This window comes from Glycine max, chromosome 1 (genome assembly GCF_000004515.6).
Source record: "Glycine max cultivar Williams 82 chromosome 1, Glycine_max_v4.0, whole genome shotgun sequence".
Lineage (NCBI taxonomy): Eukaryota > Viridiplantae > Streptophyta > Magnoliopsida > Fabales > Fabaceae > Glycine > Glycine max.
In genome coordinates this window covers 20,747,015-20,819,103 of record NC_016088.4, presented here as the reverse complement: position 1 = coordinate 20,819,103, position 72,089 = coordinate 20,747,015, and the positions used below count along the sequence as shown (strand labels likewise).

At 37.4% G+C, this 72,089-nt stretch overlaps 1 protein-coding gene and 1 long non-coding RNA gene across 4 annotated transcripts; both read left to right on the top strand.

The window, feature by feature from the left end:
- Window positions 1–37,837: 37,837 nt before the first annotated feature.
- On the top strand, window positions 37,838–41,146 carry LOC102662494 (uncharacterized). Of its 2 annotated transcripts, XR_001387615.3 has the most exons (3): window positions 38,389–40,307; window positions 40,436–40,588; window positions 40,744–41,146. It is a non-coding gene; the product is annotated as an uncharacterized lncRNA (long non-coding RNA). The 2 variants fall into 2 exon arrangements; XR_001387617.3 differs by lacking the exon at window positions 40,436–40,588 and having other exon boundaries at window positions 37,838–40,307.
- Window positions 41,147–45,375: 4,229 nt separating this feature from the next.
- On the top strand, window positions 45,376–52,313 carry LOC100803551 (protein ACTIVITY OF BC1 COMPLEX KINASE 3, chloroplastic). 2 transcript variants are annotated; one of them, XM_003516769.5, is made up of 8 exons: window positions 45,376–45,871; window positions 46,227–46,454; window positions 47,423–47,758; window positions 48,042–48,597; window positions 48,918–49,104; window positions 49,209–49,575; window positions 50,532–50,694; window positions 52,088–52,313. In XM_003516769.5, exons 1-7 carry the CDS (start codon window positions 45,569–45,571, stop codon window positions 50,649–50,651), a joined length of 2,097 nt encoding a protein of 698 aa, XP_003516817.1. In that variant the 5' UTR covers window positions 45,376–45,568; the 3' UTR covers window positions 50,652–50,694; window positions 52,088–52,313. The 2 variants fall into 2 exon arrangements, with proteins under 2 accessions (XP_003516817.1, XP_003516816.1); XM_003516768.5 differs by having other exon boundaries at window positions 45,413–45,871; window positions 50,532–50,670.
- Window positions 52,314–72,089: the final 19,776 nt, after the last annotated feature.

Sequence of the window (72,089 nt, the reverse complement as noted above, 5' to 3'; positions counted from 1 at the left end):
TCGTGGTTGCAAACACTGAACTCAAGGGACCAACGTTCCTTGGGTGCATTGCAAGAAGAAGGATTTGCTTCTTGGTTGATCACTGGACACAAAAGACCAACGTCTTTTGGGTTCATTGCAAGAAGTGGGTATAACTTCTTGGTTGTTATCACTGGACATAAGGAGATCTTTTTCTATCGGTGCTGGTGTGGTTTCCTCCTTTGGATACCGCAAAGAGAGGGATTGTTCTTGGGTGAAGAAGGATGCTCAGCCACAGGCAGCAGATGATTGCTCTCTTTCTCCTCCTCCTCAGAGGGATGACTCTTCATCCTTTATGCAAAACATTCTAGACAAGTTGGATGGTCTCCACACCTTCGTCGGTGAGCGTTTTGACTACTTGGACAACCGTATTGATGCCATTGATGCACGGTTTGCAGGAATGGATACACACATCACTTAGCTTGAGGAGGATGTGAGTTTCATCCGTCAGTGCTTCAACCTTCCACCACCGCCTTCATAGATTTAGATTCATATTTCTTTGTCGTGTATCTTGTAACACCCTATAATATTATTAGTAATTATGTTTGATGTTTGATTGTTTTGTTGTGTTATTTTATCCGTAATTATTTTCAAGGAGGTGAGTTTAGTTATTGAAAGGGTGTTAGTAGTTAAAGCGTTAGCTTCTCAAAGAAGCCTCTTGAGAAAGCTTCTCAAAGAAGCCACGAGGAAGCTTCTCGAGAAGCCTCTTAATGAAGCTTCTCAAGGAAGCCACATGAAGTTGTCCCTGTAAAATCGCTGCCTAGCCTTCTTTAACCGTTAGATCTTCTCGAAATTTTGTCTGGAGCTTCACAGAACAATTTTACACGATTTGACCGTTGGGATCTTCGAGAAGACGTCTGGAGTGTGTGCGAAGCTTCCGTTTTCGAGAGCGTTAGTCACTTGTACGTTTTGGGCCTTGTAGTCCAAGTAGTTTTGGAAAAACGTCATTTCTTCTCCTTTTTTCTTCCAAAACCATTTCCAAAGTTCCAAGCTCTTTCTCCATCACCCACAGCCACCAGTAGCCACCACAAACAGCTATTGTTCTTCGTTGAAACCCCACACCGAGAGGAACCCTTCAACCGAAGCGGAATCTTCCAACTTGCCTCGCGGTTTCGGTTGAGAACAAAGCCCTAATCTGACCTTTCATTTTCCTTTGAGGTAACCATGGTTCTACGCTTGTTTCTTGTTAGTTTCACCTTACCTTTGCATTATTCTAAGTTTGGAAACCGCCATTGCATGTTTTACGCTTCCTCTGAAAAACCTAGAGCGAAGAGACTTTGTAATCATTATCTTTTCATGAAATGGGTGTTATTTTCGTGACATTCACTGAACCCCGGTCACATTGGCATGATCAGAATTTCAAAATGATGTCCCTTTGTAAAATCCGAAATGCTCTCAGCCCTTTCATGTAGTGACGTGGGTGTTTGACCCAGGGCATTGTTGTTATCTTTGTTTCTAAAATTCATATTAAGTCTCCTTCGTTTTGGTATGGTAGAGGCTTACGTGGAACCGATGAGCGGGGACGAAAAAGAAATCTTCAAGTGACGTGACGAGGAACCCGCAGGTAGCTCACAATAGGTGAGGGGAGTTTATTATAAAATTTACCATTTTAACACCATAGTTAAGGTAAGGGAACTTAGCTATGAGGATAACTGCCTGTCCCTGTTGCATGCTGATTTTTCCTTTATAGAAAATGATGTTTTTAACTAATGGGATGCGATATAATTGTCCTTGATGTGCATGCGGGTTTTCCAAGAGAAATGATGTTTTTAACTAATGGGATGCGATACATTTGATATTGATGTTGCATGCTGGTTTTCAGGAAAAACTATGTTTTGACGAATAGGATGCGATATATATTTATTGTGATGAATGAAATTGATGTCTTTATTTGATTTGTGTTGTTTGAAGACCTGGGAGTGTAAATCTCATGCATGAAAGAAATATATGTGTGGAATGCGATTTATTGTTGATGTCACTATTGAGGATTTTAATTGATATGTGGTGATATTGATAATTATAATGATATTGATTTGAGATGACGTTGTTAATAATGATCATGTCAACATGAATTGATGTTATTGTTGATGATTATGTTAATATGAAATGAGGTTGTTGTTGTTGATAACGTCATTGAGACGAGATGATGGCTATGTTGAGAATGATATGAAAATGGAATGTTGATAGATGTTGGAAATGCATTGACATATGCATGTTGTGTATGTTCATGGGGGGGTGCTTTGACCTTGTTAGACGGCCCATTCATGGGGGACTAGAGTGGTTAAAGAATCTAAGCATTCGCTGCGGGGATGCTTAGGCGCTTTAATTTGTCCATGGTCATTGCACTTGATGGTGCCCATGTTTGATACGTTGGATGTTGTGTATGTTCGTGGGGGGCGAAGTGCACTGACCTTGTCGGATGGCCCATTCGTGGGGGACAAGCATGGTTAAAGAATCTAAGCATTTCTAAGGGGATGCTTAGGTGCTTTAATTGGTCCATGGTCTTTGGCACTTGCTTTGGGCCACGTTCATACATCGTATGTAATGTATGTTCATGGGGGGGGAAGTGCACTGACCTTGTCGGATTCGTGGGGGACAAGCATGGTTAAAGAATCTAAGCATTTCTGAGGGGATGCTTAGGCGCTTTAATTGGTCCATGGTCTTTGGATTTTTCTTTGGGCCACGTTCATACGTCGTATGTAGTGTATGTTCATGGGGGGGGGGAGTGCACTAACCTTGTCGGATTCGTGGGGGACAAGCGTGATTAAAAAATCTAAGCATTTATGAGGGGATGCTTACGCAATTTAATTGGTCCATGGTCTTTGGCACTTGCTTTGGCCATGTTCATACCTCATACGACATAGGAAATAGAATAACTGTGGCAGAGTGTACTTTGTACTGAGGGGGCTTGTCACCTGGTAGGGAACTCCTTTGGGCCCCAAGCTGATCACCTATGGAGGGGGCAGTTACATGCACAACCGGGTGGTCTTGATGAACTCTGCATGGTTTCCTAACTGAGAGTGTCGTGTGGACACACTTAAGCTATTTCCTGGGATTTGGTTGTTGGTACGTACCACATTGCATCTGAGTGTTGAGTCAGGTGCATGAATCATTCTGTGCAGTCTTGATTGGATCCGCGGATGGATGATGAGTAATTTTTGAATGTGGATGATGAATAATTGTTGGATGTGAGTGTTGAATAATGAATGTTGTGTAAGCTCATAATGTTTGCCTATGTTCCTTGCTAATTGTGGTTATTTGGATTTGGTATTGGTTCTTTTTATAATGAACTCATCCTTGCAATTTTGTATCATGTGGTTGATACCTGTGATGATCACGAACCTTGTTCGTGGGAGCAGAATGACAGCAGCAGGGTGCAGGGAGTAAGATTCTGGTGAGGAGCCGCTGAGTCGACGTGACGATGTTGGCATTATTTTGGGAGAGAGTTGTATTTTGTTTATCAACTCCTCCATAGTTCGGCTATGAGTCATTTTGTTGAATCAAAGATGTAAACTTCAGATTTTAATTATATGTATGAACAAATTTTAAATTTTCCATTATGTGGATGACATGTACTAAGTTGTTGTTCCTATATATATGTATATGTGTGTGTGTGTGTGTGTGTGTGTGTGTTCACCCGAGTGTCTATGTATGGTTTGGCAAATGTATGTTGGGACAAAATTACTTCTATTTTCATAAGCAAATTAAGGGAGTTTATTTTTATAAAAATTGAAATTATCGTATATTAGAGTGTTGATATCGTAGCGACGAGGCGGGTCGTTACATATCTGGCTATATTTTATGACATTATGTTAGTTGTTTATTTTCTAAACTTGGTTACCTTGTTTATTTATTTGGTACTTAGTTAATTATGACTGAACTTGGTTATTAAGTTGATGTGTTTAAACTTGGTTATTTTGTTGATATATGACTATGACTGAAATTTGTGAATGTGTTATTAAAATTATGTTTTATGTATGTTTTAAAATTATTTATGTATGATTTTATTTTTCCACGCACTTTGGCTTTTTGATGTGCCAAAGGGGGAGAGAAAAATAGGTATTTTAGAAATCAAGATATTATATTTACTAAGTTTTAAATTAAGCATAAATTCAAAAAGAAAGGGGGAGAAAGATATAAGTGAGCGATAGATCAAATATTGCATATATTCTTTTGATTTCAAGATTTGTCATCATAAAAAAGGGAGAGATTGTAGAAGCAAAGCTTCCAAGATTATTTTGATGATGCCAAAGATTTTAAAAAAAAGATACATTCAAACAAGATTAAAGAAATAAAGAAGATTCAAGTCAAGATTCAAGAGAAGACTCAAGTATGTAAGAACCTCAAGAAATGCATCAAGATAAGTATAAAAATAATTTTTCAAAGAAAAGATTGAATAGCACAATTTGTCCAAAAGATTTTTTCAAAGAAAAATATTTTACCCGAGTTTTTACTCTCTGGTAATCGATTACTGATTACCATAAGTACACAACTTTTAAAGTGACTATTTTTGAAAAATTTTTCAAGAGTCACAACTTTTAAAGTGACTAGTTTTTGCCAAGAGTCATAACTTGTTAAAGTGACTGGTTTTGAAGAAATTTCCAAAAGTCACAACTTCTAACATGGTTTCTTCAAGAGCCATCAAATGACTATAAATATGTGACCATGACATGAATTTATACACACTGATTCACACTAATTCTCAACATCTTTCTAAGAGTTTTTGTTCAACACTTACTTTGTCAAGAAAAGTTCATTGGGTAAAAACTTGTGCTATTCTATTTTCTTCCTCTCCTCCATTCTTACAAAAAGCTTTTCAAGAGACCTAATCTTGGTGACTGTTTTCAAGAGAAGGTCTTCTTGGTTGAAAACACTGAACACAAGGGACCAACGTTCCTTGGGTTCATTGCAAGAAGCAGGATTTGCTTCTTGGTTGATCACTGGAGACAAAAGACCAACATCTTTTGGGTTCATTGCAAGAAGTGGGTACAACTTCTTGGTTGTTATCACTGGACATAAGGGACCAACGTTCCTTGGGGTTCATTGCAAGAAGTGGGAATAACTTCTTGGTTGTAATCACTGAACACAAAGGAGGGAAGTCTTTTGTGGTTCATTGTTTGTAAAGGATTTTACAAGGATAGTGGAAATCTTAAGCGGGTTTCTTGGGGACTGGACGTAGGCACGGGTTGTGGCCGAACCAGTATAAATCTTGTTTTGCATTCTCTCTTCCCTTAATCTCTTTTACTTTCTGTTGTGTTTATATTTCTTTAAGTTTACTTGTCCTTATTTGTTATTCGAGTAACTTACAATTAAAGAAATAATTGAATCCAGGGAATATCTAAGAAAGGGAAATTTTCAATTAGGAATAGTCAACGAAATCTTAATTCAACCCCCCCTTCTTAAAATTTCTGAGGCCACTTGTCCAACAGTATTGACCATCACTCAAAATGACTTTTATTTATCCTCTGATCTGCAGGACGACAAGATGCAAATGTGAATGCATGCTTATGATTTGGATGTTTAAGTGTAACAACTAAACAAATGTTATTATGTTCAATTTTACTCAAATGCTTATGACACCCTATTGATTGAGCCAAATGGCTTCGGATTCAAGATCGAGAGTATGTACTCTAAAAAAGTAAAAGACACAACACATGAAATTAAAATACAAATCAATCCAATGTTTATTAATGTTGCGATCATGGTTCACAAAGGATTGGAAGACTTTGGAGATCCCAATGAGTCTTTGGAGAACAGTCATGTATTGAACCTTCTAGCTACCCCAAGTACTAACCATAATATCATTTAACGATATCGGAATTCACGGGCGAAGGAAATTTTTCATCGTCCATGCTGGCAAGCACCAATGCTCTTCCCGAAAATGCTTTCTTCACAACAAAAGGTCCTTCATAATTCGGAGCCCATTTTCCCCTATGGTCTTTCTGTGCTTGGGATACTTTTTTCAAGATGAGATCCCCTTCGCTGAACTTCCATGGGTGTACCTTCTTGTTGAAAGTGTACATTACCCGGCTTTGATACAAACGTCCATGGCTCATGGTGGCCAATCTCTTACCTTCTATAACATTCAGCTGGTCAAAGCGTGCTTGGGCCCATTCCGACTCTTCCAACCCGGACTCGGCCAGGATTCTCAAAGAGGGAACCTCTACTTCAAATGGAAGCACAACCTCTATCTCATACACCAAAGAGAACAGAGTTGCCCCAGTTGACGTGCGCACCAAGGTTCAATAATCATGTAGCGCTAAAGGGAGCATCTCGTGCCAATCCTTGTATGACATGGTCATTTTCTGAACTATCTTCTTGATGTTCTTATTAGCTGCCTCAATTGCCCCATTCATCTTGGGCCTGTAAAGCATGGAATTATGGTGTTGGGTCTTGAAATCCTCACATATTTCCTTCATCATTTTGTTGTTCAGATTGGTGGCATTGTCAGTGATAATCTTCCCGGGGAACCTATACTGGCAGATTATATCCTTCTTGATGAACCTGACCACCACACTCCTTGTCACACTGGCGTATGAAGCCGCTTCAACCCATTTGGTGAAGTAGTCAATCGCAACCAAAATGAAGCGATGTCCGTTCGAAGCCTTGGGTTCAATAGCTCCAATCACGTCTATTCCTGATGCAATCCTACCCCGCAAGGGCATTGGGTAGAAGACTCCAAGTAGATTGGGCTAGAGATCCAAGGGAAGGCCCTAGGGTTCACATGAGCCTTAGGGTAGATTTCGAGACCATGGGCTAAGTATGAGCCCGCTTATCTTTGTAAATATTAGAATAGGTATTTCCTTCGTCTGGGCCTTGTATTTTGGCCATTCTAGTAGTATAGGGTTTTAGCCTTGTATTTCGGGGCATTTTGAGTAGTTTTTGTAGTAAGGACTTTTTTTTGTATTTTCATGTTTTTTGTCATAGGGGTGAGCTTAGCTATTATAGGGGGTGTGTAGCTAAGCTCTAGCTTCTCATCTCAAGGAGGTGAGCTTAGCTATTAGAGATGTATGTGTAGCTAAGCTCAACCTTCTTTAGGAATCTTCTTAAGGAAGCTTCTCAAGGAGGTGAGCTTAGTTATGAGAGGGGTGTGTGTAGCTAAGCTCTAGCTTCTCAAGGAAGTTTTCTCAAAGAAGTTTCTCAAGGAAGTTTTCTCAAGAAAGCTTCTCAAGGAAGCTACCTAGTCTATAAATAGAAGCATGTGTAACACTTATTGTAACTTTGATGAATGAAAGTCTTATGAGATACACTTCAAAGTTCCACTTCTTTCCCTCTTTTATTCCTTCAATTTCGTGCTCCCCCCTTCTCTCTTTCTTTTCCTCCATTAAAGCATCCTCTTCAAGCTTCTTATCCAAGGCAATTCTTGGTGGTGAAGCTCCTTCTTCCTTGGCTTATTCCCTAGTGGATGGTGTCTCCCCTCTCCTCTTCTCCTTTGCCTTCCGCTGCATCTCCATGGTGAAAAATCACCATTGAAGGACCTCATTGAAGCTCAAAGATCCAGCCTCCATAGAAGCTCCACAAGCAAGCTTCCATCAATTCCCTACATAGAGAAAGGCCAAGGCGCCGCCAAGACGTTTAAAGGCACGAGCAGAGCATTGACATTGTCTATGAAAGCCTGACACTTGTTGCATTTTCTCACATGGATACAATAATCATTTTCCATGGTGAGCCAGTAATACCCTACCTTCAGAATCTTCCGGGCCATGGCATATCCATTGCCATGTGTTCCAAAGGATCCCTCATGCACTTCCACCAGCATTTGCTCAGCCTCCCTAGCATCCACACATCGGAGCAAAACCATATCATGGTTCCTCTTATATAGGATATTTCCACTTAGGAAGAAGCCGACTGCTAACCTTTGCAACGTTGTCTTCGATGTATCGCTTGATATCGAAGTACCAAGGTTTACCATCTTGTTCCTCTTCTATCAAGCAGAAATGCACGGGCTTGCTGCAACATCTGAATTCGATGTATGGTAAGTCCCCATGCGGGGTCAACTGAAACATGGATGCTAGAGTGGCAAGCACCTCGGCCATTTGATTCTCCTCTCTAGGGATGTGGTGGAAGGACATGTCATCGAATAACTTTGTCAGCTTCTTGATGTAGGCCTAGTAGGGTATCAACTTATGATCCCTAGTCTTCCATTCTCCTCTCAACTGGTGGATTACCAAGGCTGAGTCTCCATATACTTTGAGCAATTTGACCTTGAAGTCAATTGCTGCTTGGATCCCAAGGGCGCATGCCTCATACTCAGTCATGTTGTTCGTGTAGCCAAAGCCCAACCTAGCTATGAAGGGTATGCATTGATCATTGGGGGTAAGCAAAACCACCCCTACTCCATGGCCTAGTGCATTAGACGCGCTATCGAACCACACTATCCATTTGTCCCTATCCTCATCATCCACCTCCTCGAACAAGGTCATGATGTCCTCATCCGAGAATTCTGGATGCATAGGTTGGTAGTCATTGATGGGCTGCTGAGCTAGATAATCTGCCAAAACGCTTCCCTTTATCGCCTTTTGAGTGACATAAACAATGTCAAACTCTAACAACAGAACCTGCTACCAAGCAATCTGTCCGATGAGAGCGGGCTTTTCGAAAATGTACTTGACTGGGTCTATCTTGGATACCAACCAAGTGGTGTAGCTTAGCATATACTGCCTTAGATGATGGGTTGCCCACACCAAGGCACAACATGTCCTTTCAAGCAAAGAGTAGTTCATTTCACATGTTGTGAACTTCTTGCTTAAGTAATAGACCGCTCGTTCCCTCTTCCCAGACTCGTCATGCTGCCCCAACATACACCCCATTGACTCATCCAACACAGTCATGTATAGGTGGCACAAGCATAGGAGGATAAGGCATTGCTTGATCCTTCTGAATGCCACTTGGCAGTCTTTGTTCCATTGGATGGACTGGTTTTTGCGCAATAGCTTGGAAAGAGGCTCATAAGTAGAGGTTAGCTGCGATATGAACCTTGCTATATAATTTAGGTGTCCCAAGAAACCTCAGAGTTACTTCTCGGTGCGTGGCTCGGGCATTTCAAGGATGGCCTTCACCTTGTCGGGGTCCACCTCTATCCCTTTCTGGCTTACGATATAGCCGAGCAATTTTCCTGACTTGACCCCAAAAGTACACTTGGCAGGATTCAATCTTAGTCGGTACTTACGCAGTCTTTTGAACAACTTCCGAAAGTTGACGAGTTGTTCCTCCTCGGTTCTAGACTTGGCAATCATGTCATCCATGTAGACTTTAATCTCTTTGTGCATCATATCATGGAATAATGCTACCATTGCCCATTGGTAGGTTGCCCTAGCGTTCTTAAGCTCAAAGGACATCACTTTGTAGCAGAACGTTCCCCATAGGGTGACGAAGGTCATCTTTTCCATGTCCTCCAACGCCAACCTTATTTGGTTGTAGCTCGAGAACCCATCCATGAAAGAAAACAAAGCAAAATTGGTTGTGTTATCTACAAGGACATCGATGTGCGGTAAAGGAAAGTTATCCTTTGGACCGGCTTGGTTTAGATCCCGATAGTCCATGCACATTCGCACTTTCCTATCCATCTTGGGGACTGGCACAATGTTGGCAACCCATTCAGGGTATCGAGCCACAGCCAAAAAGCCAACATCAAACTGCCTTTTCACCTCTTTTTTTTATCTTTAAGGACATCTTGGGTTCCATCCTTCTTAGTTTTTGTTTCACTGGGGAACAACCGAGATTCAAAGGCAACCTATGTTGTACAATGTCAGGGCTGAAGCCGGGCATATCTTGGTATGACCAAGCGAAGATGTCTTGGTAGTCTCATAGAAGAGCCACTAATTCATCTCAGATAGGTGTGGTCATGCTCGTGCCAACCTTTACCTCTTTCTTTTCCTCACCAACACCCAAGTTTACGATTTCTATCTCTTGGTGTGGCTTCAATTCTCGGTCTTCTTGTTCGACCATTCTTTTTAGCTCTGGGGGAAGCCCCCAATCTTCATCTTCTACATCCTTAGCTTGGTTTACTAGCTGCTTAAAATCGACGTTTGGGTCCTTGGTATAGTACCTTTATAGTACTCATTGTCGGATCTGTACCGTTTAATTGCAACAAAAATAAACATGCAAACAAATGAGAATTGATGAAAGTGCAAGAACAAATGAAGAAAGATTGTATTCTATATATATATCTGATAGCAAAAGACAAGCCCAAATAGGGAGAAAACCCTAAAGCCAAGGCCCAGCTATAGGGTTAGGACTAACAAATTACATTATGTTTGCCATGGAAATTCCTGGTTGTTCGATAATTTTCCAGTTTCCCAACTCGAACTCAGGAGGGCATGGTCGCATCTAGTTTGATTGCTCTTGAGGGACTTCATTGTCGATCATGGTGACCCGCCCTTCACACATCCAATCCTTGAACTCTACCCAGCTTGCCACGGCATCGTCGTTCCGGCCCAAACCCATTCCAGGCTCGTACCTATGCCCTAACATTACATGGGCTACCATAAATGCAGCGTTGGATGAGCGCAGTTGCACCAGGGAAGACTCAACATAAGCGTTGCTCACCACCTCCAATGCTTGAAAGGCCATCTCCAAGGACTCCTCTACGACCTCCACATAGGGCGTGAAAGAAGGACAATTTACAAGAATGTCCTCCTCCCCCGAGACTATGATCAATTGTCCCTCCACCACAAATTTCAACCTTTGGTGGAGCGTTGAAAGGACTATCCTGGTTGAGTTAATCCAAGGCCGGCCTAAAAGGCATCTATCGGTCGGGTTAATATCCATCACTTGGAAAGTGATCTAGCAGACGTGGGGTCCAATCTGAATTGGGAGATCAATCTCCCCCTTTACATCCCGGCGACTACCGTCAAAAGCCCGCACCACCATGGAGCTCGGCCTCAGGTGCGACGCGCTGAAAGACAGTTTGTCCAATGTACTCTTGGGTATGACATTAAGCGACGAGCCGTTGTCAATCAGCACCTTGGCCATGATGTGGTCCAAACACTTGATGAATACATGTAAATCCCTCTTATGTCCTCGGCCCTCGACAAGTATCTCCTCATCGGTGAACGTGAGGTAATTGTTGGTGGTGATATTGTTGATGATGCCTCTGAAGCCCTCCACAAAGATGTCTTGGGCTACATGGGCTTCATTCAAGATTTTGGCCAAAAGCGCCCGATGAGGCTCAGAGTTCATGAGTAGTTCCAATAGGGAGACCCTAGCTGGGGTTTTATTGAGCTGTTCAATTACCTTGAACTCGCTTTTTCTGGATGATCAGAAGGAACTAATTTGCTTCTTCAACACATATTTTCTTTCTACTGAAGTCTTCCTCTCCCTTAGCATATCTCCCAGCCAGGATCTCCTCTTTGAGAATTAGGCTTGCCTTGTCACTTTTTTTCGTGCCCACCTTCGCCTTTCCCTTCATGTCCTTGGACCACACCAACGGGTTGGGTGCCGCGAAGATTTGCCCGCTACGGGTCACACCGCTCATGCCAGAGATGTTAGTGACTTTGGCAGAGGATAGGTCATCCCTGATGGACTCATCCTTCCTTCCGTCGGGCTTTTGAGAGGCATACTTCCATGGGACTGCCTTGTAACTCTTGTAGGGAAACGGGACAGGCTTCTTACCTGGAATATGCAGGAAGCCTCAGGGCTTTTGTGTGGCAGCATCTCTGGTGAAGTGGATCACCAATTGTTTAGGCTTGCTCAGGCTTTTGTCAGTCGATTGTATGCACACATGTTGCTCCCCCTTGCTTGCATCACCAATCTCAAACCGGCCTTGATCCATTATCCCTTGCAGCAAATCCTCTGCCATAGGGCATGCCTCTACATCATGTGCCTTCAATATAAACCACCTAGAGGTTACCACATCTTTCATTTGCTTCGGCCTCTAAGGTCCGCACTCCTCCACCACATTAACCGTTGGCCCCCCATGACTGGCAAAAGGGTTTGTCTTTACGTTTGGACCATCCTCTTGGAACGTCAGCCAACCTGTGTCAATCAAACTTTGGACCTTATGTTTGAAGGCCGCACATTGTTCTATCGAGTGCCTCGGGGCACCCCCATGATAAGCGCAGGTTACATTGGGGTTGTACCATCAAGGGAAAGGAGACTGGAAAATCTTCCCGGGGGTCACCACCGCCATTTGGTTGGCGATCAAAGATGGTGGCAAGTCTGTGTATGACATTGGGATGGGAGCGAATTCCGAAAGTTTCTTTACCGGAAAATTCATTCCCGGATTGGTGTTTATGCTTGGATTGGAGTTGCCGATGGGGCGAGGTTGTGTAGGAGCCAAGTTTTGAGTGGGGGTCGTTTGTGGTTGAGCAGGTGCCCTTTGCTGGATGGGCGTTGGATTGGAAGGGTTTCCGACGCGGGCCAAAAAGCTTGGTTGATGTTAGGCATATTGGTAAGTGTTGTGAGGGGTTTGTTGGGGTTTTGGCCAAGTAGGAGCTGAGGTCACGGCGTGGATGTCTCCTTCCTTTTTCTTTGCCCTACTTGCCTCAAATCTCCTATTGCTCGTGTCGGCAGGAGCGACATAATCAAACTTCCCTCTTTTCAGGCCTACTTCGATCCTCTCGCCCGCAAATACTAAATTTGTGAAGCTAGAGGGCATGTAGCCCACCAACTTTTCATAGTAGAACACCAGCAGCGTGTCTACTATTATTGTTATCATCTCCCTTTCCACCATGGGGGGGTACCACTTGTGCTGCCAAGTCCCTTCATCGTTGAGCATACTCCTTAAATGACTCTTGCTCCCGTTTGCTCATATTTTGCAGCTGAGTTCTGTCAGGAGTCATGTCAGTATTGTATTGGTACTTCCTAATGAAGGTAGTAATCAAATCCGTCCATGAGCGGATACGAGAAGCCTCCAAATTGGTGTACCAGATGACCGCTGCCCTGACCAAACTTTCTTGGAAGAAATGCATTAACAGTTTCTCGTCCCTGGAGTATGCCCCCATTTTTTGGCAATACATCTTCAGGTGATTCTTGGGGCAAGTGGTCCTCTTGTATGTATCAAAATCTGATACCTTGAACTTTGGAGGGATTACAACATCAGGTACCAAACATAATTATGCCATGTCATTGAAAAGGTAATCACCAAACCCTTCGACAACCCTTAATCTCTCTTCGATGATATCAAGTTTCTCTCTCCCTTCCACTGCCGAAGGCGGCCCCCCTACTGAGAAATACAACGGTTGTAAAGGGCGGGGTAGAGGAGCTCCCGCGGTGTTGGGCTGAGGCATAGCATGAAACACTGGTCCCTCGGTGGTGAGTGTGGGATATGGGTCGAAGTCACCTTGAGCATGCTCTCGAGGTTCTTCAGGGCGCCTTCTACAGGCTGGGGTTGTTGACCCTCAAAGGTAACAGGAATGGCATTATTAGCATTCTCGTTGGGCATGTGCATGGTGGGCGGCGTATAATTGGGGGGTAAGCCATAGGGCTAAGCATTCCTATTATACCCTATGTGTGGACCTTCAGTGCTGCCCAACACCTATCCTCCTTCCCCCACCATGTCTGGGATGGGTTGGTTCGCTTGGTTTATGGTAAATGGATGGGTAAGATTTGCCTCGGTGGCAGCGCTAGTGGCGGCAACTGCGGCCACATTGCTTTCCATCATTCTCTTAATGCTTAACATGGTTTCCATCATGGAAGCCATTTGATCCTTCAAGGCCTCCATATTGGCCTTCATTTGTTCTTGCACCTCTTCTATTTCACCCATGACTCTAGTTTTGGAACAGGTTCGCTAGGGGTTCCTTAAAGTGTGTTTAGTTATGGTGTCTATTACTAAAATAATAGAATGTAGTGAGTAATGCGACAAAGAACTAAACATGAATGCATGCTAAAGATAAGTTGTCGAAGTATTGGACTTGCACAGAATTTTGAGCAAAGACATAGGATTGAACCAAACTCGTTTTTATTAAGGAACAAACATGTTCATTTCACCAAAATTAAAGTGAAAATACAAATGCCTTAGCGATTCCTAATAATGTGGGTCATCAAATCGATCATGTGCTTACAATAATCAAAGAGCCCATGAACTTCCTCGGGGGCTGAGTACACGTCCACCATCGCCTTGGCCTTGGCTAGCAGTCTTGGAAGCTCTTGACTCCCATTTAAGGCGAAAGCGAACCTATCCATCCACATCATTGCTTCTCTGTGTAATGAATCGATCACTCTCTCTCTTGCTTCCCTTTCCACTTGTAGGAGTGATACCTTCGCATACTCGCCTTCTATCCTTTGTTCATAGGTTGCAGCTAGACTTAGCTTTTCTTTGTATTGGTCAATGATTGCCCACATGTTCTCTTCCGTCTTGCTCAATTGTTCGGACAAACTCCTCTTTGACCTTTGGTAAGCCTTCAACTTGATTTCCAATATCATGCCTTCGACACTTGGCTGGTCTCTCTCAGCCCTTTAAAGCTTAAGCTTGCTATTGTTGCCCCACAACGCCCCCTGAAACTTGTTTCGGGCCTATTCCACCTTTCAGGCCCTCTTTGTTTCCCATTCCAATGTTTCGGTTGTGGCCACATTGATGTCTCTCAGCTCATCACACTCTTTCCAGACCTTGATGGTCATTGTCTTGAACTTTTCCTTGACCGCTTGTGCCCTTTCAAGTTTCACCTTTAAGGCTTGAACCTCCTCACTCTCCTCAGGGGTTTCAGCCTCTTCCTCATTTGAGGTCTTTAGCTTCGGGACCCAATCTAACTCTTGTGTCCAAGCCTTCAGCCACTTGTGATAGCCACCGACGATCCCGTTGTTGCTTCCCCTAAGCTCCTTATCTTTTATTTGCATCGTGCCCCACGCTTTGTGGACTCCTTGAAGTATCCTCGCATTGGGGTCACTGAAACCTCGTGCGATGAAATGTGTGATAATTTCTTCTGACGGTGCTCCTCTCATGGGATAGCCAAGTTCTCTTATGGCAAGGACGGGATTATAATTGATACTACCCCTCGTTCCCATCAAGGGTACATTTGAGAACCCCTCACATGAGGACAAAACCTTGGCTCTTCTTTCCTTCCATCGGGGGAACCAATTAATGGATGCCCCTACCATACTAACCAAGAGTTGCTCTCAATTTGCCTTCCCTTTCTCGGTGCATATGCGGTGACCTTGCAGGGGACAGATGGGTCTACTTTCATGATGAAAGAGGTGCAAGACCAGCCATACATAAAGAGCAGGTGTGTAACAGACAATCCTTGCGCCGCTCTTCTCGCATCTCCGGTCAAATGTGTCATAGGCATTGGCCAAAACAGGAACGACCGGACTTTCCTTGCTATGGTGATAAGCAAGGAAGGCATCGATCGTCGCTAGGTCCACTAGTCCATCCACATTTGGAAAGAGAACGACTCCAAATACCAATAACGCCGAGACATCAATGAACGAAGCCCATTCACCTTCATCCGCCAATGCCTTCGCCTTCTCCTCCAAGTGCTTCCTTGGTATTCCAACTACCCCATTTCTATTTTGTTTTGCTCGGTCCAATTCTTCCGCTGAGATTTTGACTACCTTGGCTATTCTCGCCATGGAGGGATAGAACCTAGAAAAAAGATTTGGCTTTCTTCCTCCTAGCGGGCATCCCAAGATCTCTTTAAACTCTTCCACGGTCGGTACTAGCTAAAAGTCCCCAAATGTGAAGCACCTTAGCGGCTGATCGTAATACTGAGTGAGGGATGCAATGGCTTCAACAAAGACTTCTATCATTACTAGATCCCATATCTTTCCATAGGTCTTGAGGAAAGCTTGACGTTGGAGCTGATCCATCAATTGCTCTAATTTTTGCAAACTGGCAACCTCTAGGCTTTTAATTTTGACGTGATAGAACCTTTTCTTAAACAAAGGTGCTTGATTTGATCCCATGTTTTGCTAGAATGAAAAATTCAGTTTGATCAATACTTTGACACCCTATCATGGAGGAAATATGATGAATGCATGAAGAAATGCTTATGTTATGCATGACACAAATGCATTTTACAGACACGAGAGCCCGGAAGATCACCTCTCCTTACCCACAAGGCATTGAGCATCATGGCTCATTTAGAGTCATTACCATGGTGCCCCTTGCATGCATTTAAGAAGGTGACACGGACCTTCTGAATTCCCGTGACAAAATGACAAGACAAATGCAATACACGAGTAACGACACAATACAGATATACATACGTGATAGCAAGTGGTTGATACCACAAAGCAAAAGCATACTAGACGGACAAGCATGAAAAGAAACATACTAGACGAACAAGCATGCTAACGCCATTAAATAATGACATAATAACACAACAAAGACGAACACAAACATGACATTACAAAAATATGCATGGTCATATCAAGGAAACAACACGTAGTGTGTTTGCTCCGTGCCCCTATTTCAAGAACCTAATGGGGGGAATTAAAAGCTCACTATTTAGTGATAATTCCTAAGGTGGTTGCATCTAGCTTTCAAAGGTTTCTAGAGATATCATCCCCTTTGATATCAAACATTGTGGTGGTAGGGACTACCAGCGACAACGTATCATCAAAGAGAAAAACTCTAGATGAGGTTTCACTATCATCAAGCAAGTCGAAGACTTAGAATGACCACAGATTCACCTCCACTTCCTATGTTCCCATGGACCCAGGTATAGGACCCTTAACAACTCACAGTGTGTGCAAAAAAGTGTAGGTGTTGTGCGTGCATCAAATGAACAAATATTTATCAATGCATATATTTAAATAAACAACTACACAAAATACAAAAGCATTAAAGGAGTTATATGCATATAAGAACATAAGAGAAAGAAAGGGAAACAAATAAAAGAGTGAGTCATGATAAAGAATGCACACAGATTAAATGGCCTAACTCTCTAAAAACAGTCCCCAGTGAAGTCATCCACTGTCGCAACCTACCCTTTGGTGGGAGGGCGACATGAGACTCACGGGTGCGTCTTCCAAGGAAAGAAAATGCGCAGAGTCACCATGAACATTTATTTGAGGAAAAAGTTATAAAAACCAAAAGTGGGTCTACAAATTTTAAGAACAAAGGTTCGAGAGTTGTTTACATGCGGGGAAGGTATTAGCACCCTATGTGTCCGTCACAAGGGACGACAGCCTTTAATCAAATGTGCAAAATCATGACTTCAAATTTTATTTTATTTTTCCTTTTTTATGTTTTTATCTTTTTGGGGTCGACAAGAAAAAGGCTTTTGCTCCTACGTATCCTCAATTGCGATGAGGAACTCAGACCTACGTAGTTCTTTAAAAGCAAGAAAGTTATATGGAATGTTGATTTTATACTTTTAAACGGTTCGTTTTAACCGATAAAAGTAAAAAAAGACCGTTAAGGCATTGGACCTTTGAACGGATTCAAGCGATTTTCTTACGGACAAAAGTTTGATTATGAGTTGATTTTAGCTTTGGTTTCACTTTGTTATTTTCCAACTCATTAAAAGAGGACTTGCAAAGTAAATGACCGGTTGAAACTATGTTTTTCACTGATTAACCGAGGTTACAACATAAATGATCGGTTGAATTTTATTTTAACGGTGATTAAATGAGATTACAACACAAACAATCGATTGAAATTCATTTAAACGGTGATTAAGTGAGGTTACAACTTAAACAATCGGTCGAAACTCGCTTAAAACAAAGAAAAAGATCACCGATGGTAGAAGAATGAAAATGAAGACATGAAAAGCAAGGATGGACCCCTAAGGGTGCATAGAATGAATTCACAACTTCAAAAAATAGAAACTAACCGGTCGAAGAATGATGAAGAACAGACAAAGAACGATCACAGAATCGATCACGGAAACATTACGGAAGCACCTTGACCTTGATTTTTCTTCTTCTTTCTCCTTCTTCTCACTAATTTCTCTCAAATCTTGTTGATTTCAGATGTTGGACCCTTCCTTCAGCCCTCCTCATGTGTACTTATAAGAAATAAGGGGTGGAGGCTGCATAGCAGCTCGCCTGGGCGAGTTGCTTCCTTCCTTCTGAAGTAACTTGCTCGCCCAGGCGAGCTGGTTACTTCATACCTAAGCTTTCTAGTGGGCCAGGTGAGCCCAGGGGCTGAAAAATGTCCCAAAAGTGAACATTTTGCCCTTCTTTTGAATATTTTGCACATTTCCTTTTGAAACGTCTTAAAACCCTATGGATTGTGCGGAAATTAGTGTTAAGCAGCTCAATTCGACTGGCAAGAATCCAAATGTTGGCAAACAATCATCCCTGGACAAAATTAGGGTATGACATGCTGCCATTGATCTTCAAGAATCAAAGGACTCCATTGATGAAGAAGATCCAAGGCCTACAAGCTCCATATGGAGCTACATCATGAAGCAAAGGACTCCGTTTGAATTTGCCTTGTGCTTCCATATTTAATTTTGAGCGTCTCAATATATTATGATGAAATTCTACCCCTCAAGGGCATTGGATAGAAAACTCCAAGAATATTGGGCCAGAGATGCAAGAGCAGACCCTAGGGTTCTCATTAGCCTTAGGGTAGATTTCAGGCCCATGGGCCAAGTATGAGCCCACTTATCTTTGTACATATTAGATTAGGGTTTCATTATTTTTGGGTCTTGTATTTAGGGCTCCATAATGTAGGTAGGGTACCCTAGAAATGTAGGATTTTTCACCACTTGTATTTTAGGGCACCTAGACTAGTTTTTGTATTAGGGGTAGTTTTCTAATTTCACATGCATTAAGTGAATATTTGATGTGTGTGTTTGGAAATAAATTTAATTGAATTGGGAGAAGCCCAATCCAATTAAATTTTAGTGGGGGAGGTGAGCATTTGCTTGCTATTTGGTGGTGTTATCCGTGAACAGGCCTTGCAGCTCTCAAGTGAAGGATGTTCTGATTTCTGTCATTGTGCATGTTTTCTAGGCTATTTGGTGGTGCAGGAACAACATTAGGTTCCGAAATGTTCATTTTACATTGAGGCAGGCTTCTTCTATGGTGATCTCTACTGCCTCTCTCACAGGCAGGCTTCTTCTATCTCTGAATTTACTTTTCTTCAGAAGTTCATAGTCTCAGCTAAGCCTCCTAAGCCGATTCAGATTAAGCAAGTGACATGGTCTCCCCCTGCTTGTGGTTTCAACAAATGTAACACTGACGATGCAGCTAGAGGTTCCCCTGGCATGTAGCAGGTGGTGGTATTTTTCGTGACAACTTTGGGGTTTTTTGTGGCTGCTTTGCTGGTTATTTGGTGTTAAGTCAGTGCTACATGCTGAGCTTTTTGCTGCAATTTTAGCTATTGAATATGCTCATTTGTGGGTTGGGATAAGTTGTGGTTGGAGTGTGACTTTTAGCTGGTGCTTGCTACTTTTGATAAGGTGGATTTAGTTCCTTGGGATCTCATAAGCCGTTGGATCCATTGCATTAAACTATGCTCTCAAATACATTTTTCATGTTCTCATATATATAGGGAAGGCAACCTTTGTGCAGATAGATTAGCTAACTATGGGATTGATCATAGGGTTGAGTTAATTAGGTGGGATCATCTTCCCTTGTTTGTTAGGGATAGTTTTGCTCGCAATCATTGTGGATTGCCTTTTTTCCGCTTTTCTTGATTGTTATCATGGGTTTTGGTCAAGTCCCCCTATGCCTTTTGTTGGTATTTTTTCTTTATTTTAATAAATTGTGGTTTGCCACTGATAATTTGTTGGTGGGGGGGTGCCAACGTTGTTGGGATGTCCTTTTCCAACTTTGAGGTTTGCTTGTTACATATCCACCAAAGAAAAAATTCAATTTCAAATACAAGTGAAATTTGAATAGAAATTCAAATTTTCCTCCAATTTTGTTTGACACTTATGCTATCAATAGAGGCCTTGTGTGTGCATTTTTTCAACTTTGATCATTTGAGAATTACACTTCAAAGTTTAGACCTCATTTGAGGCACAAAATTTCATGCACCTTCTCTCCCTCTCCCTTCACTCATCTTCTCTTACCTTCAAGCACTTATTCATGGCTTCCTATGGTGGTGAGCTTCTTCTTGACTCATCTTCTCCTTGAAGTGGCATCTCCAATCATCTTTCTTCCTTCTCTATTCCGCTGCCATTGATCTTCAAGAAGCAAAGGACTCCATTGATGAAGAAGATCCAAGGCCTACAAGCTCCACATGCTACATCATGAAGCAAAGGAATCCGTTTGAATTTGCCTTGCACTTCCATGTTTAATTTCGAGCGTCTCAATATATTACGATGCAATCCTACCCCCAAGGGCATTGGATAGAATACTCCAAGAAAATTGGGCCAGAGATGCAAGAGAAGGCCCTAGGGTTCTCATGAGCCTTAGGGTAGATTTTGGGCTCATGGGCACCTAGACTAGTTTTGGTATTAAGGGTAATTTTGTAATTTCACATGTAGTAAGTGAATATTTGATGTGTGTGTTGGTAAATAAATTTAATTGAATTGGGAAAAACCCAATCCAATTAAATTTTAGAGGCAGAGGTGAATATTTGCTTGCTACACCCCATTGCCACATCATATAGTCACACTCTGTGCATGTCCTTCATGCTTTACATGCCTCATGACACCTAAGCACACTTAGTGGAGAATCTTGGACTTGATCTTGGATTTTTGGGCTGAACCATAGCTAAAACTCACTAATCATAATTAGTGAAATTTTGGCTCCAAAATTTGACTTCACAAATTTAATTTCAAATTCAAGTGAAATTTGAATAAAAATTCAAATTTTCCTCCAATTTCGTGTGACACTTAGGCTATAAATAGAGGTCACGCGTGTGCATTTTTTCAACTTTGATCATTTGAAAACTACACTTCAAAATTCAGACCTCATTTGAGGCACAAAATTTTGTGCTCCTTCTCTCCCTCTCCCTCCATTCATCTTCTCCTACCTTCAAGCTCTTATCCATGGCTTCCTATGGTGGTGAGCTTCTTATTGACTCATCTTCTCCTTGACGTGACGTCTTCGATCATCTTTCTTCCTTCTCCTTCTGCTGCCATTGATCTTCAAGAAGTAAAGAACTCCATTGACGATGAAGATATAAGGCCTACAAGCTCTACATGGAGCTACATCATGAAGCAAAGGACTCCGTTTGAATTTGCCCTACGCTTCCATGTTTAATTTCGAGCATCTCGATATATTATCATGCAATCCTACCCCCAAAGGCATTGGATAAAAGACTCCAAGAAGATTGGGCCAAAGATGCAAGAGAAGGCCCTAGGGTTTGAATGAGCCTTAGGGTATATTTTGGGCCTATGTTCTAAGTATGAGCCCACTTATCTTTGTAAATATTAGATTAGGATTTCATTCTTTTTGGGCCTTGTATTTGGGGCTCCATAATGTAGGTAGGGTATCCTAGAAATGTAGGATCTTTCAGCCCTTATATTTTAGGGCACCTAGACTAGTTTTTGTATTAGGGGTAATATTTTAATTTCACATGTACTAAGTGAATATTTGATGTGTGTGTTGGGAAACAAATTTAATTGAATTAGGAGAAGCCTGTTCAGGCTTCCATCAAGTGCACCAGATCGCACAAGTAGTATAAAACGGTAAGAACCGAGTATCGAACACTCGGGGAACTTGTGTTATTTGGTAAGCAATTTCAGCAAATAGGTGTTTGGTGTATAAAGTTAAGTGTGAATATGAATAGGTATATAAACTATCTGTGCAAAAAGAAAGAAAATCACGTGAGAGAAATGATGTGTAAAAACAAGTAGAGAACACGTTGGTCTTCTTAATAGGTGCCTGATGCTAAAAAGATATTCTCTATCTAACAATGCTCATGTGTTCTTATGGTGTCTCCTAAGATACTAAACCCCGATTCCTCATGATAGTTTAGCCTAATCCTGATCAAGCATCGTCCGTAGATTCCTCTTGTAAGACTAAACTCAACCAGGACCGCATTAAGACACACATACTCAACTAAATTGTCGCACCCCGATTCCTCGTGAAAGCACAACAACTCAGCCCTGCACTATCAAGGACTTTAGAGTCAGACCAGTTTCCACTGTTGAATGACCCTAACAAAGCATGCATCTATGTGATCAAGGTAAAGGCATAGTGGAATGAAAAGCAGATAGCACAGAGAACACACAAAACATCATTAAATAGATAGAAATATATTTACATCAGGTACCTACAAGGAAGATCCAACAGAGGATTTAGCTTTCCATACCAGGAAGCCTTCTTAGCAACAAAGAGAATAACAAGATGAAAGGTTGCAAAAATACAAGTGGTGAGGATGTCTCCTTCACCTCTAGGATCTCACAATCACTCACAAACTCATCTCAAGCTCTCAAACCGGCTCCTGCTTCAAGCTCTGGTCTCTGCAAATCTTCAAACAACAAAATCTCTCAAAACTCTCTAGAACTTGGACCTTTCTCTCTCTAGAAACCCTAGACATGCAAAGCTCTGAATCCCAGTCCAAACTCTCTTTCTAAAATCTGATTTCAGGCTTAAATAGGTGGCCTTGTTCGTGCTCATGCGCTTAGTGCACTTATGGATCGCTTAACACACATTAGTGATTTTTGGCTTAGCGCGCCTTTCTCGCTTAGCGGATGAACTGAAGCGGTGCGCTTAGCGAACCTGTACAGCTCATCTTCTTCCAGAGACTTCCTCGCGCTTAGCCCATGAGTGTTGCACTTAGCGGACGCTCGCTAAGCCGGTAGATTGGCTTAGCAAGAAGGTGAAAAAAACACTTTCCAAAGCTTGCCTAATTAACCTGAAATTGAGAGAAAATGATTGTTAAACATACAAAATGAAAATACTAAGTATTTATTACCTATACTTAACAGAAAATACTTATAACACTACAAAATAACCATAAATTAGGAGAGCTTGATACAACTTATACAAGTTTTATACACAAAAGTTAGTCGTTTTCATCGACTAACAACTCCCCCAAATTTACAGTTTTGCTTGTCCTCAAGCAAAAAGAGAACAGCTCACTTGTCCTCAAGTGACAATGACATGCAGTGACTATGTACAAAGGTGTATGCTACAAAAGTTATTGATTGCATAATAAGAGAATGGAGTAAAATGCTCTCATCACTTGTCTTTTGCAAGGTATGCAATTATCCAAAGAGAAGAATGAAATGTAACCTAAACAAATAAATGGAGTTAGGCATCAGACAGATATCAAGGAAAGTAGCTTAAACCACAGTCTCATAGCTACTGTTTCACTCAAGCACAAGTATTTAAGCTATTCATTAATAACAACTAGCAAGAGGTCCAATCTTTGAATTTCATCTCATGCTATAAAGTCAGAAATGTATAAACAGAATCAAAAGGGCTTTCTCAGGCTTGTAGTGAGGCTTGGCTACAAAAATTCATTGGTTTTTCTAGGATTCAAAGGTTTAGATTCTCAAAGAGCACAAATCCTAGACTTATCCCAATGGTCTTTTTAATACACTTAGCTTGCTCACTAGCTTTTTACTTTCGTTTGCTTTTGACCTTGTTACATCAGCACACTTTATTCTTTTCTTTTCTTTTCTTTTCTTTTTTTAACATACAACTTATTTGTTATGTGTGCTGATGCTTTCTCTCTTTCTTTGCATCCCAATTAGTTCCACTCCCCCAAATTTGGGGTAAATTTTCCTTGAACTATATGCTCTCATAGAATCTAAACAATGTATCTGGAGAGAATCATTCAGGTTCAGGGTTCAATTTATTGACAAATTCATTCAGCTCAAAAAGGGTGCAAATGATAGAATTAAAATTTAATGTAAGCTTTTTGGTCAAAAGGCTTGTGTATGTACAATCATGGCCTTCATCATGTTCTCATTAATACATTTCATTCTAAAATTCATAGATTCATGCAAAGATTATTACTCACAGCTAGTCGTTCACTCACAGTTTAAGGTCACACTCTCATCGGTTTTGGTTCAAGCTTTTCTTTCACAATCAATCTTTCTACTGACTAACAATTCTAATTGCAAGTTCACATTCTTGTTCTTTCTTTGTCTAACATACACACTTGCTCAAACTCATGATAAGAAACACAAACTCCATCAAAATCATGCACTCAATTCAAAATAAATACATACACCCATTTTCATAAGTCAATAAAAGTGTTTTACTGCCATGTCATCAAAATCAAGCCAAACTGTTCAAAATGCTTTAGAAAAAGCAAACCAACTATCCATAAATAAAACTAACAAAAGGGAATTATTGTACTAAAACCATGACCATAATAATAATAATTTAAAAGGCAACAACAAAAGAAACACAAATTTATCAGGAATATCAACATTCTTGTCAGTATGAGCCACAGCTTCCTTAGCAGTCCATCCAGGAGGAAAAGTCAGAACCATCATCTATGTTGCAAGATGGTGAATTAGGAGGAGCATGAGCTTCATCAGTTGAGTCATTGGGGATGATTATCAGAGGTGGTGCTAGAGGAGACAATATCTCAAGTCCCAGAGAAACAGGTGGATCTATTACAGGAGATTGTGGCTCAGCTGATGTCGGCTCAGTCCTAGTTGGTACAGGCCCAGGAGAAACAACGATCCTAGCTAGTACAAGCTCGGGAGGAACAACCTCATGGGATCTTTCCAGAGGGAGATGAGCTTCAGGCCATGCCACTTTTTCCAGAAACTGCTCCATAGATATGATTGGCCTATTGTGAGCCAACTCCTGCTGGTTATATACGATCATCAACTGTCCCCTGAATAAGCTTTGCAACATAGGAATTAAAGAATGTGCTTGTTGGGCATCTGGTTCCATGGTTGTTGTCGATGGAAATGGGTTGGATGATGAAGGGATATCCTCAGTTCTCGCTCTCTTTCTTGACGCCATCTGCAGATGAAGGAACCAAACATTTGATTAGGACTCAATTTATTAAAAATCAAAAACTGGAAAATAAAACTGAAAAGGACACTGGCCGCTTAGCGAGACATGGTCCGCTTAGCTGGCCTTTGTAAAAAAAACACTACCGCTTAGCGACATGTGGAGCCGCTTAGCAGAAGTTGCAGAATTTTAGTTTCTGCAGAATTAGCTTAGCGGGAAAGCACCCGCTAAGCTGAACATCTGCCGCAAGGATATGCGCTAAGCTCCTTAAAGGTTGTGCTTAGCGGCATTAACTCTTCAAAAATTCCACTAAGTGTTGGGAGCTTAGCGAGCGAAGCTCGCTTAGTGTAACGACCCGCCTCGTCGCTACGATATCACCACTCTAATATCTCATGAAATTAAATTCTTTTTCTTTCTTTTATGAAAACTCCATTATTTTTGCTTATGAAAATCATAGTAAATTTGAATTTCACAAATATATATATATATATATATATATATATATACACACACACACATACATACATACATATATATATATATATATATATATATATATATATATATATATATATATATATATATATATATATATATATATATATATATGTGTGTGTGTGTCCCCAAACACGCATCAATGTTTAACTGAATACATGAATATTAATATAGTAGTTCAGTACACATCATACACATAATGAAGATTAAACTAGTTCGTAGATATAATTAAATCTGTGATTTACATCCTTAATCCAACAAAAGAAATCATGAACCACTATGGAGGAGTTGATTAACAAAACACAACTCTCTCCCCAAAATACTCCCAACGTCATCACGTCGCCTTGGCGGCTCCTCAACAGAATCTCATCCCTGCACCCTACTGCTCTCATTCTGCTCCCATGAACAAGGTTCGCGATCATCACAGGTATCAACCACACGATACAAAATTGCAAGGGTGAGTTCGTTATAAAAAGAACCAATGTTAAATCCAAATAATCACAATTAGCAAGCAAACATCATGAGCTTACACAACCTTCATTATCCAACACTCACATCCAACAATTGTTCATTGTCCACATTCAACAATTACTCATCATCCATATTCAACAATTACTCATCATCCATATTCAATAATTACTCATCATCCATCCATGAATCCAATCAAGACTGCACAAAATGATGCATGCACCTGACTTAACTCTTAGATGCAATGTGGTACGTACCAACAACCAAATCCCAAGAAATAACCTAAGCGTGTCCACACGACACTTTCACTTAGGAAACCATGCAAAGTTCATCGAGACCACCCGGTTGTGCACGTAACTGCCCCCCCCCCCCCATAGGTGATCAGCTTGGGGCCAAAAGGAGTTCCTTACCAAGTGACAAGCCCCCTCAATACAAAGTACACTCTGCCACAATTATTCTATTTCCTGTGTCATATGAGCTATGAACACGGCCAAAAGCAGTGCCAAAGACCATGGACCAATTAAAGCACCTAAGCATCCCCTCAAAAATACTTAGATTCTTTAACCACACTTGTCACCCACGTCTGGGCCATCCAACAAGGTCAGTGCACTTACCCCCCATGAACATACACTACATATGACGTATGAACGTGGCCCAAAGCAAGTGCCAAAGACCATGGAAGATCAGTGCACTTCGCCCCCCACGAACATACACAACATCCAACGTATGAACGTGGCCCAGAGCAAGTGCCAAAAATCCTGGAAGGTCAGTGCACTTCGCCCTCCACGAACATACACAACATGCACATGCCAAAACATTTCCAACATCAATCAAAATTCCATTTTCACATCATTCTTAACATAGACATCATCTCGTCTCAATGACGTTATCAACAACAACAACAACCTCATTCCATATTGACATAACCATCAATAATAACATCAATTCATGTTGACATGATCACCCTTAACAACGTCATCTCAAATCAATATCATCGTGAATATCAACATCACCACATATCAATTAAAGTCACCAATAGCAACATCAACAATGATTCGCATTCCGCATATAAATATATTTTCCATGCATGAGGCTCACACTCCCCAGGTCTTCAAACAACACAAGTTTAATAAACAATAATGTTATTCATCAACAAAAGATATATCGCATCCCATTCGTTAAAAACATAGTTTTTCTTGAAATAAAATCAGCATCCAACAAGGACAGGTAGATATTCTCATAGCTAGGTTCCCTGACCCTAACTATGGTGTCAAAACGGTAAATTTTATAATAACTCCCCTCACCTATCGTGAGCTCTCCGTCAGTTCTTTTTTGCATCACTTAGAGGTCTTTTTCTCGTTCACGCTTGTCTGTCCAACGCAAGTCTCTATTACGCCAAAATGAAAGGAATTTAATATGGATTTCAAAAACAAGGTCAAAGGTAACATTCGGGGTCAAATACCCCTATCAAAACATAAAGGGCTGATGGGTGTTTTGGATTCTACAAATGGAAACATCATTTTGAAATTCCAATCACGCCAATGTGACCGGGGTTCAGTGAATGCCACAAAAACAACCTCAAGGTTATAAAAAGATAACTTTTACAATGTCTCATTCTCTAGTGTTTTTCAAAGGAAGTGTAAAAACACCCTATTACAGTACCCAACACATAAGAGACACTAAGAGGAACTCAAACTATCTAGGAGAAGGCTTAGAAGTCAAGATTACCTTAGAGAAACTTTGAAATGGAGGATTGAGGGATTTTCTTCATCGAATCTTTGAGGAGGATTCTGAGGATTCCGCTCCAATTAAAGTGTTCCTTTGGGTGTGGGGGTCCAATGGCAAGCAACGGGGGCTCACGGTGGTCACCGGTGGTCTTAGGTGGTGGAAAATAAGGTTTTAGGGTTTGGGAGACGTTTCTGGGAGGAAGAGGAGAGTGAAAATCGTGTTTTTCATGCTAAGGAAGTATTTAGCACCTGCAACTTTCGCTTAGCGGGTCTGTCTCGCTAAGCCGAAGTACACTTCTTGTGCTTAGCACAAGGATTTAGGCTTAGTGCAACCCCCTCTACACTAGGGCCCGCTTAGCGCATCCTCTGGGTGCTCAGCGCACTTCCTCTCGGTTGGAATTGGGCTTAGCGCAGCTTTGGGCTGCTCAGCGCAATTCCCCTCAGTTGGAATTGCGCTTAGAACGCCATTCTTGCTTAGAGGGAGACCAAAAGTTATTATTTTAAAGATTCCAACGGTCAGACAGTAGAAAACTATCTTAGGGATATCCAGACAAAATTTAAAGATGATCCAACGGTTAACAAATCCGGTATTGCGATTTCACTGAACTAGGTTTTGAAAAAATCTAAAATCTCATACTTTCAACTTATTCAAGTCTATCATATAGTCAAACAACACATTAAATACAATTAAACATCGATTTATAACTTATAATATCTTAGGGTGTTACACTTAGCTTAGCGGATGCCGTAACCAATCGCGCTTGGCCCAGGAAAGCTCGGCTTAGTGCGCGGTTATCAACAAAAAAATTGGTTAAGTTACCTGGGCTTAGCGATTCAGCCTTGCTTAGTCACAGGTAGTTCAGCAAGAGGATGATGTTCATCCTCAAAAGATGAACTCGCTTAGCGTGATAAGCGTGCTTAGCGAGTTTTTCATAGAAATGCTTACATGCAATGAGTATTGATGAACTCGCTTAGCGCAGCATGCTCGCTTAGCAAGTTCATCGCGTTTTCCAGAAAACACAGAAAACGTAGTTCATTTTCTTGCACCATTCAAGCCTCTAAAAGGCATATCAAACATGCAATGTGAGCATCATACTCAATACAGTATACAAGCGTATATAGCCCTAATTTTAAACTAAATCTAACAAAACATAAAAACCCTAAAAATCTAAAACTATAGTTGAAGTCTTCTACCCTAAAGTTAAGACGAGAAAAAGAGAAAAAGAATCAAGGAACTTACCTGGATGGTGTATGGTTGATGCTTCGAAGTTGAAAATGCACAAAGAAAGCACAGATGCAAAATGTGCAAATTTTTGGAGAGAGAGAATGTAGAGACGAAGTTTTCGGAATCTGGCAAATGTGAGTGTAACTGCTGTTACACTCACTTAAGCAGTTTTTGATACTTTCACTTAGCGGAAAGCTGCGCTAAGCGAGCTAGAGAGATGTTTGGTTTCTCAACAAGGCTAGCTTAGCGGATACGCGCCCTTAGCCAACGTTTCAAATTCAAAATCAGTTTTTTTTAACACACAAACTTGGCTTAGCGCGAGGATCAGACCACTTAGCGAGGTTTACAGATCCGAAAAGCTGCAACTCTCGCTAAGCCAGACGCTGGTTGGCTTAGCTAAAATGATGCATCTTAAGTACAGAGGAGCATGCGCTTAGCTGATAAGGATTCACTTAGCGCGCACATTGCCGCAATGAATCTCGCTTAGCTGCCATGACTGGCGCTTAGCTTCATTGACCTCAGTTATGGCCGTAAGGAATTGCGCTTGGCGACAATAGGTCACGCTTAGCCAAGGATAAGTTGTCGCTTAGCGATCAGGCTGAAGCTTAGCCGAATTCAGATTGAATTGAAGTTAGCTTAGCTCAACCTTGGCCAGCTTAGTGGACCAAATCAGCCTTAGATGCAAGGGTTGGGCTCTAAGCGCTTGAGACTCGCGGCTTAGCGCATGAATAGAGATGCGCTTAGCACGAGGCTCACGCTTAGTGAAAGGACTATTTTTTAGAAAAAAGTTTTCTAAGTTATTTTTCAGTCCTTTTTCCAAGAAACTGAAACCCTTATGTTAAACATTCAAAGATAGGCTGATATACTCCTATGTACAGATCAGACAACAAGTTCCAAATGATTAAATGCATGAAGAGCAAAGATAACAGAAATTAAAAACTGAGTTGCCTCCTAGGAAGCGCTTCTTTAACGTCATTAGCTTGATGCTTTTACCTCACTGGGTGATCTTATGTTTTGGTTCTAACTTTCAGAACCTCTTGACCTCCTTCCATTACCTGTAAGCAAACATTGTGTTCTAGAGCAGGTTTGTCTTCAACAAACAAATCAAAATCAAATTTCTAATCTTCAAAACCTAGCTCCAGCTTCCTCTTCCCCATATCAACTATGCAGCTTGCAGTCAACATGAATGGCCTTCCCAATATTATAGGGATGTCAGTATCTTCAGAGATATCCATTACCACAAAGTCTGCCGGGAAGATAAAATGTTTTACTCTGACCAACACATCTTCAATTACTCCATATGGCCTGGTAATGGAGCGATCAACTAATTGTAAAGTCATTCGAGTGGGCATTATTTCCAACTCTCCCAATCTTCTACACATGGAGAGTGGCATCAAATTGATACTGGCTCCCAGGTCAATAAGAGCTTTTCCCACATTGACTTCTCCAATTGAACAAGGAATAGTTACTCTCCCAGGATCTTTATGCTTGGGTGGAAGGATCTTCTGGATCACAGCATTGCAATTTCCTTCCACTATGATGTTTTCCTGATGAATATATTTATGCTTCCTTGTTAACATATCTTTCAAAAATTTAGAGTAGAGTGGCATATGCTGCAAAGCTTCTCCGAAGGACATGGTTATTTCTAGTTTCCTAAAAATATCTAAAACTCTCGCCAAATGATTATCTTTTTCTTTCTTGGAAGGTACCACATGATATGGTACTTCCACACCTTTATCCATAGCTTTTTCACTCCTACTCTTCTTTGCATTCTTATTATTTTTTTCTTCTTTTTCATTTTTTTCATTTTCTATTTCTTTTTCTACTTTTTCTTTTTCTTGGTCCTTCAATTCTTTATTCTTGACCATTATTTGTTCCTCTTTTTCTTGATTACTTTCACCTCTCACCTCATTTTTCTTGCCATCTGATGGAAGCTTGCTTGTGGGGCTTCTATGGAGGCTGGATCTTTGAGCTTCAATGAGGTCCTTTAATGGTGATTTTCCACCATGGAGATGCAGCGGAAGACAAACGAGAAGAGGTGAGAGGAGGCGCCATCCACTAGGGAATAAGCCATGGAAGAAGGAGCTTCACCACCAAGATGAGCCTTGGATAAGAAGCTTGGAAGGATGCTTGGAAGGATGCTTCAATGGAGGAAAAGAAAGAGGGAGAGAAAGAGAGAGGGGGGAGCACGAAATTGAAGGAATAAAAGAGGGAGAGAAGTGGAACTTCGAAGTATGTCTCACAAGACTCTCAATTCATCAAAGTTACAACAAGTGTTACACATGCTTCTATTTATAGACTAGGTAGCTTCCTTGAGAAGCTTTCTTGAGAAAACTTCCTTGAGAAGCTTCTTTGAGAAAACTTCCTTGAGAAGCTAGAGCTTAGCTACACACACCCCTCTCATAACTAAGCTCACCTCCTTGAGAAGCTTCCTTAAGAAGATTCCTAAAGAAGCTAGAACTTAGAATGGCTCTAGAGTAGAGTAAAAAGACTGAAAAAAAGACTTAAAAAACCTCTAGCTTTGGCACTTGTCTTCACACTAATTTTCAATTGAAATTTTCAATTATAGAATAAATTTTGAGCCAAAACAACAAGCACACTTCCCTTTCACCTTTTTTTTCTGGATACTGATTTTCCTGCCAAGTTGTGTGATTTTTCGTATTTTTTCATTTTATCCAAATCACTTGTTTCTTTTTTTTATAACTTTTTTCCAGATGTCTAGAAAATTCAGTAAAAATTTCAGCTCAAAATTCGAAGTAACCAATTCTCAGTAATTTTTACAAGTTTGTATGTCCAAGCTGCCAGCACCAGCGATTTGTTTCTTTAAGCATGGTATATTGATTGCCTTGGGCTTACTTTCAACCTTCCTATGTATGTTGAACTCACTAGGATTGTTTACCACAGTTTTAGGAGTTCAATATTCACTTAGGATCAACATTTCAGCCACCAATTCAATCACCAAAACTCAAATTCACAATAGACACAATCATAAGGACACCTAAAATTTCAAGAAAAGGTTCACAATCAAAGACTCTCTAAGAATTTTGCATGAACATGTTAAGGACTAATTAACATGAAAGATTTGACTCAAATAAAATAATAGGCTAAAATAATTTCATACACTCATGAAAAAATGAGTTAGACAAAGAAACAAGAAAATAAAATTCAGCACAACATAAGAAATCTTATGTGACAAGTTTCATGACTAGACATGACTTCTATGACAAAATTACAATAGGTGAACAAGTCACTCTATATTTTTGAGGTTTTCTTCTACTTTAATATTTTTGTAAGAATTTTATGGTTTAGGTTTCAGCCACAAAAAATAACAAGACAAAACTCAAAGGAACCTAAACTCAACACAATTCATGGGTCAAGAACAAGAACAAGAAATTTGAACCATAGAAAATCAAATCTAGTTTCTATAGCAAGTTTAATCGGTGGAAACTCTAAAGAATCATGTTAACAACATTTAGAACAAGACATGTGAAGAGATACATGGAGAAAAATGAAGAAACAATAATGGAAGAGAAGGTAAAGAAAAAAAATTAATGGAGGTTTAAGGAGCACCTACTTGAAGCTCTTGTGCTCTGCTTACCACTTGATGGAAGCTTGGTTGTGGGGCTTCTATGGAAGCTGGATCTTTGAGCTTCAATGAGGTCCTTTAATGGTGATTTTCCACCATGGAGATGCAGCGGAAGACAAACGAGAAGAGGTGAGAGGAGGCGCCATCCACTAGGGAATAAGCCATGGAAGAAGGAGCTTCACCACCAAGATGAGCCTTGGATAAGAAGCTTGGAAGGATGCTTGGAAGGATGCTTCAATGGAGGAAAAGAAAGAGGGAGAGAAAGAGAGAGGGGGGAGCACGAAATTGAAGAAATAAAAGAGGGAGAGAAGTGGAACTTCGAAGTATGTCTCACAAGACTCTCAATTCATCAAAGTTACAACAAGTGTTACACATGCTTCTATTTATAGACTAGGTAGCTTCCTTGAGAAGCTTTCTTGAGAAAACTTCCTTGAGAAGCTTCTTTGAGAAAACTTCCTTGAGAAGCTAGAGTACACACACCCCTCTCATAACTAAGCTCACCTCCTTAAGAAGCTTCCTTAAGAAGATTCCTAAAGAAGCTAGAACTTAGCTACACATACCTCTCTAATAGCTAAGTTCACCTCCTTGAGATGAGAAGCTAGAACTTAGCTACACCCCCCCTATAATAGCTAAGCTCACCCCCATGACAAAAAAAAAACATGAAAATACAAAAAAAAGTCCTTACTACAAAGACTACTCAAAATGCCCCGAAATACAAGGCTAAAACCCTATACTACTAGAATGGCCAAAATACAAGGCCCAAACGAAGGAAAAACCTATTCTAATATTTACAAAGATAAGTGGGCTTATACTTAGCCCATGGGCTCGAAATCTACCCTAAGGCTCATGAGAACCCTAGGGCCTTCCCTTGGATCTCTAGCCCAATCTACTTGGAGTCTTCTACCCAATGCCCTTGCGGGATAGGATTGCATCACCATCAATACCTTTTTTGTCAACAGTTTTCTTCTTATGTACAACACTATCCTCATCCTCAACCTCCACAAACCTTTTACTCCTTGTCATCACAGCTTTGCATTCCTCCTTGGGATTATGTTCTGTATTTGCCACAAAACTGTTGGATGACTTGTCAGTTATCTGCTTGACCAGTTGTCCCACCTGGACCTCAAGGTTCTTCAATGCTGACTCAGTGCTTTTATGATTTGACATTGTTACCTGCATAAACTGAGTCAAGGTCTCCTCCAACTTAGTAGTTCTCTGGAATATGTTAGGTCCTTGTTGGATTGGCCTGTTTGAAGGCCCATTCTGGTCTTTGTTGAACTGATTGCCAGGGTGTGTCCTCCATTGTCCTTGTTGATTATAGGGACCCTGCTGAAAGCCTGAAAATCCTCCTTGAGTATACCCTTGTCACTGTTGATTTCCCATATAATGAATTTCTTGAGTGTTTTCTTTACTAGGAATACATTGTCCTGTTTCATGAGCCTCACCACAGATGGTACAACCTGTAACCTGCAAAAAGGAACAGTGTGTAGGTTGACCCATAGGCAGCTTAGTTGGCAGCTTACTAAGTGTTTCTGTTAAAATCTCAAGTTGCTTAGAAAGCAACTTGTTCTGTGCCAATAAAGCGTCATGTGATGATAGCTCTATCAAGCTTTTCTTTGTGGGTTGGTGGGTTCTGTCTCGTAGAATGGCATGATCACTGGCTGACATGTTCTCAATTAGCTCAGTTACTTCTTTCGGGGTCTTCAGTTTTATCTTTCCCTCTGCAGAAGCATCTAACAGTTTCTTAGTTTGTGGTCTCAGTCCATCTATAAACATATTCAATTGGATTGGCTCGGAAAACCCATGAGTGAGAGTTCTTCTTAACAAGCCTCTGAATCTCTCCAATGCTTCACTCAAAGATTCATCAGGAAAATGATGAAATGAAGAAATTACAACTTTCCCTTATGCAGTCTTGGACTCTGGGAAGTATTTCTTTAGGAACTTTTCAACAACTTCTTCCCAGGTTTTCAGACTGTTGCCCTTGAATGAGTGGAGCCACCTCTTGGCTTCTCCTGCCAATGAGAATGAGAAAAGGCTGAGCCTAATAGCTTCGTCTGGTACACCGGCAATCTTAACAGTGTTACATATTTCAATGAACGTTGCCAAGTGTGCATAGGGATCTTCATTAGGTAATCCTTGAAATAAGTTCCCCTATATTAAATGAATTAAGGAATGTGGATAGTTGATGTTGTTAGCTTGTACTTCAAGTCGTGCAATGCTGGTGAAAAATTATGGTACTGAACTACTTGAATAATCCTCAAGGGTAATCCTCTGGTCATGCTCTTCTTCCATGGTAATGGCTTCAAGTAATTGAGTGGCAGATTCCCTTGATGATGGTAAATCAGGTGATAATAAGTCAGAGAAATGAGTCTCCTCCTCAAGAATGGATGCAACTGTTCTGTCTTGCAGAAGTTTCCTTCTCCTCTCGGCCCTGTTCCTCCGCAATGTAGCTTCAATTTCTAAGTCCAAAGGAACTAAATTTCCTGTGGGAGATCTATGCATATACAATACAAGCAAAACAATGGTTATCCAGTTAAACAAGAAAAGACAAATATAATTTATGAACAACTATTCACAAAAACAATCAAAGAATAACAAATAAAGAATAGACACCTAAAAACGAGCTAACTTCCCAAATAAAAAGAAGTTCCCCGACAACGGCGCCAAAAACTTGTTCGGGCTTCCGGCAAGTGCACCGAATCGTACAAGTAGTATAAAACAGTAAGAACCGAGTATCGAACACTCGGGGAACTTGTGTTATTTGGTAAGCTATTTTAGCAAATAGGTGTCTGGTGTGTAAAGGTAAGTGTGAATTTGAACAAGTGTATAAACTATCTGTGCAAAAAGAAAGAAAATCACGTGAGAGAAATGATGTGTAAAAACAAGTAGAGAACATGTTGGTCTTCTTAATAGGTGCCTGATGCTAAAAAGATATAATTTATCTAACAATGCTCATGTATTCTTATGGTGTCTCCTGAGATGCTAAACCCCGATTCCTCGTGATAGTTAAGCCTAATCTTGATCAAGCATCGGCCGCAGATTCCTCTTGTAAGACTAAACTTAACCAGGACCGCATTAAGACACACATACTCAACTAAATTATTACACCCTAATTCCTCATGAAAGCACGACAACTTAGCCCTGCACTATCAAGGACTTTAGAGTCAAACCAGTTTCCACTGTTGAATGACCCTAACAAAGCATGCGTCTACATGATCAAGGTAAAGGCATACTGGAATGAAAAGCAGATAGCATAGAGAACACACAAAACATCATTAAATAGATAGAAATATATTTACATCAGGTACCTACAGGGAAGATTCAACAGAGGATTTAGCTTTCCATACCAGGAAGCCTTCTTAACAACAAAGAGAAGAACAAGATGAAAGATTGCAAAAATACAAGTGGTGAGGATGTCTCATTCACCTCCAGGATCTCACAATCACTCACAAACTCATCTCAAGATCTCAAACCGGCTCCTACAAAGCTTTGAATCCTAATCCAAACTCTCTTTCTAAAATCTGATTTCAGGCTTAAATAGGTGGCCTTATTCGTGCTCATGCGCTTAGCGCACTTATGAACCACTTAGCGCATGTTAGTGATTTTTGGCTTAGCGCACCTTTCTCGCTTAGCGGATGAATTGAAGCGGTGCGCTTAGTGAGATGAAGTGGTGCACTTAGCGAACCTATACAACTCATCTTCTTCTGGAGTCTTCCTCGCGCTTAGCCCAGGAGTGTTGCACTTAGCGGACGCTCGCTAAGCTAGCAGATTGGCTTAGCGAGAAGGTGAAAAATAGCACTTTCCAAAGCTTGCCTAATTAACCTGAAATTGAGAGAAAATGATTATTAAACACACAAAATGAAAATACTAAGTATTTATTACCTATACTTAACATAAAATACTTATAACACTACAAAATAACCATAAATTGGGAGAGTTTGATACAACTTATACAAGTTTTATACACAAAATTTAGTCATTTTCATCGACTAACAAAACCCAATCCAATTAAAGTTTAGAGGGAGAGGTGAGCATTTGTTTGCTACACTCTATTGCCACATCATATAGTCACACTTTGTGCATGTCCTTCACGCTTTACATGCCTCATGACACCTAAGCACACTTTGTTGGACAAGTGGCCTCAGATATCTTAAGAAGGGGGGCTTGAATTAAGATATCACAAACTATTCCCCAATTAAAAATTCTACTTTGATTTTAACCCAAAACCCAAGATTCCTTTTAAAATGAATTCCTAAATAATAATTCAAATTAAACTTACTGAATAGAAACAATAAGCAACAATAAATAAAAGAGTTCAAGGGAAGAGAACGTGCAAACACAGTTTTTATACTGGTTCGACAAAGTTCGTTGCCTATGTCCAGTCCCCAAGAAATCCGCTTGGGAGTTCCACTATCTCACAAATCCTTTACACCTTCTGAAACACACAAGGACAACCCTTCCTTTGTGCTCAGATGCTTTACAACAAGAGACTCATAGTCTCTTAGCCCTTTTTCATAAGTAAGAAGAAGAAGAAATGATCTCTCTTAAAAGAGACAGATGTTACAATGAAGCCTTCAATTCCTTATTGAATAACACAAGTGTTTGGCCAAGGAATTTTTGAAGATAAGAGATTTTTGTTTGAGTGGATTATGTCTTTTCTGAACAGTGAAAACTCTGAAGAAAATTCATGCCCAAGTCACCTATTTAAATGCCTTTGATGGCCATTCAAAAATCCAATGAAAAGTTGTGATTGTTGGCAGATTTTCTCAAAAATCCTCTCTGGTAATCGATTACAGCATTGGCGTAACCGATTACATAGTTAATTTTATTCAAAATTCAAATGTCCAACATTCAAAAGCTCTAGTAATCGATTACATATGATGCGTAATCGATTACACACTTACAAAATCATTTTTAACTGTTTTAAAACATTGGTAATTGATTACATAGTTTTGGTAATCGATTACAGCTTTGAAAACTTTAAAAATAACTTTGAAAACCTTCCCAGAAAGCTTTGTGGCCATTGGTAATCAATTACAACCTCTGGTAATCGATTACCAGAGAGTAAAATACTTGGAAAATTTTTTGTTTAGATAGAAACTCACTTGGCCAATCATTTGTGCTTTTCAAAAACTTTTCTAAGAGTCATTTATTTAGTAAACTTTCAGAAGCTGCACATTGATCATAAAATTGATTAAAGCTTTATCATTTTATGACTATATTTTCAATTGAAACAATTTGGAGATACGCATCCTTAGCCTTGTGATGGTTACTATGTTTAAATCATATAAAATATTTGTATATAAAAGAAAAGATATATATGGAATATTTTTTTTTTTATTATTATTATTATTATTATTATTATTATTATTATTATTATGTCATGGTAAAATCTTGAAAATTAATTGTGTTGGGATTTGAAAATATTAAGATATGATATTATGCATGTGTTAGCTATATATTTGTGTTTGTATAAGAATTATCGAGATGAGATTGTTTTCTAATTGTTGTATATGGAATGATAAAATGCTAAGAGGGTAACTTTAGGAGTTGGTGTTATGAAATTGACTTGTAATGATACCTTGTGCCATGATATGTGATGGTGTTGTAAAAAAGTTAGTAAAATTTGTTATCTTGTTTATGTTTGGGTTGAATATCACTCTTATCAAGGTTATGATGATGATGTTACAAGAAAGACTTAAGTCTCAACTTGATTATCTTTTAATTTTATGGTTATGGATAATTAGAGATAATGTAACATTTAACATAAATTTTAGAAATTTATTTAGTTTACAATTTATGAGTAGTTTTTTTTTATATTTTATATAGTATAGTTTGTATGATCTTTGGAGTGTTAAGATTAATTTAATCATAAATTATGTTACTTATTAAATTATTTTATTAAGTTTATAATATTTTTTTTATAGTGAGAAGTTTTTGGAAATTAATTTAAATATATTTTTGAAAAATATTACATGGGCATGTGTCACGGGTGAAAGAGTATTAGTATTACACTTATGATTATCAAATTCTCAACATAACTCATTAAAACTATTTTTTTAATAAATTCTAAAATAAATTCGATAAATTCTCAAGCAAGTTATTAGGTAAAAAGATTAGACTAAAATGTAAATATTTTTTTATTGTTTTATCTCTATGGCCTTCAACATAACTTTTGAGTGTTTGTCGAATACAAAATTTCCTCTGCAACAGTAAACTCTGGAGTTTAATGGTCTTGGTTACACCTGCCACCGCCGTCGTCACTCCCTTCTCTCAGCCGTCACCAACGCTGGCATCACTCCCTTCTCTCAGTCGTCACTGACGCCGCACAGCGTCCCTCAGCCCCGTCACACCCCACAGCATCGACCCCGGAGCAAGCCTCCTCAGGTCCTTCCTCATTTTCTTCTTCCGCTCCTCCTGTTTCTTGAATTGTTTTTATTAATTATTTGCTTTTAAATTTTGTGACAAGATTTTTAATTATTGAATGGAATTAAAATAGCGTTTAAATTAATCTTAGATATGATAAACCCACTTGGGTCCACTCAGCAGCGAGGGTTATGGTAGTTTGGATGAGTTCTTACGTCTTAATTTTAGTGTGTTATCCCGGTCACTTTTAATTAAACCCTTGTAGTTGTTGTCCAAATTAGGTTTTCTGGGTTCAAATGCCTTTAGGATATGCATTAACTTATTACTAGTCACCTCATAGTCTTTAATATCCCTAGGATTTAGTCACAAGCTTTAAGAAGAAAGTTTGTGTAGTATTGGTTAGGTCTGGTATATGTGAATCTAGAATGTGTAGTTGATACTGTGTATTGTGTGTGTCTAGGAGTTCTGGTTTGGATTTAGATATTTTTCAATTACTTAACACGAAGTTCTTGGGATTTTAGTGGGTGATTTGGGTGAAATAATTGGAAAGTTTTGCTAAATTATGTACAAGGCTGTCAGTGTTGGTGGATTACCTTACTAGGCTCAAGTGCTTCCGATTGATATTAGTCAGCAGGGTTATTGGGAGTCACATCACCACCATTTATCACTATGGTTTCGCCAATCTTATGCTCTACAGGTAATCATTTTATGATGCTTTTGTGAATGTTTTTTATATAATCACATGGATTTGTTGAATTGATAGCTTCGTAATGTTCTTGAATAGATTTATTTTGGTCCCTTGTACAATGTTGGTTGGCCTTTTGGGCCATATGTTCTCCTTGCCATTTGTAACTGAAGATTGTGAATGTCTCTTGTTTTTTTGCTTATGAAAAGAAAATGGCTATCTATAAATTCTAAACCATTTATTCATTTGAGGAACCTTTGCTCTGTATGCATTACCTATTGGTTAAATGGCCTTTTTCTACCGTAGATTGGTAGTGTAGTTCTTGGACTTTACCAATCTCTTTGTTGTTTTAAATTAATAGATTTTTGTAATTTTCTAATTGTTCCTAAGCCATATAAATTGAATAAAATAAATTAATTTTTTTTTTTCTGTTTTTCACTTAAATGAAATTGGTAGTCTTCTACCACTTTGGACATGGTCTGCAACAATCAGAATATTACAAAGGAGATGAAATTGACAGACTTGATGAACCTATTTGTCCTGATGATTTTATGAGAGAAAGAATGATAAGTGAAAATAATATAAATTCTACCATTGTTCAACCACTCAAGAAAGGTGCACACTCCCATGCTATTATTGATGCTTGTCATGGTGGAAAAACTATTGATCTTATGCATCTTTGCCAAAAAGAAAAGTTAGACATGCAATGCTATCTTTCATTTGATTTTATGCTTGTATTCCATACTCACTCTTACCACTTGAAAGGCAACTAATTGATGTTTTTTGCTTGCTTGCATAGGCATATGGAAATGGAAGGATAACAAACCAACCCATAGTAAAAAAAAAACATTGACAAAACAAACAAGTGGTGGAAGGGCCTTAAATGATCTTACCACTCATTCACTATGTATGAATTCAATATGGTGGAAGGACCTTAAATGATAATTCTTACTATTGTTCTGACATGTGTTAGTGGTTCTGCGGGTAAGAAGTTGGCTGAAAGCATCATCAAAGAGAAGCTTGCAGGTAAAGTGATATTGTTCTTTTTCATTAATTATAAGACTGAAAATGTTAAACTATATATCAATGATCTTGTGGAAGTCTCGGATAATGGTAATGTCATGATAATAGTATTTGTATGTCATTTTGTTAAGGGAAACACACGTGAAGTGCTCCCTGAATTTCTTTTTGGAACTTGATCTATCTTAACCATCTGGATGCTGCTAAGTTAGTTTGTTTGAAGCTGGGAATTTCAATGAGTCTCGTGACAAGCACGTTTTGCTAGAGAGAACTTCCAAGTTTCAAATGTTAGATTCTTGTAACCATAAACTCACTTGTAGTAGTTATTTTTGTTTGATCAAACTCGGAGTCTTACATTAGTTATATAGTTTGTTTTATAAATTTAAAAATTATGGATCCCAACATTCTTATTTATGCTTACAATGTCCATATGATGTTCCAGTAGCTAATGCTTGTAGTAGATCTGAAGCTATTCCTCCAGAGTGGGCTGAAGCTGAACAAATTTCATAGGCAAATGAAAGGTCTGAAAGACTTGAGCTACAAATGAAGGAGTGGCAGGAACAAAATCAGAAGACACAAGAGGAGATGCTTAACACCCTTAAGGATTATGAAGAATTCTCTAATAATGATGACCAATACATAGTTATTCTTTAGAGCCATGATACTTATATGGTTTTTTGTATTATGAGTTAGTATCGTTCTTCCGTGATTTTTTTATACTTAGTAGTAACATTTCTATGGTTTTTTTAATGACTGAGTAGCACTTATATGTATTATAGCTTAGTAGTTCTACTGTGAAGTGTTATGGTTATATGGAAACGAAATAAATATTTTGTGTTGGATTATGTATGTGTGTGTGTATTATAGCTTAGTAGTTCTACTGTGAAGTGTAGTGTGTGTGTGTGTGTTATAGCTTAGTAGTTCTAGTGTGAAGTGTTATGGTTATATGGAAACGAAATATTTTGTGTTGGATTATATGCGTGCGTGGGTGGGTGTGTGTTGTGAAAAACGACTTATTTTAAGTTATTTTCTATATTGCATGTTTAGTCCGACTTATTTTTTCTTAAAAATTAATTTAAGTTTAAGTTAAAAATTAAGTTTAAAAAATAAGTATCAGTTGTTTGTCAAATTTCATCTTTTAAAAGTTCCTTTTAAGTTAAAAAATTGTTTATTTTTTGTTTAAAGTATTAAAATTAGTTATCTTTCTCTAACGAAAAAAATATATTTATAAATAAAAAATATTATGCAAAATTAATTTAATTTTCATAAATTTATTTTAATGATAATAAAAGTAAATAAAAATATTAAAGTACATGTACTTAAAAATTTTAATTTCTAGACATGCCAAAAATTACTTTAACTAATAAAAATGTATTATAATGATTACTTTTTTTAGCATATTTTAATGATGATTTGAAATAGTGTACATATTGATTACAAATGCTAAAATATTTAAGTTAGTATATATTGTTGTTGAGGATGTAGGTGTCTTGCTAAAAGGACCACACAAGAAAATGAGAAGCAAATGAAAGTAAATTTGTTTAGAAAGTAAAAATTAAAAAAAATGAGGAAAACAACAACTCACTAAGGCATGGAATCAAAGAGGAGTCTCAGGAAAAAAAAAGAAAAAAAAAAACTCCACATAAACCGACAACAAGTTTCTCCAAGGAGCTTATTTATTATAAATTTCAATTTTCTTTATGTTTAAAAATATTTATTTATTATCAATTATAATTATAATTATATAAAATTAACCATTTATCTTTTGTAATACAGATACTAAAATACTAGTGAAAAATAAATGTAAGTATATTAATAACCATTGATAATGACATTTTGTCAATAATAATGTTAAATGATATACCATAAGAGTAAATTAAATAAATAAAAATATAATTTATTTTTAATTTTTTTCAAAACTAAATTATTTGCTTTATTAATAAAAAAACATATTTTTTTATAAAATTATATGTCTTACTTTTATATAGAATACATTTATATTTTAGAATACTTATGTATAATAACTTTATTTTATTATTTTGATTTGAGTTTATAAAATGTCTTAACCCTATGCTTATGTTTTTCATGCTTATACTTATAGGTAAAGGTAACTACTAACTTTTATATTCAAACCCTATTTATATTAATTATTAACAGTATACATTGTTTTTACATAAGGTCATAAAATTTTATTCATTAAAATATTTTTTAATGCTTAAAAATTTAATTTTTAACAATTTTAAAAATTAATGAATATCATTATTTTAATATTTTATTATTATCAAAATAATTCTAGGCAACTAAAATTAGTATTCCATGATATTATTTTTATTTTATAAATATATTTTTTTCATTTTGCAATATAACTAGTTTTGAATAAGACTAAAAGTTGTAACATAGATTTTATTTCTCTAACTGATTGAATGAACATGAGATAACAATCCAAAATATCAATCAATAGGGGAGGTAGTGAAAAGGAAAGTCCCAGAATTCTTTTGTATGCAACTGTGTGGGTCATGAGAGCAAAATAGATTTACGATAAACATTACTTGGTTGATGGTTCATTAAGATTTTCAGAGAAACAAGTCAGGAACAGCGTTGGTTGAAACTTGGGGGAATGGAATTGAATTGTATATATCGGTAACCTTGTTTTATAATAATAGATATCCAAATATAAGTGGTCGTCGGTCATGGCATTGACATGGCCACAAGTGTGCGCCACTCTAATTATTTGTAGGCCACACACAAATATTTAGAGGTCATAAAGATTGGAAAACAAGAAATAAAAATCTAGAGCTTCCTTGCTATCTTCTTAGGTAAACAAAACTTTAAGGTTTTGTTATGCTAGCAGATTTCCAGATTATGTAAACACTGACTAATGTACAAAAGAAAATTCCTTTTAAAAAAAACTAATGTACAAAATTGTTATTACCATTGTGTTAACCGCAATACATTAAACGTTAATTTGTTATTACCGTTGTGCTAATCGTTGTTTTAGTAAAAAAAATTTGAGAAAGCCAATAACTATCTACAATTATTAAAAAAATTATTATAATATATTTTTATTAAATGCTTAAAATACTTATTTTGATTGGTATATTTTTCTTCCATTTAAAAGTATAAAAAAGTTAAAAACAAATTTAAAAATTAATATTTTCTTATTTTTCAAATCAAACAAAATCAAGCATCTCTTTTTATATAAACAAACTAATATTTTATCTGATAAATGTTTATTTTATATAATTATTTTATAATAATCTCATATTTTTAAATACAAAAATATAGTATATTTAAAATTTATAATAAATAAACATTTTTTAATATATAAATTATATTTTAGATTTATGTTAAATAGTTTATTTTGTAATATAAGGTTATTTTTAACTTTTAATAATTTTTTTTAAATTTTTAATTTACATTTAAATTAAAAATAATAAAGATAAATTAAAAGAAGTAAGAAGTTATGAAAAAATCCTTAAAATGTTCTTATGTAAAAAACTTCCAAAAATATTGTCATTGAATAATAATTCTTAAAGGAAATCAATCAACTGTGAGTTGTTTTTTTCAATTAAGTTTTTCCCATACACATTATCATGAATTCTTGTTAACATATTTAAGAAACTCAATTATTTATCAATAGAGTTGACATTGTTGGTACAAGATTACTAAATCAACATTAATGTGTTTTTTATAAATAATGTTACTTTGTAAAATAAATAAAAAAAATGTTTTTGAGGAGGAAAAATGATATTACTTACTTTCATTCAAGAAGACACATGTACCTATATAAGGGTAGACAGATAATTTACTTCTTCCTTTCGCAATATAGTATTCAAGAATTCGGAGGATAATAAATGAAAATATATTATGATCCTACCTCAATATTCATATAACTATTTATACATACTTTAATAGGCGTTGAACTTATGAGCCCTTTTTCAAGATTACTTGTTTGGGTAATACATCTTTAATTATCATTAGAGAGTTGAATTCTCCCCTTAACGGTTGTTTATCAATTAATCTAGGTAGCTTTTCCTTTAAGTAAGCAATCGTAGTTGATGTGAGAGTATTCGGTATTTGACCATGTCAAATACTTGGACACTGTCCTATAGAAATTGTGTGTATTATGGTGCTTGGGTATTCGACACAACCGAATATCTGACAATGATATGGAAAGAAAATAATTTTTAAATAACAGGGTAACGATAGTACTCAGGTACTCGACCATGCTGAATACTCGATCTTGTTAAAAAGTAACCTTTGAAGGATGATATTAGTAGTACTCAAGTATTCGGCATGGACGAGTACTTGACACCGACATAAACACAAACACAATCTTGAAAGGATATGCTATTAATGGTGTTCAGATATTTGGCCTGTGCGAATACCTGACACTCACAAGAACAACATTTAAAGGATATGATATAAATGGTGTTCGGATATTTGGCATAATCAAATACCTTACACTAATATGAACAACCTTTGAAGGATATGATATCAAAAGTATTCGAATTTTTGATATAACCAAATACATAACACTAGTATAAATAACCTTTAAAGGATACAATATCAAAGGTGTTCAGATATTTGTACCCAAAACTTCTAGAAAATATACTTTAATATCCTAAAAATTTTATTCGGAAAATTTTTAAGTATTCAGTATGACCAAAATACCTATTCAATGTAGACATGTATATCTCTAAGTATATGATTATAATTAAAACTCACTGGCAACAACAACCAGTTGATAAATATATGAGATATTAAATTCAATTTTTATTGTAAAAAAATATTATATTATGATCAATCCCATCTTTTACTGGTTTATATATTTGTATTCAGAACAACGAGAGTTAAATCTAATAGAAGGAGTCAGTATCTCATGAAGTGATGAATTAATATTTGAATTCCCATTATAAGAAGTACTCCTATTTATTGTTTGATTGTGCCTCGAAATAAAATTGCTTTCGAAGGAAAAGAGACGTGAAAAACAAAAGAATTCGGATTGGGTCACCCACATAGAGTAAGGGTAATAATCAAAACTAGTGATGCTGATGCATACCAAATATTTTTGTTTTAATTTATGCATTTTTTTTGCGTGCACAGAAAAAACTGCGTCCTGAAAATTAAATGGTCCAAATGCAATTTCGTGTATCCTTCTCCCATTACTCATTTGACTCAATTTCTATTTGTCCAAACCAAAAAAAGAACCCGGATTTAACTTTCCACTATCGACGAGTCAAACAAACAAACCCAACATTACAACCATGGCAACGGTGACACAACCGTGTCCTTCGTGGACGCGCGGTTCCGTTCCTCTCTCGAAGCGCGTCCTCCCACGACGTCGTTTCACCACACGCCTCACCACGTACCCACAAGCTGCTCTGGTTCAAGCACCGCCTCCACCACCACCTTCTTCGCCCAGAGACAGCTCTAGCTCCATTCAGCTTCTGACCTTGTCACGTGCCAATGACCTGCAAGCCGAGGCCAGAGCCATGGCACGTGCCGCCAATGCCACCGTCTACAACCCGCAACTCATTGCGTCCATGTACGGTTCCCAACCCATCAAGGTCCTCCCTTTCTCCCCTTTTTGGATACCCTTTTGAAAGTTCTTTCGTGGGTATGATTCGGTTTTTGAGTAAATCACACCAATCATAATCTCTGAAGTTTCGTGAAATTACATAGACACCCCTGTTTTTTAAACCATTTCAGTAACCTTCCTCGTAGCGTGTTTGTGTGATATGTAAGGAAGTGTGAGTGTAATTTCTAACATTGAAGTGTCAGTGTAACGTATAAGAGGGTGAGGGTAAGGGGTTAGTGTAAGAATAGAAAAAAAAGTGGTTTTATTTGTAATTTGAAAAAGTTCAGCAGGTGGGGAGTTTGCTGCTCTTTGGTTTTTGAGAATTTAGTTGATGATTCTTGTAGGTGGTGCGGAGGACCCTTCAGATTCTGACTGCGTTGGGTTCGTTCGGGCTGAAACTGTTGCTGGACCAGAGGAATGGAGCGCTTGATAAGAACAGAAGAGTTCGTGCTGTTGAGCTTAAGGACATATTCACGAAGCTGGGTCCCACTTTTGTGAAATTGGGTCAGGGATTGTCCACCAGGCCTGACATCTGCCCGCCGGAGTATTTGGAGGAGCTCTCTGAGCTTCAAGTGTTGTGTTCTCTTCCCTTTGACTCGTTTTCATTCAAAATCAGTATTTTTTTTTTTCTTTTGTATTAGTTGGTTAATGCAGCATTTAGCCCCCAGTATTTGAATATTATTAATAGTGTTAACTTTAACCTGGCATAAGGATCATCTTGAATCAATTTAAAAATATAAAGGACTAAATAAACTTTTTAAAAGATAAAGGACCAAACTGAACCACAAAAATGAGATGGACCAAAATGATCATTTAGCCTATAAAAATCTAGAGCATGTTTTAGACGTTGATTAACTTAGCATGATGGGTTTGGAGAAACAACTTTATTCAGTAAGGTCTTGATTGGATAAATTTCTCTGTGAATACTTGCAGAAGAAGAAATTAAAAAGCAAAATGTATCAAACTTCTGCAAGTAAAATCAACTTATACACCTTAGCTTTTGGAGAAGTTAGATGAGAGGGTTTCTCTAAAGTTAAAGTTATAAGAGAAGTTTAATTCATTTTACTTTTTTATTTTCTTTTTCATTAAGTACTTATAGAGAAATTTATTCAAATATGGCCTAAGTATTTGTTTGAGTGTGTAGAGCTTATTCGAGTGCAGTCTAAAAAATGATAAATCATATTTGGATAAACATTTCAACAAGTGTAAAGAATGGAATTTTGATATGTTAAAAGTTAATTTGTTTGAAACTAATTAAGAGCTGATTTTGCTAAGGCTTGTTTTCATAAGTTTCAGCATCTAGCTATGGAATTAAGACCAAACAGCTTATGTGGGTTTCAATAGCTGTTTCAGTTAGTTTTGTACAAATGAGCTGAAAATAAGTCCATCCAAATGGCGCCTAAGTGAGAAGTTTGATTGGCTGTGACTCAGCAGTATATAGCATAGCATTCTCTTTGCTGCTTTTTTGTGTAATACCTGCAAAGTTTTGTATTAAGGAATTAAAAGCAAGGGTAATTTTGATCGTTGATGTACATACCAGGATGGTTTGCCTACATTTCCTGATGAGGAGGCCTTTGCATGCATTGAGCGGGAATTAGGACTATCTCTTGACTCCATCTTCTCTTCTATATCGCCATCAGCCGTGGCAGCAGCCAGTTTGGGACAAGTTTATAAAGCTCAGTTGAAGTATTCTGGGAAACTTGTGGCTGTGAAGGTGCAACGTCCTGGTATTGAGGAAGCTATAGGATTGGACTTCTACCTGATAAGAGGTCTTGGGATTTTTATTAATAAATACATTGACATAATCACCAGTGATGTTGTTGCACTTATTGATGAATTTGCACGTAGAGTTTTTCAGGAGCTCAATTATGTGCAGGTTAGTTCTTCAATCATTACCATGGTATTTTTCTATTTTTTTCATTTCATTTTTTTTCAATAATTGTTTTTTAAAAGATCACACATTGAATCCTTTGCCATTTTGCCTACTGACTAATGTGCAGAGAAAAAGGCTTGAATCTAATTATTGTAGTTTTCTTCATTTATAAAGAATCTCCCTTGGGGTGTTATCTTACCTATATGTTAATAATAAAATTACATATTTGTAAATTATGTAAGATTCTTTTTCAGGATTGAATGTAAATTTTGACAGGTTCCTGCAGGAGGGACAAAATGCAAGGAGATTCAAAAAATTGTATGCTGACAAGGAAGATATTTGTGTCCCTGATGTTTTCTGGGACTATACAAGTGCTAAAGTACTGACAATGGAGTGGGTTGAAGGAGTCAAGTTAAATGAGCAAGAAGCCATTGAGAGACAAGGATTAAAAGTCTTGGATCTTGTGAACACAGGCATTCAGTGCAGCCTCAGACAGCTACTTGAGTATGGATATTTCCATGCGGATCCGCATCCTGGAAACCTTTTAGCAACACCTGAGGGAAAGCTTGCCTTTCTTGATTTTGGGATGATGAGTGAGACTCCAGAAGAAGCAAGATCTGCCATAATTGGTCATGTTGTTCATTTGGTTAATCGGGACTACGAAGCCATGGCTCGTGACTATTATGCTCTTGATTTTCTATCACCTGATGTTGATGTGTCACCAATTGTTCCAGCACTACGGGACTTTTTTGATGATGCACTTAATTATACTGTCAGTGAACTTAACTTCAAGACACTAGTGGATGGCCTGGGAAACGTTTTGTATCAATTTCCATTTAATGGTAAGACTACAGTATGCTTTTTATTGACTTCTCATTTCCATCCTGTACCTTTTTTATAGTGATTGTTGAGTCAGTTCTGCATGGAATAGATACACACTTCTCAAAAGCACACTGATAATAATGTTAACAATATTCTACCCATAAAAGACATGATAAAACATTTAATTATTTGTCTCACAACTTTGATTTTCAATAGTTGATGAGTGATATAATTGTCTGCTTCTATAAATATTTTATAGTTACTTGTACTTGTACCTGTCATTGTTGCAGAGTCTGATGGTTTGAATTTCTGCTCTTTTTTTTTCATCTTCTTTTGCCAGTCCCAGCCTACTATGCTTTAATATTGAGGTCTCTCACTGTTTTAGAAGGTTTAGCACTCTATGCTGATCCCAATTTTAAGGTTCTTGCGGCATCATACCCATATTTTGCTAAGCGGCTCTTGACAGATCCAAACCCATATCTAAGAGATGCTCTTATAGAGTTGCTTTTCCAGGATGGGAGGTTCAGGTATACATTCGGCTATTTAAAGCCCATACTTCATTGGTTAAACATGGAGATAGAATATTTTTGAGTAAATTCACTTGAAAATAAATTGATCTAGTTGAGTGCAGGTGGGGTAGACTTGAAAACCTGCTAGCCCAGGGGAGAATGGACAGGGATTTCTCTGCAAAAGAGGCTTTGCAACCTGTCCTGAAGGTATTATTGAGTCCAGATGGTGAAGAAATCAGAACCCTAGTTATTAAGGAAGCTGTTCGTGTAACTGAAGCTTTTACTCTTAGCACAATTTCTGATACATACAAGTCAGTTCCCGATTTTATGAGGGTTCTTGTTTTCAATGGCAATGCAAATGGACCCATTATAACGTCAGAAACTGAAATGCAAAACTTGATAGAGCTTAGAGATCAAGTAATTAGGATATGGGAACTTCTGCGATCCTCTAATGATTATGATCCAGATCTTTTACTACCTATACTACAGGTAAGTTCCACTGTTTTCTGTATTATAGATTATGAACCATTTACAGACTAGAGACGTTGTACAGATTGCAGGTGCTAATTTAATAATTGAACCGATATCTTCATGCAAAAAAATGTAGCACAAATACAGGACTTGGTGAACAACTTTTGTGTAGCAATGGTATGACACAAGATAAGTACGATCAGGGATGGACCTCTGTAGGAGTTTTTGGGGCAGCTGGTGGCACAAGTTTTTAAATTTTTCTTAATATAATGTATATGTAGGGTAATGAATTTCCTTCATAATTTAAATATAGCTAAAAAAATATAATTTATAACATGAATATTTCCCCCACTAATTTGTATATGTGCCCCACAATTAAAAAGTTATGGATGTCACTGAGTACAATACAACTCTGGTACAAAGATATTGCAAGTTGTAAAAATAACAGAGTACCATAGCAACTACACTGTTTGAAACTTTGAATAAAAATACAAAATTAATGTATGATTAACATTAAAGATATATTTGAGATAGAAACACAAATGCTAATATGAGATCACTTTAAGCATTACTACAGACTTTCCTTGCACAAATCCAAATTAAAAGAGATATTGGTGTTTCAAAAGTCAGCATTAGTCACCATTGATGTAATAAAATTGATAGACATTGAAGGATGTAGACAAGGATTATCCTATAGTGTTTGAGTATCTAGCATGCATGATTGATACCAGTACAGCATTTATTAAATGTCTAAACTTCCTTAATCAACATTTGAACATAGGTAATGCCATTAAGAAGTAATCTTGAAACAATGGAGAGTGGATAGTTTTAATTTAGAATAAGAAAGAAATATTGAAATAAAAGTAAATGGAATAATTTTAAACATTTAGTTGGAGTGAATTTAAATATTGACTTCCAGTTTCAAATTGTTATCAGTTTAAATTTTATAAAAATTTCTGTTTGCACATGAACAGGTTCTTCAGCAACCTGAAGCACGCAGACTTGGGGAGCGTGTTATGGGTGGGATCACTCAACGTCTTGCAGCACGCTTTCTGCAACAAGTACTTCGAGTTCCAATGCCAGCTTCCTCATAGATTTTGTGCCACTGTCAAGGTCAACAGATGTAATCTAGATAAGGCATGCATATTATTTATATTCTTTAGGCTTGCTTGAAGATAATTTGATTATTCATTTGTCCAATACAAATAGTGATTGTAGATTTAGTTCACTTCTTTCTTACAATACCTGAAACATGGAAAAATGAGCATGAAGGAAAGCTAAATAAGTTTGATTTATGATGTTTCACGTATTTGCTGATATGAAAGATCACTCTGCTAGGGATCTATTGGCAAGAGTGAGAATAGGTGCATGGGATTCTAGGTGTGATAAAAGTCAGCAACACCTTAGAGCAGTGTTTTTTAGGATCTTCATAGGAAAATTTGTAGTGTAAATCTTTGGGCTTCATGTAGTCTAGTAGGATGAATTTGTTACAAAAGTATGCTAATATTGACAACCCTTAGACTATTTGGGGATGAATTGGAAACCCACCATTAGCTTTTCATCTTAATGAAGTCTTTCAAATAAAAGAAGCAACTTAGAAAAGTATTATTAAATTTTCATTGGTGAAATGCCTCTAATATTTTTTTCCCTTTTTTAATGCTTTCGCATTCAGAAGCTAAATTGTAATTCTAGGAATGTGGAAAACCTTTTGGAGATAGCTAGTAGAATTGATGGGCGGACCACAACTAAACAAAACTGATTATAAATTTATAATGCAGGCAGTGTTTTTTGTTATGTGCTTCTCATAGATGGTTATTTACATTCATGCACTTACTTATGTTATTGAATTTATTTTCTCATCATGCCTCATTATTTGTATAGAAATTGTTCTACTCTTATTTTTACTTAGATATCGTGTCAGGTAATTTAACAAGGATTTTTTTATGCAAAACAAGTTCTTCGTTGTTAAGATTTATGCTCTCATCCTTTTCTGATGTAGTTCTATGTTGCTTTGGAAAGAGAATGACACATCTCTCTCAACTTCAGCTCATTTGCTGACATGAAGTGCCCAATCACATTTTCTTTGATGCAATGTTTTAAATACTTACAACTATTCAATTGAAAAGAATTGACTTTGAAAAATTATTCCAAGTCTTTTCAAAAGTATTGATAAATGATGAAATATTCAACATAATGTGATTTGTAACTGAAATTGAATTCTTTAACTAACAACATTACGATAAAATTTGATAGAAGAATTCGGTTACTAAATGGAATGCATTGTCGTATTCTAGAGATTGTAAATGGTCAGATATTTGAAGATAAATACTCAAACCCCTCCATATTCTAGCTATTAAGTCTTGAACTACTGCCTCTTGTCATAAACTACTGGTCGATTAGTTTTATAATACTATAGGTTTATTTAGATCTTAGTGGTGGTTTTCAGTATAATTTGCACTGCCATTATAGTTCATTTTTTATTGAATGAATTATATGCCATACTTATATTGTTTTGTTTCTTTCCACTCAGGTTACCATGAACAGGGAATAGAGGAGCTATATTCTTACAAAGCAAGAAAAAAATATATTCTTTCAAAATTGTTTGATTAGCTTGTTTGTTTGGATCCTCTAATTTGCAAAAAATCTGTATATATTATATACTGCTTTATTGATGCTGCAAGCATCATAATCAGCTTCATTATATAACAATAATGTAATAGTGTTAATTGAAAAGGGATTGCTCTTGGCTTCTTGCACATCCTGTTTCTTTTCTAGTGAGGTTATAACTTATTTATAATACCATCACATTTATTCCTGTTAACTGTAATAAGTAAAAGTAATAGCTTTAATCACATAATAACTGATACTCAGTCTAGCTGACACAACTGGGGATCAATTAGTCTATGTTATTTTCCAAATTCTATATGGTATTCTTTATGTTCATGAATAATGGGATATTAACTTCTAATACTCTGGTAACTTTAGAGGTGCAAATTTCGCCCCACTCCCCTTTAGTGTGCATATTTCACAATGTTTAGTACACTTTTTTTTTTTAAATTTTTTTTTTATGAGTTGTAGAACACTGATTATGAACAGCTATATTTGGGGCCATGTCCTTTTTTCCCGTGGATTATCTATCTTCGCATTCAAAATTGTATTTCCTCCATGCTAGTTCCAGATATATTTAGCAGTTTTTTTATTTTATTTTTTTATATTAGTTTGTGTATTTTGCTTTCAAATTTGACCAGAGTAACTGCATGTGTCCAAAATTTAGACAAGATCATCATAACTCTAATTTCGTAAAGTGATCAAGGTTTTGGCGGCTAGACAACGTGGCCATTGTTTCGCGCTGGCAACGCCTGGGACGGAGCCAGCATTAATGATCAACAGGGGAGGCCGACCATGCTAACAAAAAATCGTCCAAAAAATATATATACAATTTTTTTAAATAAAATCTTGATAATATAATGTTATAATTACATGTAATTATATAAGGGTTACTTAATAAGTTAATAAATTAATTTTAATTTAACAACGTACACTTTTTCCATTTATTGACTAAACAATATATTGAATAGAATAATATGAAATAATTATATATACCTTGTTGCTTTGTCTAAGCGTGTTTAGTGATTGATTTCTTGAACTGCGATGTGTGTTTCTAAAGTTGCCAATACGTGATGTAGTGAGTGATGGAACAATAAGATTGGAGTGGTTTGATTGAAAGCAAATTAACTCAAGGAAAAAAAAAAGAGCCACACAAAAGGTTCTACCCACATTCATTGTTTGAAGTATAAAAGATGATAAATTTTTATATATTTTTCCACATAGGATAAAATCCTACTATTTAAAACTTTCTATATTTAAAATTGATAAAATTTATCTTATCTTATATTGGTTTTTAACATTAGTTAAATATTATCTATTAAAAAAATTGATAATTAGTTGAAGAAAAAGGAAAAAAAAAGATATACTGAAATTATATTATGGTCTGCGATGTCAACTTGTGGTCCTAACCAATAAACAGTTGACACATTGCAATTTAACAAAACAGATCAACAGCCTGACTTAACGAAAGCAGAACGTAACGGCAATTTTTAAATATATTGTTAATCAATTTATCCATTCGTCTTTTATGATTACCATAAAATTTAGAAACAACAAATCTGCAAATATCTTTTAATTGACAACAGTAAACTTCCTTCTTTTCAGAGTAGAAAGGGGAAACGCCGATCGAACCACCGCGACATACGTGTGATTCCTTTCATTTTCTCCTCCTTGTCTCTTTTTCTTTTCACTTTTAGCTATTCTGAATAAATATTTAACATAGGAATGGATAGGCAGATGACGCATAATTGACGTACGCTGGTCTCTCTGCAGAGCAACAACTCTTAATTCTAATTAATAAAATTGCCATCAAAATTATTCAAACGATGGGGACAATTTATTTATATAATATATGTTATATATAACTCACAATATGATGAGCTGATAAAAAAAAATCTCACAATATGATGACTTAAGAGTTGTTTTGTTTGATATGATAAAATATACATGGTTTCTTCTTGGCATAGCATAGCAATGAACTTGCGACATTATCGTTTCTATGGAAGATTATGGACGTGATTGTGGAGCAGTTATTTTTGGAAATTTTAAATTTAAAATCAGTAAAAAGATATTTGCAAATTTGTTTTTTCTAAATTTGATATCAATACCTTAAAAGATGGATGGATGAAGTGATTAAGCCTATCGTTGTATTTTGTTAAATTGTCACATCTCAATATTTTATTGGTTGAGACCACAACGATGTGTGATGCAATCTTACCTCCAAGGGTATTGGATAGAAGACTCCAAGAGGTTTGGGTTAGAGTTACTAAAGAAGGCCCTAGGGTTCTCATGAACCTTAGGGTAGATTTTGAGTCCATGGGCTAAGTATGAGCCCGCTTATCTTTGTAAATATTAGAATAGGTTTTTCCTTTGTTTGGGCCTTGTATTTTGATCATTCTAGTAATACAGGGTTTTAGTCTTGTATTTGAGGTATTTTGGATAGTCTTTGTAGTAGGAATTTTTTTTTTTATTTTCATGTATTTTGTCATGGGGGTGAGCTTAGCTATTATAAGGGGTGTGTAGCTAAGCTCTAGCTTCTCATCTCAAGGAGGTGAACTTAACTATTAGAGAGGTATGTGTAGCTAAGCTCTAGCTTCTTTAGGAAACTTCTCAAGGAGGTGAGTTTAGTTATGAGAGGGGTGTGTGTAGCTAAGCTCTAGCTTCTCAAGGAAATTTTCTCAAAGAAGTTTCTCAAGAAAGTTTTCTTAAGAAAGCTTCCTTGGGAAGCTACCTAGTCTATAAATAGAAGCATGTGTAACACTTGTTGTAACTTTGATGGATGAGAGTCTTGTGAGACATAACTCAAAGTTCAACTTCTCTCCCTTTTTCTTCCTTCAATTTCGTGCTCCCCCTCTTTCTTTCTCTCCCTTTTTCTTTTCCTCCAAGCATCCTCTCCAAGCTTATTATCCAAGGCTCATCTTGGTGATGAAGCTCCTTCTTCCATGGCTTATTTCCTAGTGGATGACGCCTCCTCTCACCTCTTCTCCTTTGTCTTCCGCTGCATCTCCATGGTGGAAAATCACCATTAAAGGACCTCATTGAAGCTCAAAGATCCAGCCTCCATAGAAGCCCCACAACCAAGCTTCCATCAACGTGATTGTCCCGGACCATGGTATAATTTTTCACACAAGTTGAATGAATAAATTAAGATTTTTTTATTATTTAATATAATATGGTTATATATATTAAAAGTTTGCAAAAAATTTGGGGGGCCATGCCCCCCCTCCCCCAAAGCATAGGCCCGTCTCTGGGCATTGCCGCGTGTCTTGGTTGCCGATATTGTTGGTTTGGGCACACTTCCCCTTAATGGATATAGACATTGATGGTGTGTGTCTATCCTCTTTTGTTCCTAATTTGCTTGTGTTGAAACCACATCATTTATTTTGTAACAGGTGATGCAACAAGTGTCAGAGACTCTTCTAGTCTCATTGTTTAGGGGAATACTATGTCTAAGTTTGAATTGAATAAAAATCTTATTAGTTTCTTCTAGATGATGTTTAAGATTTTTTCACACAGATTAAGAAAATATTTTAAGAGAATTAGTATTTATTATGGTATAATTTTATTAAAATAACATTGTTCTCTCTCCTAATTTCAATAAATATATTATTAAGTCTTTCAAGACAACAACATTTATTAGAGGGAAAATTTAAAATAGATGTTTGAATATTTCATTGAAAAGTAAGAACATTAGTTGATTTAGAATTTTCTTCAAAGGATAAAACGACAGTCATTTTGAGACGAGGGGAGTAATTAATGGTTTTTTTGGTTGGAAGGAAATAAAAGTTTGAAATTTGAATTGGAAAGAAAGGAAAGAAAGTAAAAATTTAAAATTTTTGTTTTAGAAGTCAACTTTTCTTTCTCTTTTCCTTTCACATTCTCCATGCAGAAGAAAAGTGGTTCTCGCAAATCAATAAGGTTATTACATTAGGAATGCCTACAATAATGTGACCACAACTGCTTCGAAGCTAACATAGATCATGCCTATGTATATTACATTGCCTTTTATAGCAATGAAAATTCCTTGGGGAGAACAACAAATGATGACCTCCTTCATATGACAACAAATTGATATAGGGTTACATAATATTATATATCAGTTATCCAAACAATTAGCGAATATTGTGAAACTCATGGTTCATAATGAGGTTCAACAGGCTAAAGACAGAGAAAAGAGATAGGTAGAACTGGTTCAGCTAGTTTAGCCAAATTCAGTTTAGGCAACATTGGTTCAGCTAGATCAGTCGAATTCAGATAAACTAGTTCAGCCAAATTTGAACCAACTAGGTCAGTCGAATTTGGTTAAGCTAGTTTAGCTAAATTCACTTAAGCTAATTCAATCGAATTTGGATAAGCTAGTTTAATCGAATTCAAATAAACTAGGTCAACTGAATTTGGTTCAACTAGTTCAACTGAATCTGATTAAGTTAATTTAGTCGAACTCAAATCATCTAGTTTAACTAAATTCAAATAAGCTAGGTCAGTCGAATATAGACAATCCAATTTAGTCGAATTTGATTCATCTAGTTAAGCCAAATTCAATTAAGGAAGGATCAATTCACCTAATTTAGCCAAATACAGTTCAAACAAGATTGGTTTCCCTAGTACATCTAAATCCATCTCCGTTGATTGACCAAAGCATGATAGCTGGAACTATGAAGAGATATTTCGGTATTCAGGTAAAGCTGCTAGACAAACCAACATATAGGAAATCATATGCTGAGTGGGTTAACAAGACGAGGCCTTTTCTAAGTGACTTTATAATTCAAAATTTTACAACCATCCTTCCTTACACATGATCCTTCATTAACTTCCTTTCTTTCACAATCATAAAACTTGAATCTTTAAAACCTTGATAAAAACTTGAATGAGAGAAAAATATGAACAAGAGAAAAAGACACAATCTTTTATATTGGTTCACTCTCTATTTCTAGAGAAGCTAATCTAGTTATCTAATCCATAACCTGAATTAGATTCCCACTATGCATCAATAATTCTTACAAGCAATCATAATCAATCTACAATTCCCTCCCCGAAAAAAGAGACTAAGGCATCTAACACTAGGATCCTTTGTGAATATAAGCCTAAGAGAACCTTACTCTTAGCCCAAACTATAAAATCCTATTCTAGAATGTTGTAAGCAATTCATGCATAAACACAAGAACGTGTAAAAACCATACACATGAAAAAACCAAGTAGGAGGGAGAGATACAACCTAACCAATCTTTCCACAAAAACCTTGCTAGATTGAGAAGTTGATCTTGTTCTACTCAAAAGATACAACTCATTTTCTGTGAATCATGCAGGTTTTGATGATGTCAAAAAGAATTTGCTTGATAATGATCATCGTCATCAAAAAGGGGGAGAATGTGAATGTAAGAATACATGATTTTGATGATGCCAAAGAATAATCAAACAAGGTTGCATTCAAGATTACTTCAACAAACATTCAAAAGTTAAGCATTGCTTCAAGATTAATACAAGGTTGCTTCAACAAATAAGCATTGCTTCAAGATTAATTCAAGATCAAGCTTTGGCTCAAAACAAAGTGTTTCCAAGACATCCAAGGCCCTGATAATCGATTACCAGGCAGTGTAATCGATTACCAGAAGACAATTTTGAAAAACAACTTTTAAAAAGGGTTTTGAATTTGAATTTTGAACCGGTAATCGATTACTAGATGTTTGTAATCAATTACCAGTAACGAAACTCTTGAAATTTAATTTGAAAAGTCATGAACCTTCAAAATATAAATGTGTAATCAATTACCAGAAATTTGTAATTAATTACTAGTGAAAAATTTCATAAAAAGCTTTTTAAAAAGACACATCTCTTCAAACCATTTTGAAAAGGCACGAAGGGCCTATATATATGTGTGTCTGACTTCAAAAAGTACGAGAGAGATATTCTAAAAGAACTTCATTGCCAAATGATCTCTCAACAAATCTTGGGCAAACACTTGCAAATCTATTGAGAATTTATCCAGGAACTTCAAATTGTATTATCATCTCTAAAAGAGAAAAATTCCTCTAAGTTCTTCAACTTGTATCATTCTTCTCTAAAAGAGACAAAAACATTCTTCTGTACTTCAAAGAAAACTATTGTTAATCAAGAGACAGTGAGTCTCTTGATTTGTAAAGTTTCCTAAACACAAGAGAAGGGTATCCCTGGGTGGTTTAGAAGCTGTAAAGGAATTTACAAAGTTAGTGGAAATCTCAAGTGGGTTACTTGAGGACTAGACGTAGGCATAGGGCATGGCTGAACCAGTATAAATCTAGTTTGCATTTGTCTCTTGCTTTATCTTATTTATGTTATTGCAATCAATTTTGTCTTGCGTGATTAACGAACATCATTAAATTGATTGTTGCTTCTTCTTCTGCATTCCGAGCCTATCATTTAAAAGGGGGGTTAAAGTTTGTTAGTGGGAAATTTTGAAACTTAATTCACCCCCCCTCTTAAGTTATTGAGGCCACTTGTCCAAGACTTTCAAGAAAAACTCTTCCAAATCAAAAGATTAAGAAGTTTAGTTACTATAAATCTCTTTTCTTCTATTCTCTTATTCACCAATGACAACACGAAATCTTGCTCATTCCGAGGCTAAGAAATAATTTTTGAGATGTATTGAATATTCTCTAATGATCTCTGGATGTGTAGATGTGAACACAAGCTGGTTATTTATAGAGAAAATAATTGTAACCGCCTGTAGTCGATTAAGTCTATAAGGTAATCAATTATTGCAATGAAGTAATCGATTAGATTATCCAAGTAATCGATTAAAGTGTTCATCCAACATCTAGAAAAAAACTCAAGAACAATGTAATCGATTAGATGACCTATGTAATCGATTAAAGTGTTCTTGTTCACCTCTGAACAACTTTAACGAGAGAGAAGTAATCGATTAATCCACTTGGTAATCAATTAAAATAGAGACTCTTGAAAAATCAATCATTGTCTCAAACAACAATATAATCGATTAAAATACTATTGTAATCGATTAAATCGATACAAGACTTAACTCTTCAAGATTTAGACAACTTATTATAATCGATTACAACAACTCTATAATCGATTAAACTAGAGAGTTTTTGCCTCTAAAGAAATTTTTATAACTTGGAAAATTTTCTTTACTCACACTATGATGATGCACAATGCAAAACAAATATCAAATGCACTAAGATGCAACAATCAAGTTAACAACCAATAAAAATGACACTCAAAGGAGTTGGGCATGTAAAAGCCAAAACTTCTTCTAAAACTTCTTCAAACTTTTCCTTGAGCTTCAAGCTTTAGCCTTAGGTTGTTTCATGTTGTAGCATCCCTTATCTCTAACAAACCTTCCCTAACAAAGACAACAAGTCTATAGTGGAACACATTGGTTGATTCACTGTTCAACATGGTAGGGCTAGCCAAAATGAATATTATAAATTATAATTATTTCCATTATCTTTAATAGGAACTGCATTTACATGATATTCTTCCTTGTCGCCTCATTCTATTTAGAACTAGACAAACATGAATATCCGTGGATAGACATGAAAAGGTGCTTCCATAACATGTTTTATAGAACCTAACTTGAAGTTACAATAGCTTAATGAATTTTGAACAAGTGGATGTCTATTATTGACTGCATAGAAAGATTCATAAAGCCAAGTACCAAATCTATAGTACAACTTCTAGGATCTTAATATGTTGATATAGTTGTGGGTAACATGCACCCTTAGCTGAGAGAAATGTTGCTTACACAAGAATATTTAGACTTGAGTATCTTGGAAACCAAAGCTTTTATGATTTTTTGAATGTTTTGTTATGGGGAAGCAATGGAGATCTTACCAAGAAACATATCCATATGCAGTCTCTATCAAATATTGTGATGAGTCTAGATAAGCAACTAATTAGGAAGTTAATGTCTTGTAGTCTAGTTTCTTATGGAAATGTTGTCGAAAAAGTGTTGATGGGTTGGAGCATCTTGGAATAGCTGAAGTTGAGTTTTTGAAAAGTCAAGTTGAAAATCGGGGCACATAGCAATGTTGTTAAACCTTTATAAGTCCACTTTCTACAAACCTAGTCAACTTGAAGTTGGGGAGCATATAACAATATTATTAAAGAATTATAAGTCTACTTACCTAGTAGATCTAGAAGTTTTAAGTTTCCACATGCAACACAACCATGTTAGCCAAGAATCATAGACATTGGCAATAGGAAGAATTATGGCAGCATGATTCGTTTGATACAATGCATCATTCAATTTTCTGTTTATGTTGTTAGCAAAAAACATTCAAGGGCATTTGTTAACACCCAAATTTTGTTGTGAGCGATGAAATTAAGCTATTATGGATTCAACAAAATGGCTGTCGACTAAAGTGGCATTCAACTAACTATTAAGTTAGATGAATGAGGAGAAGGCTAGTTTGGTTGAATGCAGAATTGAAGACTTTTCAACATTATCCAAACAAGAAGTTAGATGAACATGGATAAGGTCAATACGACTACCAATAATGTTAGCTGAATGGTAGAATTCAACTTATTTTAAGGTCAACTAAATGAGTAGAAGGTCAATTCAACTACGTTCTGTATTAGGTAAATGGGAGAATTCGACTAACTTTAGTATTAGTTGCATATAGATGAGGTCAATTCAGTTACCTACAATGTTAGCCAAATTAATGTTAGTTGAATTATGTCATCTTTAATTTAAATAAAAACAAGAAAATATTTCCACAATTATTTAATATTCAAATGACTTGCAGCAGTTAAAACTAATCAATGCTAATGCTCCCTTAAAAATAAGAAGCAGGGTTTTCATCTTCTTCAAAATTTGAAAAAATAAATCAGTTGGCTTGAGGAAAGAGGAGAATGCACCTAGATTTTAGGAGTAGTTACCAGAAGGTGAAACAATCTCATAATCAATTAGCCAAATTGCTAGCTGAATTCAGTTGCTAGATGTTAGTTGATGAATAGACTAACTTTTGTGTAATAAATATGTGCAAATTGTATCTAACTCCTCCCATTTATTGTTATTTTGTAGTGTTGTAATTACTTTTTTTTTGTTAAATATAGGTAATAAGTACATAGTACTCCCATTTTGTGTGTTTAATAATCATTTCCTTTCAATTTCAGGTAATTAGGCAAGTTTGTGAAGTGCTGATTTTGATCTGCTTGCTAAGCCAATTTGCCGGCTTAGCGAGCCATCCGCTGAGCGCAAGGAAGAATCTAGAAGAAGGATTAACTGGACACACGTGCTAAGTGAGAGCTCATCATGCTAAGCGCACCGCTTGCATGCATCCGCTAAGCGACAAGCCGGCCGCTAAGTCGAAATTCACTTATGCACGCTAAGGGAGCCAGAGTTGCGCTAAGCATGCAAGCACCAGCAAGGCCACCTATTTAAGCCTGAAATCAGAAATGGAGAGAGAGTTTGGGCAATTCTCAAAGCTTTTGCATGTTCAGAGATTTCTAGAGAGAGAAAGGTCCAAGTTCCAGAGAGTTTTGAGAGCTTTTGATGTGCGAAGACTGACAGAGAACTGAGAGTAAAGAGGAAGCCATCCTGAGAGCATGAGATGAGTTTGTGAGTGATTGTGAGGTTTTAGAGGTGGAGCAGACATCCCCACTGCTTGTATTTCTTCAATCCTTCATTTTTCTCTTCTCTTTGTTGTAAAGGAAGCTTCTTAGATATGGAGAGCTAAATCCTCTGTTGGTTCTTCCTTGTAGGTACTTGATGCAAATACCTATATATCTATTTAATGATGTTTTATGTGTTCTCTGTGCTATCAGTACTTCATTTTAGTGTGCTTTTGCCTTGATCACGTAGATGCATGCTTTGTTAGGATCATTCAATAGTGGAAACTGGTCTGATTCTTAGAACTTGATAGGACAAGACTAGTTTATCATATTATCACGAGGGATCGGGATGCAATAACCTAGTTGTTTGTATGTTTGTCTTAATGTGGTTCTGGTCGAGTTTTGTCCAACAAGAGGAATCTGAGAACGATGCTTGATCAGGATTAGGCTAGATTATCACGAGGAATCGGGGTTCAACATTTTAGGAGACACCATAGAACACATGAACGTTGTTAAGTAGAGAATATCCTTATAACATCAGGCACCTAATAGGAAGACCAACACGTTGTCTACTTGCCTTTACACATCATTACTCACGTGATTTTCCTTTTTAATAGTTAGTTTACATACTTGTTCATAGTCCACAAATATCTTTTCATACTAGATACCTATTCACTGAATATAGCTTTACCAAGTAACACAAGTTCCCCGAGAGTGCGATACTCGATTCTTATAGTTTTATACTACTTACGCGATCCAGTGCACCTGTCGGGATCGAACAAGTTTTTGGCGCCGTTGCCGGGGAATTTCTTTCTATTTGGAAAGTTAGTTCAGTCCTAGGTGTCTATTCTTTATTCTTTGATTAACTGGGAATATTTGCTTTCGATTCATATTTGTTTTCTTCTTGAATTGGATAACCGCTATTTCTGTTAGTGTTTTATGTGTATAAAATCTCCTACAGGTAGTCCAATTATTCTGAAGAAATACAATCTTCTACCGCTGTATCATGAAGATTGTTATCTCTATTCCACTAAGAAATTGAGATTTTGTTGGAGGAGAGCATTATTAGGATAGTTATTATTTCTATTCTATAAATAAATCCGACTGGAGACATGAGTCGACTATGTACAATTATCATGAGAAAGGAAGAGCTTCTGATCTTGAAAGTGTATTGGTAGACTTCATGACATATCAAGCTAGCTCTAAAGGTAATTGTTATTCATCGCAACAACAACGAACTCAGTTTGGAAAGGACTATTCTTTTGAAGAGTATCAATGGGAATCTGAATGGCAACCTTGTTATCAGAATGAAGCAGAAGGATTGTCTAATCTGGATGACCTGTTAATGCAATTCAAGGGGTACAGTAGGTTCAATGCAACAAGCGTTTAAAAGAGCTGAGACTTAGATTGGTAAGTTGGTGGATGATATGACTAAAGTTGTGGTCAGAAGAAAAGAAGAGTATGGAGAGATTGAAACACATCAAGAAAGTATTCTTCAAGTTAACACAATCCATCATCAATTGATCAACAAAGAAGAAAAGGATGAGGTCTTCATTATTCCTGAATATTCCTGTATGGCGACTACTGTCTATGTTGTAGGCAAAGATAAAGGTCGATTGAAACTCAGTGCAGAGGATCAGAAAATCTCCTTTGACCTCTTTGAAGCAATGAAACACCCAGATATGAGTGATGCCTATTTTGAAGAAGAAGAGGTGGAGCAGGAGATAGCATTATTAGCTTCAACCATGGTACTACAATCCCTTTTGGAAAAAGAACTTGATCAGGTGATAGACTACCTAGCTTGTGATGAAGAGCTTGATGATCCAAAAGATAACTCTGTTGGTCATATGGTTTATGAAGAATTAGAAAAAAATAGACCAACAGAAAAGCACAAAGTAGAATTGAAGACCCTTCCAGCGCATTTAAAGTATGTATTCTTGGAGGAGAATGAGACTAAACCCGTTATAATTAGCAGCTCCTTGTAGAAGAAAGAAGAGGATCAACTGGTACAGATTCTAAAAAGTCATAAAGCTGCTATTGGTTGGCACATCTCTGACTTAAAAGGAATTAGTCCATCATATTGTATGCACAACATCAATTTGGAAGCTGATTACAAGCCCGTGAGACAACCTCAAAGAAGATTGAATCCCATAATGAAAGAAGAAGTAAGAAAAGAAGTGCTCAAGTTGCTAGATGTAGGGCTCATCTATCCAATTTCGGACAGCTCATGGGTTAGTCTTGTTCAAGTTGTTCCGAAAAAGGGAGGTATGACAGTGGTCAAGAATGATAGAGATGAGCTAATTCCAACAAGAATAGTCTCCGAGTGGAGAATGTGTATAGATTACAGGAAGCTCAATGAAGCTACCAGGAAAGACCATTACCCACTTTCCTTCATGGATCAAATGCTTGATAGACTTGCAGGGCAATCTTTTTACTGTTTCTTAGATGGATACTCGGGCTACAATCAAATTGCAGTGGATCCTCAGGACCAAGAAAAGATTGCTTTTACTTGTCCTTTTGGTGTATTTGCTTATCGCCGCATGCCGTTCGGTTTATGTAATGCCCCAGCTAATTTCCAGAGATGTATGATGGCAATTTTTGCTGACATGGTAGAGAAATGTATTGAAGTTTTTATGGATGATTTTTCTATCTTTGGTGCATCTTTTGAAAATTGCCTAACAAATTTAGAGAAAAAGTTACAACGCTGTGAAGAATCTAATTTGGTGCTCAATTGGGAGAAATACCACTTTATGGTTCAAGAAGGCATTGTGCTGGGACACAAGATTTCTAAAAGAGGAATTGAGGTGGATAAAGCAAAACTTGATGTTATTGATAAACTTCCACCTCCAGTTAATGTTAAAGGCATGCGAAGTTTTTTAGGTCATGCTGGATTCTATCGGCGATTCATTAAAGACTTTTCCAAAATTGCTAAACCCCTAAGTAATCTGCTGAATAAGGATGCTGTGTTAGCAGCTAAGGTTTTACAGTCAGGATTTTTCTGGCCAACACTTTTTAAAGATGCCCATCACCATGTCTTAAAGTGTGACCAATGTCCAAGAATGGGGGGAATTTCCCGAAGAAATGAGATGCCTCTGCAAAACATTATGGAAGTTGAAGCTTTTGATTGCTGGGGTATTGATTTCATGGGTCCATTTCCTTCATCTGTAGGAAATGAATAGATTTTGGTAGCTGTTGATTACGTGTCTAAATGGGTGGAAGCTATGGCCACTTCAAGAAATGATGCTAAGATTGTGGTTAAGTTCATCAAGAAGAATATTTTTGCTCGATTTGGGGTACCTCGAATCTTAATCAGTGATGCTGGTTCACATTTTTGTAATACTCAACTTCAAAAGGTGTTGAGTCAATATCATGTAAATCATAGAGTGGCATCCCCCTACCACCCTCAAACTAATGGGCAAGTCGAAGTATCCAACCGAGAATTAAAGAAAATACTAGAGAAAACAGTGGCGTCAACCAGAAAAGATTGGTCAGCCAAATTGGAAGATGCACTGTGGGCTTACAGAACTGCATACAAAACTCCAATTGGTTTGTCTCCTTTTCAACTGGTGTATGGAAAATCATGTCATTTACCAATTGAAATGGAACACAAGGCATATTGGGCTTTGAAATTTCTGAAATTTGATGAGAAGGCATCCAGGGAGCACAAAAAGATCCAATTGTTGGAGTTGGAAGAAATGCGAATAACAACTTATGAATCTTCAAGACTTTACAAAGAAAAAGTCAAGACCTATCATGACAAAAAGCTATTGAAGAAAGACTTCAAACCGGGACAATAGGTACTACTTTTTAATTCAAGATTGAAATAGTTTCCCGGTAAGCTGAAATTCAAATGGTCTGGACCCTTTGTTATCAAGAAAGTTCGATCTTACAGTGCAATAAAGCTATACGACCCATAATCTCAGAATCCTAACAGAACATGGGTAGTAAATTTCCAAAGGTTGAAACTGTACCATGGTGAAGAATTTACACGGGCACACAGCACCGTACATTTGATCATCCATTGAGGTAAAAACGTCAAGCTAATGACGTTAAAGAAGCGCTTCCTGGGAGGCAACCCAGTTTTAATTTTTGGTATTCTGTTCTTTTTATGCATTGTATAATTTGGAACTTGCTTCATAATCATTACATTGGGGTATATCAGCTTCTTTTTGAATGATAGATATAAGAGTTTCAAATTCTTGAGAAAAGGACTGAAATAGAACTTAGATTTTTTTTTTCCTGAAAATCAGTCCCTTTGCTAAGCGCAAGCCTCGCGCTAAGCGCATCTTTTGTCATGCGCTAAGCAAAGAGCCTCTAGCGCTTAGCGCTCAACCCTTGCATCTCAAGCTGATTTGGTCCGCTAAGCTTGCCAAGGCTGAGCTAAGCCCAATTCAATTTGATCTGAATTCGGCTAAGCGATGGCCTGCTCGCTAAGCACATCATATTCAATAGCTAAGCGTGACATGTCGCCGCTAAGCCCAATTCCTTGCGGCCTAAATTGGGGTTCATTGAGCTAAGCGCTACTCATGCCAGCTAAGCCCAATTCCTTGCGGCCATAGCAGCGCTAAGCGATCCATCATCCGCTAAGCACCTGCCCCCTTGTATTCAAGATGCATTATTTTAGCTAAGTCAGCCCGGAGCCAGGTTTAGCGAGAGTTGCAGGTTTTATGATCTGCAAAATTCGCTAAGCGCCCCTTCTGTGCGCTAAGCCCAACTTAAAAAAAAAATTGGATTTTGAATTTCAAGCTTGGGCTAAGCACGCAGTTCCGCTAAGCGAACCTCTTTGAGAAACTAAACATCTCTCCGACTCGCTTAGCGCTGAAGTTCGCTAAGCGAAAGGCTCGAAATTTGTTTAAGTGAGTGTAACATCAGTTACACTCACCTTTGCCAAAATTCTCAGAGCATTTCCTGCATTTTCTCTCTCGCCCAAATCTGTGCAACCTGTATTCTTGCGTTCTTTTTGCATCTTCTACGTATTTTCAGCAATCAGCAATCCAAGTAAGTTCCTCATTCCCTTTACACTTTTACTTTGGTGAACCTTAGGGTAGAAAACCATAGAATTTAGCTTTTAATTTTTAGGGTTTTAACGATATTAGATTAGTTAAAAATTAGGATTTTGTGAATGATTGTGCTGTGTAGATAGCTTTGACTGGTTCGCATGTTTGATATGCCTTTTAGAGGCTCAAAAATGGAAGAAAACGAACTACATTTTCTGCATTTTTTCTGGAAAACGCGATGAACTCGCTAAGCGCGCTTGCTGTGCTAAGCGAGGTCATCAAAATTCATTGAATATATGCATTTTCGGACAAACTCGCTAAGCGTGCCTACCGTGCTAAGCGAGTTCATCTTTTGAGGATAAACACTCATCCTCCTATTGAGATGCCTGTGGCTAAGCGAGGCTGATTCGCTAAGCCTAGGTAACTTAGTCATTTTTTTTGTCGAAAGTTGCACGCTAAGCCGAGCCTATCTTGGCTAAGCTCATTTCTTTGCGACAGCCATTGAGCTAAGCGAGCCTGGCTCGCTAAGCCCTCATACTTAGTGAATTTTCTAAAATTCATGAGACGCTAAGCGCAACCCTACTAAGCTTAGCGCATATATTTTGTGGTGTTGATTAGGCTAAAGCGCACGCTGTTTGCTAAGCCGATGTGTTATATTTCTGAGGGCGCGTTGAGCGAGCTGTATCCCGCTAAGTGCCCATTGTTAATTTTAGCCCTTTATTTCAGCAACTTGAATAAATGTAGTCTAAGGAATTTTGAGTTCTTTCTATTTATAGATGGCATCGAGAAAAAGGGCCAGAGTAGATGACATCCCTTCACCATCTACTCCAGCTCCTCCATCAACAACAATAGGACCGGATGTCCAGAGCTCCCAAACCTTAGTCCCTATGCTACAGAGCTTATTCCAAGGACAGGTTATTATCATGCACAGCTTGTGAGAATTGGCTCACCAAAGGCCAATTATAACTATGGAACAATTCCTTGAGCAAGTAGCATGGCCTGGAGCTCTACCTTAAGTGGTGAGACACAACGAGGCTGCTCCTCCTGAGCCCACACCTGCATGGGTTGAACCAGTACCAGCTGATCCACAATCTCCTGTAGCGAATCCACCTTCTCCTGAGTTTGAAGTAGTTCCCCAATCTCCACCTATTATTATCATCTCTGATTCCCCATCTGGAGAAGCTGCTGCTCCCCCTGATTCCCCAACTGGAGAAGCTGCTGATCTCTCTAATTCCCTATCTGGAGAAGCTATAACTCTCTTTGATTCCCTTGTTTTCCATCTGATAGATGAGGAGGAGGCTCAGACTCAGGACACTTAGGATCTATCTCAGGGATTTTAAATTCCTGATGATGTTGCTTTTTTGGATAATATCATAACTATATTAGTTTCAGTACATTGTTTTTAGTGATTTTGATTTAGGTTTCTTTATACACTTATAATTTTTGTGGATAGTTAGTATGCATGTTTTGAAGCATACAGAATAGTGTGACTTGATTTTAATGAATATGCAGTGAAACACTTTTATCTTTTTGTGAAATGGGTGTTATAGACTGCTTTTTGATTGAATGCATGATTATGATGAAGACTGTGTTTCTTTTCATAAGTTTGAGCTAGTGTGTATGTTAGACAAAGAAAGAACAAGAATGTGAGCTTGCAATTAGAATTGTTAGTCAGTAGACAGATTGATTGAGAAAGAAAAGCTTGAACCGTAACCGATGAGAGTGTGGTCTTAAACTATGAGTGAACGACTAGCTTTGAGTAATAGTCTTTGCATCAATCTCTGAATTTTAGAATGAAATGTATGAATGAGGACATGATGAAGGCCATGATTGTATATACAAGCCAATAAACCAAAAAGCTTACCTTGAATTATAATTGTATCCTTTGCACCCTTTGTGAGCTAAATTACATTTTCAAAATTGAACCCTGAACTTGAATGAACATCTCCAGATACCTTGCTTAGATTCTAGGAGAGCAGATGGTTCAAGGCAATTTGCCCCAAATTTGGGGGAGTTAATCGGGATGTAAAGTGGAAGGTAAAGCACATCAGCACACACAACAAATAAGTTGTGTTAAAAAAAAAAGCAATCAAAGAAAGTGTGTGCTGTTGTAATAAGGTCAAATACAAGTTAAAGTGAAAGGCTAATGAATAAGCTAATTGTATTGAAAAGACTACTTGGATACGTCTAGGATTTGTGCTCTCTTAGAATCTAAGCCTTTGAATCCTAGAAAAACCAATTATTTTTGTAGCCAAGCCTCACTACAAGCCTGTGAAAGTCCTTCTGATTCTGTTTATGCATTTCTAACTTTATGGCTTGAGATGAAGTTCAACGATTGGACCTCTTGCAAGTTGTTGTTGATGAATAGCTTAAACACTTGTGCTTGAGTGAAACAGTAGCCGTGAGACTTTGGTTTAAGCTACTTTCATTGATATCTGTCTTATGCCTAACTTCAATTAATTGTACAGGATACATTCTATTCTTCTCTTTGAATAATTGCATGCTTTGTGAAAGACAAGTGATGAGGGCATTTTGCTTCATTCTATTATCATGCAATCAACAGCTTTTGTTGCATACACCTTTGTACATAGTCACTGCATATTCTTGTCACTTGGGGACCAGTGAGTTGTTCTTTATTTGCTTGAGGACAAGCAAAACTGTAAATTTGGGGGAGTTATTAGTCGATGAATATGACTAACTTTTGTGTAATAAATTTGTGCAAATTGTATCTAACTCCTCCCATTTATGGTTATTTTGTAGTGTTGTAATTACTTTTTTTGTTAAATATAGGTAATAAGTACTTAGTACTCCCATTTTGTGTGTTTAATAATCATTTCCTTTCAATTTCAGGTAATTAGACAAGTTTGTGAAGTGCTGATTTTGATCTGCTCGCTAAGCCAATTTGCCGGCTTAGCAAGCCATCCGCTGCGCGCACCACTCTTGCGGATGAGCGCGAGGAAGAATCTGGAAGAAGGATGAGGTGGACACAAGCGCTAAGTGAGAGCTCATCCTGATAAGCGCACCGCTTGCATGCATCCGCTAAGCAAGAAGCTAGCCGCTAAGTCGAAATTCACTTATGCACGTTAAGCGAGCTAGAGTTGTGCTAAGCGTGCAAGCACCAGCAATGCCACCTATTTAAGCCTGAAATCAGAAATGGAGAGAGAGTTTGGGCAATTATCGAAGCTTTTGCATGTTCAGAGATTTCTAGAGAGAGAAAGGTCCAAGTTCCAAAGAGTTTTGAGAGCTTTTGCTGTGCGAAGACTGCCAAAGAACTGAGAGTAAAGAGGAAGTCATCCTGAGAGCATGAGATGAGTCTGTGAGTGATTGTGGGGTTCTAGAGGTGGACAAGACATCCCCATTGCTTGTATTCCTTCAATCCTTCATTTTTCTCTTCTCTTTGTTCTAAAAGAAGCTTCCTAGATAAGGAGAGCTAAATCCTCTGTTGGTTCTTCCTTGTAGGTACTTGATGTAAATACATGTATATCTATTTAATGATGTTTTATGTGTTCTCTGTGCTATCAGTACTTCATTTTAGTATGCTTTTGCCTTGATCACGTAGATGCATGCTTTGTTAGGATCATTCAATAGTGGAAACTGGTCTGATTCTTAGAACTTGATAGGACAGGGCTAGTTTATCGTATTATCATGAGGGATCGAGATGTGGTAACCTAGTTGTTTGTATGTTTGTCTTAATGTGGTTCTGGTCGAGTTTAGTCCAACAAGAGGAATTTGAGGACGATGCTTGATCAGGATTAGGCTAGACTATCACGAGGAATCGGGGTTTAGCATTTCAGGAGACACCATAGAACACATGAACATTGTTAAGTAGAGAATATCCTTATAACATCAGACACCTAATAGGAAGACCAACACGTTGTCTACTTGTCTTTACACATCATTACTCACGTGATTTTCCTTTTTAATAGTTAGTTTACATACCTGTTCATAGTCCACACATATCTTTTCATACTAGACACATATTCACTGAATATAGCTTTACCAAGTAACACAAGTTCCCCGAGAGTTCGATACTCGGTTCTTACCGTTTTATACTACTTGCACGATCCGGTGCACTTGTCGGGATCGAACACTAGAAATAGCCTAATCAGTGTAAAACTAGTTGAATGAATTCGAAACCCCATTCTAAGAAGTTGTCAAGTAGAAGAACATGGTTCAATAGAGAATTTGAGTTTGTAGCCTATAAATAGGTAGGCCTTGTACTTAATTTCAAAAGATGACTATCAATAAAAAAATCGAGCTTATTTTACTCAAAATTTCATCTTTAACATTTTCTGCCTGTTATTGCTTTAATTTGCAACTACCCTTTACTGCTTTCATTTACAAACCTTCATTTATAGCTTTAAACTTTTATATTTCATGCAAAATCCTATTTCCTGCTTGTTTCTTCATTCACCTACAATAAGGACTTCCTGGGGTAGCTTGGGAACCTATAGTCAAGAAGCAAATTCCCCTTCTCAGCACAAATCGTTTGGTCATTATTTAGGATTATGTTGAAGCAAGGGTAGCCGAAACATATTATGACTAACTTTACATTTTTATGTGACAACAAATTAGCAACACCTAGTGGGACTAGATAGGTGAAAACTTGCATTTTAGAAAAAAAATTGAATGTCATGGAGTCCATGCGGAAGAAAAGTGGTTCCTGCAAATCAATTGAAGTTGTTACCTCAGGAATGCCTATGATAATGGTGACTACAACTACTACCCAACCAACACAGACCACAACTATATCTATTTCAATACCTTCTATTGTAGTGGAAATTCCTATGGAAGAACAACCAATGACAACCTCATTCATACGACAACAAAATTGATATAGGGTTACATAATATTATAACAGTTATCCAAATAGTTAGTAGATATTGTGAAACCGAAGGCTCATAACGAGGTTTAACTGGATAAGGATATAGAAAAGAAATAGGAAAGATTGGTTCAAATAGTTTAGGCAAGACTGGTTGAGCTAGTTCACCAAATCCAAATTAATTAGTTCAACCAATTTTGAACTGTTCAATATGGGGAAATATTAAGTCTAAAGTGGAGCACATTGGTTGATTCATTGTTCAATATGGGGAGTCTAGCCACAATAAATATTATAAATTATAATTGTTTCTATTATCTTTAACAGGAATTGCATTTACATGGTATTCCTCCTTGCCGCCTCATTCTATATAGAATTGGACAAACATGGAAAGGTGCCTCCATAACAGGTTTCATAGAACCCAACTTGAGTTATGTTTGCTTACTTGATTAATTTTGAACAACAAGTGGGTGAGACGACTACTAACTTCATAGAAAGATTCAGTAAGCTAAGTAATAAATTTACATTACAACTTCTAGGATCTGAATATGTTTTTA

What these genes read in the sequence shown, in the direction of transcription:
- LOC100803551 (XM_003516769.5), top strand. Translation starts at nt 45,569, where the DNA reads ATGGCAACGGTGACACAACCGTGTCCTTCGTGGACGCGCGGTTCCGTT. An exon ending in GTATCAATTTCCATTTAATG is followed by an intron (nt 48,598 to 48,917) that starts GTAAGACTACAG and finishes TTCTTTTGCCAG; the next exon opens with TCCCAGCCTACTATGCTTTA. An exon ending in TTTTACTACCTATACTACAG is followed by an intron (nt 49,576 to 50,531) that starts GTAAGTTCCACT and finishes GCACATGAACAG; the next exon opens with GTTCTTCAGCAACCTGAAGC.